Source organism: Camelus dromedarius, chromosome 23 (assembly GCF_036321535.1).
Source record: "Camelus dromedarius isolate mCamDro1 chromosome 23, mCamDro1.pat, whole genome shotgun sequence".
Lineage (NCBI taxonomy): Eukaryota > Metazoa > Chordata > Mammalia > Artiodactyla > Camelidae > Camelus > Camelus dromedarius.
In genome coordinates this window covers 9475639-9546342 of record NC_087458.1, presented here as the reverse complement: position 1 = coordinate 9546342, position 70704 = coordinate 9475639, and the positions used below count along the sequence as shown (strand labels likewise).

The following is a 70704-nucleotide window of genomic DNA, read 5'->3' as shown; positions in this document are numbered from 1 at the left end:
TTTGCATAGACCTCTTATAAAAAACTATCTTTTCTCATTCAAATAAACATTCATTTTCATATATTCAGAACCTGAACGCTCCCCTTTCCTTGTTAGACGTACAGAGAACTAAGGTCAAGTTCTGTCTGTTTTATTTGATGGGAAAGAATCCTGGTTTTCCCATGTCATCTCAGACTCTTTTCTCAGAAATTCATTGTGTGACATATAGGAAACAAAGCATAATGGCATAAATAATTGCCATTCAAAGCAATTTCTTTCTTCAGAGGCTTGTCCCTTCTCTCTGGAGCAGAGGATCTTTTTCATAGAAAAATGCCTTTTTAGGCCGCTTTGTGTCACAATGTTGAGTTGCTACTTTCTCTCTCTTCCTGGATACCCCCAATCATTGTTTGGAGAAAGACAAATAATCAAGAGATTTGAAGCTGCTGTGCACAGAAATGGCCTGTGTTTTGGTGGCCCTCTGGAAACAGAATAGAGGAAAATATGTAGACAGAGATTCAGAAATATGGCAGAGATGACGACTATAAAGAAATGTGGTATGATGAGAGATTGGACTGAATGAAAATTGTTGAAGAATTGTAAGAAGAATGATCAGACATTAACGCCGAAAGAGCATGCAGTGTGGTGCTATAGTGTAAACCTCTCCATCCCCTCCTGCTGTTAGTTCTGCCACACAGACAAGTATCTGGCTGACTCCTCCTTTGCGGCAAATTAGAGAAATGGGCTGGATTCCTCTTCCGTGTTGGTACGGGACCAACAGAAGACAATGGCCCCAGTAAGGGAGGGCACAGGACATCGAATGGAATCAAGAAATCCGGATTTGAAGCAAGCAGAAAAATTAAAATCCTGGTGAATTTGCAAAAATTATATGATGGTTTTGGGATTTCCCAGCTGATAGAATGGTAGGTTTGAATCCATTTTAAGCAGTTCTATGTGTACATCCAAGGACAAGGTAACCCTAACTGACATCTGGGATGACCATGTGACTCAGCAAACATTTGACAACCAGAATGTGGTTGGTGAATATTGAGATGACCTTCCCTGGGGGACTAGGGGGGAAAACCAATGACCATTGCAGGGAGGGAAAGCTTCTAATCCTTAATCCATGTGTGCCTCCAATTGGTCTTCTTGTTGGGAAAGACAGAATTTGGCCTACGCATCAGGACACAGAGTGGGCCGTGGAAGAGCTAAGGCGTACCAAGAGCTGAGGTGACTCTGGGCCAAGTGCCAGCTCTTCAGCTAATTCTGTACGACTCTGAGCAAACCGTTCATTTTTAATTTCTTTACACACCAACCGCTCAAATCACCATCTCTCACCTGCCGGGCAGCCTCTTAGAACTGAGCCCTTCTATTTTTCTTTCTTACAGGACACCCATTTTTATTCTGTTTTATTTTGCTTCGGGCAGGTGGTCTGGTCTCCCAGCCATGAGCAAGTGCTTTAGATCGTAGCTGTGGCTTACTGACTAAACTTGATGCCCCAGTTTCTGCTGTCATTCACAAAGGATTGTTTTTTCTTTCTTCCCCTAAATAATTCTCCTTGGTTAACCTCAGTATGTCTTTCCCCTCTATCCAGACAGAGCATTCATTCTTCAGGGGCTTCCTGATTCTTCATCTGAATTAAGTCCTAATCAGTGACGCCTGCTGCCACCAACTCCATTTGGCAGAGAGGCATGACAAACGTTAGAGATAAAGATATTCTCTCAAATATCCAGAAACTCCTACCCAATTTTTTGTTTCGAATGAATTTCTTAGCTTTTTTCTTTTTTTGGTTGGGAGCAGATAAGGATCAGGAACTATTCAAAATGAGACTGGTGTAGGCCAACAAACACACCATTGTTGGCTTCCCATCTGTCTACAATGAAGTTTATGGGAATTGCTGACTAAACAAACATTTTCCCATTCAGGTTTGCAGCTAAGATGAAACGGCTCCAATTATGTTCAGGCGGCTGGTTTTATTTTAGTGGGAGTTTCCGTCTGTTTGTTTATACTGATAAGAGGCGTTGGTACTAAGTGTTGATAGTATTATAAATAGAGCATGCTTATCGAAGAGTTATCAGAAAAGTCTAACACAGATAGCCTGCTTCTTAGAAGAGTATATTAATTAATGTTGATCAGAGGAGAATAATACAGATAGTATGCATATAAAAGAGTGAGGTGCTAAGTACCAGGGGTATAACACAGATAACACGCTCATCGGATTAGGATCTTATGTGTATCACGTTTAGAAAGGGCCCTTTTTATTTCTTCTTCTTGGAATTGCATTTTCAAAGGCTTTGGTTTTTGCCAAAGGAACTGTGATTCTTAAGTAACTCACATTCTCGTATGTTTAAAAAAAGAAATCAAAAGCTTCCAAACAAGTTGCTACCAAATTTAGTTGAACTGATTCTAAGCAAAATCAATGAAAGTTGACTTGTGGTTTACCTATGCAACCTGATAGAAGGTAAAACAATATATATATTTCAGAATATTTGGGATGAAGAAAATACTGTATTGGTTTTCACCAGGCAAAAATCTTTGGACACTAGGTTAGAGCCAGAACTTCGCCATGATGACTACAGTGGGTTAAATGGTGCTCACCCAAAAAAATACGTGCACCCAGAACTTCTGAATGTGCCTATTTCCAATTCTAGAGTTCAGTGTCCACTTATTTGCCGATGTAAAGAATTAATGCCATGCTTTTTTAATATTATGCTTATTATGTTGGCTACAAACGTCTAAGCTTAAGAGTCATGTGAATCGTTTAACATGCAAAGTGTTTTTTGTCCACCATGTCCAACCTGTGCTGGTCGGTGAGTCCCTGAGGAAGTACACATTGGAATATAAAGAGAAGCAACAAAACGGACAATTGGCACTACCGGGAAATGATAATCTTTTATGCAAGAACTTATTGCATTCATGTCATCAGAGAGGACAGATTTGACAAGTTAATTCATTTGTTTTTTTCTGTCCAAAGAGCTTGTGCCATTCACACCACGTCGCATGCCAGGCAGCAGCCATCTCACAGGGCCACGACCCACCCACTTCCTAGTATTTAGACACAATTATTTTTTATTTTGAGGACAAACGGCAAGAGATGTGGATCAGCATTTCTCTGGGGGAGTAAAATGTGTTGCTTATAAGAGCAGATGTTAAGGTTGTATGTCCTTAGGCTGTCATTGGACACTGGATTCCCAGGTTAGAAGCACCACTGTGTTTTTTAATAAATTCATCTGGGGCTATGAGTCCCTCTAAAATGTGAGGCACAGAGCAGGTACCCTTTGCCAGAGTCAGAGTGTTACTGACACTAACAATTGTCTTACATACTGAGTTTAGCTCATTGGTGATGAGAAGCCAGACTCTCTCTTTGGCTTTACCTCAACTGTCAGCTGTAATATCAACAGCTGTATTATACAGCTTGAATTTTAATCTCCTTTCTAGTTATGCCCTTGGTTTTTTTGCTTTATCTTTTTCGCCTTCTTTGGTAATAAAATTCTGCTTTTCTAGAACTGTAGCTCCCCAACTCTGGGCTGTGTTGAGAGGACAGAATTTTCTGATTGACCAACCTGGATTGTTCACCCAAGGCAGCCCTGGGAAAGATGGGATCCCACAGCTGTGCTGGGCCATCAAAGTTGCCTTTCCCACCCCAGACATGATGATTAGTTCAGAGATGGGCACATGGTCCCTGCAGGGACAGGTTTTTATCAAAGAGCAATGTGATCTCTGAGATTTCTCTGCTTTAGAATTATAAGTGCTAGGGACCATGGAAGCCTAGAGATGGTACCAGCTCTTCTTTTCTACGAAGTAGAGAATTCCTATCTGAGAAAAAGCCAACACAGAAAAATAAGAGCCAAGAGGTTAAGAGAAAGACAACTGATGACTTCATTTGAGCCCCTGGATCCATCCTTGCCTACTGTGGATTTGTGAGTTACATGAACAATTACATTCTTTTATTCTGGTCTTTTTTTTTTTTTTACTTCCCTAATTCAAGTTAAACTTCTGTCATTTATTACCAAAATGTTCCAAATAATATACAAGCTTCCTCCCACCTGGCTTTTGGTTTTGTTCTTTTATCTACTTCACTTTAGCATTTTCAGCATGACTTCCCCATTCAAGTCTCCAAGACAGTGAATATAAGAGTGAATGAAGCTAGCAGTGACTTATTGTTTCTTTTTTTCCCCCCACATTGATCACATCCTCCACTGTTGAATTGATTTCTTTGAGATGTGAATCGTTGTCTTCATGATTACAAGTAAGGAAATGCCCACTCACAAAGTCTGAGTACCTTGCCCGCGATCACACAGATAGTGAGAAACTGAAGCAGGATTTGGAGCCTGGAAGGACTGACTCCAAAGCGTAAACTGTCCATCCCCCTTATACTGCATCACCATTAAAAAATAAAACAAAATAAACAAATAAATAACCCCCTCCAAAACAGTGTTTTCTTGGCCTTCAGTGCCGTAGATCCAGCTGTTTCTTGCCTTTCTCTTTACGATTCCATGATTCTCTTTGCACACCATCTCTCTCCATTTGCTGCTTTTTCTAGTGTCTGAAAACCACTCAGTTTAATTATTCAGTTTTCAGGTTTGCCTTTTATATTTAGTATTTAAAATTTTTTTTCTTTTTTTTTTTTTGTGGGGGGGGAGATTATTAGGTTTATTTGTTATTATTATTTTTTAATGGAGATACTGGGGATTGAGCTTGAACCCAGGACCTCGTGCATGCTAAGCTTGCATTCTACCACTGAGCTATCCCCTCCCCCCATATTTAGTATTTTTAGGATATTTTTAAAAATTATTCCCAGAACTAAGCACAGTCGCTGGCACGTGGTAGGTGCTCTAGGCTACTGGTCTGTGGACACATGCTGGGCAATTATTTGGGCCACTGATTACTTGCTTCCCCCTCAGCACGTAAAAACAATACTGCGTTCTCCTTGAGACCTCTGTGTTCCAGAGTAAACTTCCGTAGTCCTTTGAGCTCTTTCTGAAGCATGTTCCAGTTGAGGAGGGTTTCAGCTTATTGTAGTGCAAGTGTGAAGATCTGGTTCCTTAGGAAGCTTAACCTGGTGTTCATTCACAGGACGGCTCAAAGAAGAAAGAGGCAGGAAGGAAGCAACAGGACCAGTGATGTTCCATGACAGGTATGAGTCATGAGTGTATCATGGCCCTTATCACACATAAATACACTATGGTATTTATTCATTTGTTTTTCTGCAAAATTAAACCATAAACTTCATGAGAGCAGCAATACTATCTGTCTTCTGCTTTAATTTTTTTGAATGCCCAGCACAAAGCGCATGACCACGTATCTGATTTTAAGCACGGACGTAGGCGTTAAAGTCAGATTACTGAGGTTCAACTCCTGGCTCCTCCAAGCCTCCAAGCCTTGGCAAGCTGCCCGATTTCCATAAGTCTTGATTTCCTTATCTTTAAATGGGGATAATAGTCATTACTATCTCATATAGTCATTGTGAAGATCAAATTAGATAATCCATAGAAAGCATTTAGCATAATGACTGGCATGCATTAAGCACTCAGTGCCCGCTGCTGCTCCTGTTGTTAGTAATGTAGAAGTCCCTAGCAAGTATTTTTAAGTGAATTAGTTATGTGGTTCCAGACCTTCATCATTCCTGTCCCTAACCTCTCCATACACACCATTTCATAACATTCCCCACATGTAAATAACTTATCAGACAGGATGCAACTAATGAAATGTCACAAACACTGGGCACCTCCCTTTTGCATGGTTATCTTTCTTATCTAGTCAGGAGACAACTCACATTGTGTTCGCCAGACCCCTCAATCTTTCTCAAATTCGTGCCATTTATCAACTTGTCCGGGGACATCCAGGGGAAGAAATGAGGGACTCTCCAGGTTATGATCTAGCAGTGAGGGTGATAGCTTGGGCTTCGAAATGAGATGTGGACCTGAGGGCAAGAGAGAAAGGACATTGTTTCCTCAGTGACCCAGAGAAGCAGAGAAAACAGCTCTAGGACTGGAGTTGGGTGAAGGCGGGGAGAAGGAAAGTTCAAACTAGGAAGCAGGATGCAGATGACAATAAGGACTCGCTTTCTGTGTCAGTGAATGCCGAGCTGAAGGAATAAAACCCTACTTCTAATTATTCACCCAGGTATAGCTTGCATCCTGAGAGCTTTGCCTGTTACCATCAAGGGTCTCTGTACCCTGAGTCAGCTCCGGAGGGGAGGTGGAGCAGGAGCAGCGAGGGCGAAAGGACACGGGTTCCGGGTGTGATCTTTGGAGGAGCGACTCCCTCTTGCCTTACGGGGTGGCGGTGGAGATGTACTTGGCGGCGAACATGGCTGCAGAGCCTGCTGTTTGGGGGCTGCTCTGTGTGCCTGCTTTATCACATGTTTACAGAAGATTGATCATGTGCTTTCACCAGCCCAGATGGACGCCACCTGCTTCTCTGCCAACATCCTGAACTTGTGGGCATTGAGCAGTAGCCAAAGGGTCATGTCCTGACTAAATCGTAGCTGTGGGCCTGAGCCTTGCCAGTGAACTAAGAGCACTTCTCCACACCCTGGATTCTGCTCTCTCTGTGTGGAGAGGGGCCCGCAGCCTGGGCCCTCATGTACCTCCCTGCTCAGAGGGCAACCTGGGGCTGAGCCAGGGTATCTTCTAGGCCAGAAAGGGGGCTTGATCTTCTTTTGAATAAATCCTTCTCAGGGTCTGGTAGCTTAAAAATGCACAATAAATATTTATTTATGAGGTTGATCCATTGATTAATTAAAAAGTTGCTTCTAAACTTAATTTTTGGCTTCTGTAAGAAATATTTAGGCGTATGTTTCCTCTGAGCCACCCAAAGATAAAAGCCGCCTTTCTCCCAAACTCAAAACTCCTCAAGAAAATGCCTTGCCTGACCTGGTCATGTCTCCATGTTGCCTATAAAGACACTCCAAAAACAGAAAATAATTAAAGCCAGAAGAAAGTCATCTGATCTTTAGTTGAGTCTCTCAAAGGACATTTAAGCAAACTGCACTCAGAATCCACGTTTCTGGCACAGATCAGGCATCCTGTAAACAGTGGTTTGGGCTTATGTTTTTATTACAATTTTTCATTGATTACTGTTCTGTTTTCCAGCCCCCTCCCCAGAGTACCATGTCTACTGGGGCTCCGTCCTGGAACCCTAAATTCCTTCTGTGAAAGCTCTTGTTGAAACACACGTCTTATCTGAATCTCACAGAAAGTCATTATCAGCCAGGACCATAGCTTCAATTTTATCAGATTGGCTTCAGTCACTTACCAGAGACCAAAGTAGCAGCAGAGCCATGGAACTCAGTGAGTAAAAGGAGGTTTCCTTGCCCCAAAAGTGGTGCATTCAAAGTGGTGCTTTGAGACCCTTAAATTCCCTAGTCTAAGTAGAAAACAAATCCGCTGAATAAGCATGACAGGAAAACTGCAATCCACCCATAGTGGGCGGAGTTAGTTGCTTCTTACACACTTGGAAGAAGTAACCACCTTTAAATGCTGTGAATATAAAAGAAGATAGCTTTGCAGATTTTCTATGTCATAAGGCAAGTAGTGTAATACAAATGGGACAGTCAGCTGCTGTCACCTTCTACAGGAAGCACCACCCACGGGGAGTGTATGTCTCTAGCGCTGACTTAAAGAAGCAGTTCAGTTATTCAGTGATTGAGAAATCTGCCTTGATGAGAGAAGATCAGCGTGCCAACCAACAGAAGCTTTTATAACATTAGCTTTTAGGGACGTTCCACTCTTTTCGTTTTAAATTCTAAAATTGCCAAATAGTTTTGTGTTCTCTGCTTCACCAACTGTGTGACCTCAGTCAGTTCACTTAAATTTCTGGGCATAATCTTTAAACATCCAGTGAAAAGACTGGGCTAGATGATCACTGCGTAACTTTCAAGTGCTAAGAGTTTGCGTAAATTATCATCATCTGTAATTTTATCTCCTGAGCTGGGCAGCCCACCGAGAATCTAGTATAAGACCATTAGTTCTGTTTCTTAAGATTGATGTTCATACCCTTGTTTTATTGTGCTTTGCTTTACTGTGCTTTGCAAATACTGCTTTTTTTTTTTTTCACAAACTGAAGGTTTGTGGCAACCCTGGGTCGAGCAAGTCTCAGCCCCATTTTCCCAACAGCATTTGCTCACTTCTCGTCTCTGTATCACATTTTGGTAATTCTCTCAGTATTTCAAACTTTTCCATTATTCTTTTATTTGTTATGGTGATCTGTGATCAGTGATCACCAACGTTACTATTGCAAAAATGCTATCGTGTGCTAAAGGCTCAGATGATGGTTAGCATTTTTAAGCAATAAATTATTTTTAATTAAGGTAGGTACATTAAAAAGACATAATGCTATTGTACACTTAATAGACTACAATATGGTGTAAAAATAACTTTCATATGCACCGGGAAAAAAACCCAAAAAACTTGTGTGACTCTCTGTCCTGATGCTTGCTTTGTGGTTGTGGTCTGGACCTGCAGTATCTCTGAGGTGTGCTTGTATGTAACGTGCGTCTTTTCCCATTTAACAACGTTGCTACCTCTATTTATCTTCAGTCTGCACCGATGAACGTGCTTCATTAGAACAATATTATTGTCACACTGAATGTCATATTATAGTTTACAAAGTGCTGCTGGGCTAGAAGACAGACTGTAGGCCATAAACTTCAAAGAGCCAGGCTCAGGCACCATGTTGCCTAGGTTAGACACCTTCTCCACTGCCACCTTGTTACGTGACCTTGGGCAGTTGCTGGTGTCTCAGTGGTGTCAGCTCTACCAAAGGAATGCAGAAGTGCCTACTTCATAGGGTTACTGTGAAGATTAAATAAATCAACACATTCAAGTGCTTGAGTCCTTTGAACAGCCCAAAGCCAGCATTCAGTGACCATTAGCTACAATGTTAATTACTATTATCATGTCCATTGATCTTCACAAGGCCGAAGCGGCATTTCCGGTGATGCTCCAGAAGACACAACTAGAGGTTAAGACAAGTTGGGCTGAGTGCCAAAGGTCACCCAGTTCAGAAGTGTCTGGGGATGAGAGTGGACCCCAAGCATCCTAATTTCCAGTAGTGATTTCTTAATACACTGTGCTTCCCTGTGAAACCAAACGTTGGAGTTTGACCATTGGCTGGTCTGATGAGCTTCGCTCCAGCAGAATCTGCCCTGTAGGTCAGACGGCACACCCCAGTGCTCCACCAGCCATCTCAAAGTTCTCAGACAGAGCTAATAGCAATAGAGGTTTCCGTCGGGAGCACAAACCAGTACATATAGAGCGTCCCAACGACTGCTGCCTTTCCTCTCTTTTCACTAGATGTAATTAGCCTCTTCTTTTAATAAGCACCTCACTGTATCTGCACCCCTTCCACGTAGCATCCTTCACTTCCCAGCACACAGTATGGAATCCTGCACTCACGTCTCATCTGCCCTGCCACCCTGCTCACTCGTTGGGTAAACTGTTGGGTAAGCTGTCTTATTCTTTTTGCACCTGATTATGTACTCTCTCAGTATCTGTTGATGGGATGGATGGATGAATGAATAAATGAATAAATGAATGCGAACTTGAAGTAGTGAACTGTTCGGGATCTGAATCAAACCCCTATTGAGAGACACAATTTAATTCAGCTCAGGTCAATTTTGAATGGTGAGAACGTACCTGGCACTGTATCAGATATTATAGGGGATCCAAAACATATGTCATAGTCTCTTAAAATGTTTTGGACAGGCAAGACTTATCTTCATGAAGAAATTATACCTGAGGGAGAAACAAGGAAATGATATGAGAGTACCGGCAGTGCTTAAATGAGAAGCTCCTCCAAAAATTCATTTTAAGTTAGTTGTTGGAAATTTGGACCACATTTACCCATGGAAACATTGTCATAAATTATGGTCTGTTTTCAACATTGCTCCATGATATTTTGCCAGCAAAGTCAAAGATGGAAAGGACTTCAGAATGCATCTGGTCAAACCCTTTCGTTTTATGGAAGATACAATATGACTTTCTCAGGATCACACAGCGAGGGAACTGAAACCAGAATCTGAATCTCCTGACTTCCTATTAAGTGTCCATTTCAGTAACACTCAGTACTAATGATAGAAAAGGCAATCATCATGACAGTGAACTGTATTTATATCAATATTTATCAAACACCTATTATGTGGCAGACACTGCCTTTTCACCCAAACTACAGACCCAGACATCATCCTTGACAGCTCCATCTCCTTCCTCTGCCTTCTTTCCTGTCGTGTCCTGCTGATTTTACTGCCTCCATATTCCTCAGAGCCATCCCCTTCTCTCCATCTCTACCATCACTTTCCTGGTTCAGGCCATCTTCTCTCTTCTCTGGCTGATTATAACAGCTTTCTGTACACCCTCCAAAGTGACTTGTCTACAATATCTGAACAACAAACCAGAGCATCTCATTTCTCTGCTCAAACTCTTGTCCTGAGTCCACACTGCCTACAGGATAAAGCACACGCTCCCTAACTTGTTGCACAAAGTTCTCCAAGGTCTAGCTCCTCCCCACCACTCCTGTCACTCCCTGCCCCGCAACGTGGTGCTGCGGTAATACACACCTGCTTGCCATGCTCTGCTCAGACCACGATGGTGCTCCTCCCTGCACCAGCTCACGTCCTCCCTCCTGCTGGGATCCTCCCTCCCCACTCGTCTCACCTGGCTGTAGTCCCTATCTGTCCTTAGGTAACAGAGGTATCCCTTTCACTCCGTCTCCCGGTTGCTTCAGTCCATCCACTGAGTACAGGTTCTTGAGCTCCTTACCCAGTGGAGTGTGGTAGAAGAAAATTCAAAACAATCCTCCCACCAACTTATTACGTGACCAGAGTTTCTAAAGGTTTGAAGTTTCCAAGAGCATTGCTTGGGTGAGTCAAATCTGGGACGCCTGGGTGTTGCTGGATCCATTGCACCGACTGCAGAGCTGTGGGTGGCATCTCTGAGGCAGAGACCAGGTTGCACGCAGTGACCCTGAGTCCCCGGACGAGAGTGGGCAGAGGTCCAGATGTGGCCTGGCCAGCTCCCCTTGTGGGAGGACTGTCCCCTCTGACACCGCTGGAGTGGCCCTCTAGTGCAGACAGTACTTGCAGGCAGCCTGCCGTGGTGCCCACCAGCCCTGCCCGCTCCCGGCCCCGCGCCCTGGCCCTTTCAGCTGCTCTCTCAAGCACCGAGGACCCTGGCGCTGCTCTCTCAGGTCCTTCTCAGGTCTTCTCACTTCTTCCCTCAGCCCTTCCAACAAGGGATGATTCCACCCTCTTTACATGACAGGGCTGATGGCCTATCAGGGCCCGTACATTTTCTTAAAAATAGAAGGCTATGCTCCGGGCCATCCATGGCTACCTGGTGATTTCTCCTGTCTAGTCTTTAAATCCAAAGGTTTATTATTTTCCTCGTGAGGGCAAAAGGGGTTTATTTTGTGTCAAAATATCCCTAGTTAGAAAGAAATGGTGACACTTATTTACCACAGGGCATTTGGCTAAGCTTTTAGACTTAGGTCAACATCACCACTCACCGGAAGCTACTCTAACAAGCAGAATTTTCTCCACTCCCCCCAGCCGGTATGGGTGCCTCTCCTCTGTGTCCCATAATAGGCGGAGCAATCTGTCTCTCACTGCATCTATCACCCTGTGTCGCGATGATCTGTTTATATGCCTGTCTCCACCGTGCCTACGAGTTTCCGAGAACAGGAGCTATGTCTTACTCATCTTTGTATTCTTCAGCCCGTCAGCAGTGTCTGACACATGGTGGATGCTCAGTAACGATTGTTGTTGTTTCACTGACCTCCTTTGCTATCTGGAGTGAATCAGAGAGCTGGCCCCTGCCCTCAAGGAACTTACATCCAACGAACATTCATTATTACTGCTATGAATAATAATATTTACCTGGTGTGCGGGGTGGATGAAGAATTACTGTGCAGATGGAGACACACAGAAATGTATTTAGCTAACCAACAACCATCAGATCAGCCGAACGGCCAGCTGTGATGATTCAGCATCGGTCTGAGGCCTGTGATAAGATGTCCCCCAGGAGCCCTGGTGTTTCACATTCTTCACAGGGTTCTGGGTGAGATACAAGCTTTGTGCAGGGGCGGTAAGTGCCCTGACCCACCAAGCACAGAGTCAGATACCAAAGGGATGTTTAGCAGACACTTCTTCCCAAGCAGCTCCATGTTGAGGAAAAATCCTAAAGCCTAGAGAAGAGCTGATGTGAAAAAAAAAAAAAAAATCTAGCAGAGTCTTAGGAATGCATGAAGGGTGTTTAAAATATGGAGTCTTCCGGGAACTTTCATTCTTACACAGGACATGAGGTAGGCGCTTGTGCAATTGGCATATAGATATCTTTCTAATCTCTTCTCCCCGAATTGCAAAAATTGGCAGAGAAGCAAGATCTAGTGGTGATGAGGGACTTCAACTAGCAGGACATCTGCTGGAGGTCTCATGCAGAACATCTGATGAATTCTTGCCTTGCTTTGCTGACAACTTAATCTCTCAGTAGGTAGAAAAAGCGATGAAGGGGAAGTGCTGCTCAGGACTTACTTATGACCAGGAAGGGAGACCTGGATAACGATGTGTATGTTATAGGAAACTGGGACGAAAGTGACTATGGTATTTCTTTTTTTTTCTTTTTTCTTTTCAATATTTATTTACTTATCTATTTATTTTTTAATGGAGGTACTGGGGATTGAACCCAGGACCTTGTGCATGCTAAGCATGTGCTCTACCACCAAGTGATACCCACCCCCTACTATGGCATTTCTGAAAACTAATAATAAATGGTAGGGTAGCCTCTTACTATAATAAGATACAGCAACTAACTTAATTCCTTTTGGAAAACAGACAATGCATGAATAAATTAGTTAAAATACTCAGATCAGTGTACCCCCAGACACCAGGAGAGCAGATTTCTAAAAGTTCAGAGCAAAGGATTATAATCTTGCAACCCATGATGCAAAATAATAATGGAGCTCCAGTCTCTAATGGGATGGGCACTTCTAAGAAATGAAATTCGAATAAAATAACCATGAGTCATCCTGATAAAAAAGGGAGAAGGCAGCTAACAAAACCCATGGGGCTTCATAAAGAGTTCTTTGATGAGCTCAGATTGAATAAAGCCCTGCACAAAAGATGTAAGGAGGAAAGCATCACGCACCACAAATCCAAAGGTTCACAGGGTCTGATAGGACAGTAATAATATTCATGCTTGGTATTTACCGAGGATTTGCTGTGTGCCAGGTACTATTCTCAGCCCCTTACATACATTAACTCGTTGATTCCTCAGAAGAACGTTATGAAGCAGGTGTGAAATTGATCTTGTTTTAACAGAGGAAGGATCTAGGAAACAAAGTGATGAAGTTACCAACCCAAGGTCAAAAAAAAAAACCAAGAGGCAGCAGAGTTGGGATTTGACTCCAAGCAAGCTGACTCCAGAGTCAGCACTCCTAACCTCTGTGTTCTACTTCCATCTACTTTACAGCCCTTCCCAGGCCACAGTGTGGCAGGTTCAGGAGCAGAATGCGTAGGTCTTTGCCAAAATGGTAAGTCCATGTGGCTTTTAAAGGGGATATTCCAGGTAACAGGAAGAAGAAGAAGAAAATAAAGGGTCTTAATGGAGGAGACAAAAATGGAAACTGATGTCAAAGGAAAGGCAGTCCTATTAAACTCATTTTGTTACCATTCGCTCCAAAGGGAGGATTTTTTTTTTGGAAAAAGTAGATTAAACATTGTTGTAATATCGAAGCCAAAGTAGAAAGGAAAACGTTTCTTATTGCTCCAAAATAGTAGCTGTCCTGGGATTCTGGGATTTTAGCTGGCCAGAAAGGAAACAGGACCCCTCCGTGCTGTGACTGCACACAGGGTGCCCAGGTCAGGAAGAGTAAAGGGGTGAGAGTCATGGAACCCAGGGCCCTAACGACCATCCAGGCCAGCTTTTTGTCTCATTTCACTCCATACAGTTGACTAGATGATGCTCAGTTCTGGGTGTACTATTCTGTGGGACGCATTCATCGACCCTTCCATCCATGTCCAGAGGAGGCAAGGCTGATGGTAGAGTGTGGATGTTTATGTGGAATCTAAAAAAAAAAAAAAAAAAAAAAAAAAAAAAAAAAAGACACAAATGCACTTATTTACAGAACAGAAACAGACTCACAGACATAGAAAACAAACTTATGGCTACCAGGAGGAAAGGGGGGTGGGAAGGGATAAATTGGGAGTTTGAGATTTGCAGATACTAACTACTATATATAAAATAGATAAAACAAGAAGTTTCCACTGTAGAGCACAGGGAACTATATTCAATGTCTTGTAGTAACCTATAATGAAAAAGATTATGAAAACGAATATATGTATGTATGTATATGTATGACTGAAACATGTTGCTGAACACCAGAAATTGATATAACATTGTAAATTGACTCTACTTCAATTTAAAAAAAAAAAAGATTGAATGCTGTGCCGTATGGAGAGCTCCTGGTGGAAATGGGGCCCCCCTGTGACTGCAGATGTAACATTTACACGCCACCGTTCACAAAGTGCTTGCACATGAGTTATCTTCCTTGGTCCCCACAATATTCTTCAGCAGTGGGTGCTCCTCGCCTTTTTAGGATAGAGGAGGAAACCAACATGCTCGCAGACCTGGAACTGAGTTTACACCAAAGGTGCCGCCCAGGATCCCAGGCTCCCCCGTGCTTGCTGTCTTCAACCATCTGAGGGACAGTTGTGTAGAAGAGGGGTTAGATTTGTCCTGTTAGCTCCTCCTGGGGTCTAAAGGGGAAGGAATTTCCCAGCAGGATGGCACCCTGACCCTGGACGTGTTCAAATGGAGCCCCGAGATGGATTTGTAAGATTATGATACTGATTGGAGTTTGGTCTGATACCATCGTGGTCCTCAGACTTCAATTTCATGAACAAAACAACAACAACAACAACAATACTAATAATTAACACTCTTCCTACCTGCCTTTTATCAGCTCGTTAAAAAAGGAAACTGAACACCGAGGGAAGAGGAGTCTGCTACTCCATTGCCTTTTTGTTTTTACATTTTGCTGTAGACTGGTAAAAAAATTTGTCACAAACTGGCAACGGTCCACAGACCATTATTTGTGAAACATTGGATTAGAAGGTTTTTCAGGTTCTTTCTAATTCTAAGAATTGTACCACTTTAAATCATACATTTGGGTACCTAATTATGGCTTTCTTATCTTTCAGCAAACATCTTGAAAGCTTTCTCAGTGCCAAGTAATGTGTGAAGTTCTTTCCATGTCAGCCAGTTTAATCCTCCAAATGACCCTATGTGATAGGCAAATGCTAGTCCACTTTCAGTGGGGACCAACGCGGAGAAGTTGTATGACTTATCCCAGGTCACACAGCTGGAATTCAGTTCTGATGTCTGTGCTCAATGACAGCAGTCCACACTTTTTATCATTAAATACTAATCAAATATTTCAAGAATCTTCATGGCCTCTAAGTTCCTAGATGGCAGTCTGTACATTTTTAATTTCTGAATCCCACGACTGAAGTTAAGTGCAGCATCTCTACCGCATTCAACAAAATTAGCAAATATTTATTCAGTGCCTGGTGTGTATCAGCTCAGGGCTCACTGAGGCACACAGAAGATATCTGTTGACTAGTTCATCAGCAAATTCCTATAGGAGAATGTGGACGCTATGAAATTGGTAAAATAGTTCTCTCGTTTAACTTATATGCTATCTGAGTATTCAAATTCACAGGAATCACCAGCAAGGAGAGTCTTTGTTCAGACTTAACAACCCAAAGAAGAGAAGCCTTCATGTCCTGTTGCTTCTCAGACTCTCCCCTCCGTGCCAGGGGGAACTGCAAGGACCCGCTCCTTTATTTCCTGGGTTCCGCAGGCTGCACCTGCTGCCCGCCTTACAGCCTGAAAGACCAAATAGGCTCCCCTCTGGGTCATTTTGAGCCTCTGTGCCATCAAAAGGCTGTTGGGTAGAACCCACCGTGAGCCAAAGAGGGGAAAGGCTGGTTCTAGGAGGAAAGGTGAGAGGATGTGGAATCATACGGTCAAGGGGGAAAAGTTCTAAAGGGACTGAGAGCCTGGTGGTTGACCTCACAGTTTATACTCATAGGATGTTCGTCACGTGCCCACCGTCCTGTGTGCGGGCAGGGTTTTGCTGTAGCGCACTGCCGCCGCAACAGTGAGACGCGCGTAACCTGCCAGGAGCATCCGAGCAGCACCGTCGTTTGCTCAGCGTGAGCGCAGCAGGGGTGACTGAGCAGCCTCCACCGGCGTGTCTTGAGCACAGGGGCTCAGGTGAGGCCACCGGAGCTGCCAGAGCTGCCCCTCTCTCCGCCACTACGCCGGTGCTGGGTGCCCCTGTCCCCCTGTAAGCACTGCCCTTCCCACAACCCCTGTACACACTCCTCCAGTGTCAGGGCTCAGGGACTGTAGGCGGGTGAGAAGGAAAGTGAGAAGAGCAGAATCTATCCATGACAACCTGAAGGTGGCAATAATCACATTTACTTGAAAATTGCCTGGGAATGAACTACATGTTCTTGTGTGGATATGCAAATATATGCAAATGTATGCAAATACAAGGCCCTCATAACTATTTTCTCCATCTGGATGTGGCCCCTTGTGGTGAGGCCAGAAGGAAGTGGGCTCTAAGTGATGGATTCTGTCCAATTCTCCCTTTGGGTTGGTGGGCAGGAGGGGCTGGTGAAACATATCCTTTGTCCTCCAGACCACCTTTTTCTCATAGCTGGGATTTGGGAAGGGGGCTAGGGCACTTAGCTTATGATCAATCAATATAGATTCTTTGATTCAACGTGATCTGATCTGGAGAAGGTGGGCTTTGTGTTCTGTGTCCCCTTCCTTGTCCCCAGCCCCTCCCATCGCACCCTGGCCCAGACCATGAGGTGACGACATGATGACATTATCATATTGCTCTTGGAACCACAATAAACCGGGAAACTTCCACACCCCTGAGCCTCAATCATCAGCTAGAAAAAGAAAAGGCTGAACTTAACTCACTGTGAGGTCCCCCCCAGAAGGTCAGATCTGAATGTCTGGAGTCTCTGATGGAAAATATAGCAACAGGACTGTGCTGTGATGACTCACCACCAGCTGGATGCAAGAGAGGAACGAGCAGCTTTTTACAGTCGAAGTCGTTCTGAAACACAGACCTGGGTTCAAATCCTAGATTTTTCTGGTTCCTAACAATTTATACTTGGACAAATTGCATAATTTCTGATTAGAGGGCCACATTTTCCCCTTTTGGTACTTAATTTCTGCCCTCCATACATGCATTAAGACCCATAACAGACATTTAAAATGCATACTTTATATCCAGTACAGGGCTAGGTTATAGAAATTGAAACATAAGGAAGACATAGACTCTGTCCTTAAGACACCTAGTCCAGTGGCAGCAACACACAGCGACAGAGGCTGAATAACAGAGAGTGGTAACTTTCGTGCCCAAGATGCTTTGGGAGCACAGAGCAGGTGCACCTAACTCACCAACACAGCCTACGAGGAGATGGAGGATGGTCATAGGCAAGGGGCACCTGAGCCAAGTTTTGAAGAACAAGTTTAGGCATTGACCAAGGGAGACGAGCGGAGAGCTTTTCACTCCAATAGGGCCACCCCGTGCAAAGGCGCAGAGGCCTGAGAGGAGGAGGTTTGCTTTTGGGGGGACACGCATCATGCCTGGAACTCAGCATGATTGGCAAGGCTAAAGAGGCAGGCTGGAGGAACTTCGCTAAGGGGGCCTGCAGGTGCCCCGCTGAGGCTTGGCTTTGCTCCAGGGTGATGGGCCCGTCAGGAGGCTGGCGAAGCTAGTTCCTCCGCTTGCCCCAGGAAGCTAGATCTGCATGACCCCAGCCAGCATCCTACACCGTGGAACAGAGCTGCTCCTCAGCACAACTGTGAGGCTGGGAGAGCCTATCTCTGGGCTCCCCCACCTCCACTCCTCCTCCCACCTGACGCTTTGTTCCTTCTCAGCTGCCCGCTTTTCTCGTTTCCCTTGACCCTGCTTGCAGCACCATTTCTGATAAATTAACATGCTTAGTGTCTGTTACTTAATTCATTGCCCCTCTTAGAGGAATTTCTACCTTAAAAGAGGAACCAGGGTGACAGCAATGTTTACCAATGAGAGAAAGATTTCCAAGATCCATCATTTTGGGAATGGGCGGAGTGTGCTTGGGTACCAAGGACTGGACTATGAGGCCTTCCCACCACCATCCCTTCCCAATCTTGCCTCCCCACCCCCTCCCACCCCACTCACTCAGATCACATAGGAGATCTGGGACTGCCTGCTGGGGGAAGGTCTGTGCCACCGGATGCAGACCAGGCCTGGCCAGTGAGGGTAGGGCAGCATGGTCTCTGCCTCAAGGACAAGGTGCCCAGACACAGCATCTAGGACGGGGAGATGGTGTGTGGACGTGTGTGAGTGGATCTGCCTGCCCCTGTGTATGATGTGACTCTGCCCGGCTTCCCCCCGACCCACTACCTAGAGGGAGTGATAATTTTCCGTCCTGTGGCTGTTGGCCAGCTCCTCGGCAACCCTTAGATACTCAGTCACTTCCTACCCTGCTCTTAACCACTAGCCTGACTTAGTGACTGTCTCCTACAGTCCCCCTTCCTAGAGATCCCTCTCACCCAGAGCTAGAGGAGAAAAGAAAAGAAGAAAAATGTGTTCTCCTTTGCCCCACAGCCCTCAGACCTGTGCCATTCGGGACAAGATTTGCAGAAGGTCTACACTTTTGAGGCAGAGGGCGCATGAGAAGGAACCGGGATGTGGTGTTTCTCTCTCTTTGCCTAAAGCATGGGAACTAAGTGTGTGCAGGGCCTGCCCCTGACCCATGGTAATCTCTGAACTTTGAGGTGGACTCTGGAAGGCAGGGGGACTGGAGAAGGGAAGGGGAGCCAGGGCCTCCATCTGCCGGGAGTGTGGTGGTGGATGGGGGACACTGGATGAAAATGGAACCCAGGGTGAATAGCCAACGAAGTGCGCGGTGCTTCCCAGACTTCCCTGAGCAAACAGATCACCTGGGATCTTGTCAAGGTGCAGTTTCTTATCCAGCAGCAGCTCCGGGTGGAGTCTGAGCGTCTGTATTCACTACAGGCTCCTGGATCACGCCCATATTGTGGTCCATGCCCACACTCTGAGTGGCAAGGGTGGAGAATATGTAGACTTAATCGATCCTGAAGAGCTGGGGGAAGCTCAGGGGCTGCTCCCCCACTACGCCACCCTCCCACTGTCAGGCACCTCCAAAGGAAGCCCTGTTCCAGGGGACCGAACACGTGAGGAGAGCCGGAATGTGGTCATTTAGGGTCCCCGGGCCAAGGTCAGGTGCCATACACGGCATTGCAGGGATATCGCTGCTTTTTGGCTGTCCAAGAACATTTTGTGCTCGACCCTGAATAAGACTGTAATGCAGCAAAAGCCAGCCCAAATGTCAGCAAGATGCCAGCAGCATCCCCTATTATCACCACCGCCATCACCTCCAGCATCTCTTTTAAAGGAACGCTTCCTGGGACCTTTCTGTTAAACTGTCTCAGATTCTGTCAGCCCTTTGGTCACAGGGCTGAGTGGAGACAGAAGGTCAGAGGCAGAGGGGTAGGTCCCAGCAGTCCAGCACCTTCTGGTGGACTATCATGTTTGTAAAAGCTTCCATTTTTGGTGGAATGGCCCAGACAGCAATGGACGTCTTCCCAATTGCCTGCAGGGCAGGCTCTTCAATGCTAATTGTCGTGTGTTTTCCTCCTCACTGTAACTCATCTTACAGCTTCCACATCTGTCAGTTTGTTTAATCTCTATGTCAGATCTGTAAGCCGGGCAGTGCAGGTATCATTCCCTGCTTCCTCTCAAGGGAGGAAACTAAAGTTTACAAAGCTAGTAAGTGACATATTTCAGAATGCCATGATCCATGTCTCCCAACTCAACCCAATGCTCTATCCAAACACCCATTTCTCATACATTTTGTGTTTTCCTGGGGCATGGAAATGACCCTCGGAGTTCCTAGTTGATGGCCAGGTGTCCTGGGGAATTGTCAACTCTGATTTTAAAAAGTTGTCTTGACAAAACATTGTAAACTGACTATATGTCAATAAAGTAAATAAATAAATACACACACAACACAACACACACACAATGTGTATATATATATATATATACACACCAAAAAAAGTTATCTAAATTGAGATCATCCAAGACATGGCAAGGGGCAAGGGGAATTTGATAAGCAATTCCTTTTAATTTTATCACTTCTTTTTCTTTCAGTTTGTTTGTTTTGTGGGGGGCTGGGGTGGGTAATTGGGTTTATTTATTTATTTATTTTAATGGAGGTACTGGGGCTTGAACCCAGGACGTTGTGCATGCTAAGCACACGCTGTACCACTGAGCTATACCCTCCCCCTACCGCTTCTATTTCTTAACGTTAATTCTAGCGAATAACTTTCTAAAATATGTATTTAGGCTTCTCTGCTTCCTTCTCATAGGGCCCCTTTGTCTTCCTAGAGCCTGTATCAGCAAATAAATCTCTGGCCCCTCGTGGGACTGGAGAGACGTGGAGCTGAAGTGATAGCTTCTGACCACTAGAGGGACCCCAGGCACCAGCTACAATTTTTCTGCAGCAGTTGGTGCCTGTAATGGTACCCATCTCCTGGAAAAATTCAGGTCAGGCGCATATCTGGCTAAGAATGTTCATTGTTCTACAAACCAGGCCTGGGAGAGACCAGAGCATCCCCAGCTCTGAACCAGAGGACTTTAATTCGAGGGTCCAAGCAAGGAGATTAAAATCATCACAAGTGGAACCCAGACACCAGAATCAAAGAATATGCATTTTCAGTCCAGCTGTTTCATTTAACCTGTTATCCTAGGGTTTTCTGAGCCTTCGAGCCCCAAATATTCTGATTCAGAATATCTTGAATTGAGTCAAGGGAAACCTCCCCCCAGGTGATTCTGATGCACTGCCAATTTGAGGAAAAGCTGCCGGACTGGTCCTGGCTCTGTCCCAAAGCGTGGGATATCCATGTACTACGTTTTGATGATTTGTAACTGTCCAGCCCCAGCTTGAGTCCTTTCTGTAACTGTGAACTCAAATCGGTTCTATCCTCTTATATACTCTTCCACGGCGCCAGCTCTCTTCTCTTGTAACAGCATTTGTAACTTATCTGTGTGTTGAGTGTCTAACCTCTGCCTCTCTTACTTGTCTCTAAACTCCGCAAGGGCAAGGCCTTCCCATGATATGCTCGCCACTGTAAAACAAGAACACAGAGCAGCTTAGACCACACCGTATGTGTGCGCGTGAGAGATCTTTTTACACTATCAAGAATGCCACATCCCATCCCTGTAATCTGCAATCCTGTTGTGCAAAGCCCTTCCTAACATTCAGTCAAAATCCATGTCTCTTATTTCTTCCCATCCTGTGTTTCTAGTTCCAAAGCGACAGCCACACACATCTAATGCTCCTTTCACAACTATCCAGTTATACAAAGACAGCTTCTATTTTCAACATTTTTCCAGTGCCAGTGTTCCACCCGCACCCACCCCGTCTCCGTCAGCCCCTCCTCGTAGATGAGGCATGGTCTTTAGAATGGTCATCATTTTTGGCCACCCTGCTGTTAAGAGCTTGGATCTGTTAGTGGCCCTTCCAACATGTGGAACCCAGAGCTGAGCCCTCTATTCCAAAAATGGCCTGTCCAGGGCAGGAGAGGGTTGGGCAGTGCCCTCCCCCGTCCTTTGCACTGCGTCTCTTAATGCAGCGCAAGTCTGCATTAGCTTTTTGGCTGCTACACACACTATTGAATCATCTTTAGCCTGTGGCCAAGTGAAACCTCTAAGTCTTTTTTTTTTTTTTCCTGTAAGAATGTCTGTTGAGCCAGGCCTCTTCCATCCTGTTTTTGTGCAATTGATTTAAAAAAAAAACAACAAAAAAACAGATTTTGCATTCACTCTTAAACTTTGTTTAACTTCTGCAATTTTTTTCTGTCCCAGAGACCTTCCCTCCAACTCACTCCTGTCACATTCCTAGAGGTTTCCATGGGTCTCCCTCTGCCGATCAGTCAAGAATGTGAAGTGAGCCCGGGGCCTGCAGGGGTGGCTGCAGAGGAGGAGAGACATGGTCATGTTTTTGGAAGTTTCCAGGCTGATGGTAGAGACTGTCCACTTCTTCCTCACTACTTTCTCAGGTCACAGACAGAAAAGGGCCAGCTGACTTGTAAATAGCCTTCTTCTCCAATGCTCCACACCCTTTCCCTTTCTTTTGGGTAATTGGCCTTCGTTGCACTGGCTTCCAGAATCTACCACACCCACCTTGTGAGAGGATGCAGGGAAAATGCCCTCTATTCTTGTACCTTCCCTGTATCTGTACATAAAGAACATTCCTGGACGTGACAGTGAGATAGAACCCCCCACTGACAGGGGGCTAAGGGTCTGTAGCTGTGAAACAGAGGCCTGCACTGAGGACCTTGCGGATTTTCTGTGTGTCCTGGGATCCATGTATGTTTAGGGTTATCAGGGAGAGGGCTGGGAATTACTGAGAACCAAGGAAGGAAGGGGACAGGAGGGGAGTGGATGAGTCCAGAGACATGCTGAATCCAGAATTGTGTCTGATTCATTTCTGTGTCTTCTGGAGCCTCTCACAGTGTCTTGAACTTACTAAAAAGCACTCAATACGTTCTTAAAAAAATGTTTTTTTGTTTCTGGGGTTTCTTTGGTGTTCTGCTTTGTTTTTGTTTTTATTTTTGGGTTGGGGGAGGTAATTAGCTTTATTTACTTAGTTATTTTAATGGAAGCACTGGGGATTGAACCCAGGACCTCGGGCATGCTAAGCACATGCCCTACCACTGAGATATACCCTCTCCCCATTACATGTACTTTAAATAAAATAAGTTACATACCTCTAAGTGCCTTCAAGGGTTAACCTGACCAAGTACGCAGAACTGCAGAGTCAAATGCTGAATTCTGGCTACAGAGGCCAGACCCATGAAAGAAGGAACCAGAGTTCAGAGTTCAGGAAGGGCTGGAGGCAGGGGCACTAAACTGGAACTGCAGAGGAGGAAGGGGGATGGAGAAGAAAAATAAAGGCAACAGGGAAACGGAAATGACTTTTAGGCCCAAAAAGGGTGTGGGCTCTCTGGCCGAGTGTCATGAAATCCAAGAAGGTGGCTGGACTCCAGATTTAGTTCTGAGCCAATGGAAGACTGTCTCCTAGAGCTCTCGGGGAGTCCCCTGGGACTCACTTGTCCTCAAGTAAAGATGAAGAATGACAGCCCTTCCCAGCTCTCCCTGGCTGTCCGAAGCCTGCAGTTTTGTTCCAAACAAAAGAACGTGCTGCTCCTCCGACGTGTGACTCTGTGACTCGGGACCTGTGATGAAGTCCCCCAGCCCCAGCCACCCGAAAGTTGACTCAGAAGACAGGCTCTCAGGCCAGAAACCGTGCACTGATGGTCCTTTAGGCTTTTCAACCCCCGAACACTTGCACGGCCTGGGAGAGGTGACCTGGAGGACATTAGCTGCGGAGATCTGGTTTCTGGCAGTTCTCCTGTGCTAATTCTTTGTTTCCTTGTTCCTCTTCCCCATGGGCCTGGAAACCCTCCAGGGTGGACACCACACTTTCCTCATATGAAACTGATTCACATACTTAACACATGTTGACTGAGCTCTGACTACAGTCCACTCACAAAAGAGGAGACATTCCTGCATTCCTGGTGCTTGCCTGCTAATGGTGGGAAGGAGGGTAGGTTAGCAATGAGCTGGTAAGCAAACAAATGAAGAAACATGACAATTTCAATGTGTGCTACGTGGGACGCTGGAAGCATCCCAGGTGAATTGATGGGGGATCATTGGGTGCCTGGGGTGACCAGGGGCTACATCCCAGTGGATGTCAGGGAAGGTCATTCTTGGAGGAGATGATGTGTGCACGGAGATCTCAGGGATGAGACAGTGTCAATCACGTAAAGAGCGTTCCAGGCAGAAGAGATTTCAACTGCAAAGACTCTTGGAGTGGAAACGGGATTTGCCCACTCAAAGAACAGAAAGTCCCCTAGGCCATTGGGCTCCCAGCTTAGAGAGCAAGGAGGAGACTGATGGAAGAGCTGTCAGGCAGCGGGACAGCATGTGAACTTGGCTCTAGGTGCAGCAGGGGAAAACTGAGTGCCGCATTTGGGGTGTAATACTATATTTTCCTGAAGACGGACTTCATAACTTTCAACAGATTTTCCAAGAGACCTGCGATCCACCTTCCACCCCAAACATTAATAATATCTGATGTGAAGGAAGAAGGGGAAGCCCAGGCCCTTCAGAAAAATGCAACTGGGAGTCACACACAGAGTACTCTTCCAGGACTCAGGGAACCACTTAGAAAAACAGTACAAACAGTAAGCCTGGAGGAGGTAAAAGTGGAATTTGGGACATTATCTGTGAAATCGTAGGGAGTGAGCAACTTGAAGTGCCCCCCGAATGTGGTAGGAATGGACCAAAAATGTAGAGAGAGAGGGCAGTGTTGGGACTATAGGAAATTCTCATGCAAGACACCAAGGTTGCAGATGACGGGACAGCAAATTAGAGGGATTTGAAAATTACAAAGACGCCTTCCTCCCATTTATACAAATGTGTCAAAGGTTTCTGAAAGTCTGAGTGTGACATAAACATGTCTGAAATCTCTAAAACTATGCCCCCAAACCCCCTGTCAATTTTTTTCAAGAATCTCTTTCTCCTGAAGATTGTCTCCTCCAGTCACCAAATAGTTCTAAGAAAGATGAAAACCGACATGCTTTTTGGCTGAGTTGATTTCTAAACTCCCCCACCCCCTGCATGCCCCACCGGCTCCGGCCCAAATCACCTGGAAGATGTGCAGAGATGACTTGGAAGGACTTGGACTTGTTAATTAATCTAAACAGTCACATTCGTCTGCAAGGTGCATTATTGTTAATTAAAACCGCGATTCTCCTTGTGCCCAGACGGCGGGCTGCTGTTGTCAGAATAATTAGATAGCATACGATGGTTTTCATGCAAATCCCTGGCAATTAGAGTTGGCGATGAATTAAGTTTGAAATCCCAGGGAAGTTTTCAATCAGAATTCCTCCGAGGGTGGTTTCTGGAAGAAGGTGATGATGGGGCTGGGGATTTAGGGAAATAGGGGTGGAGAGAAGGGCGTAAGCACCTGGTATTTGCTTCCTAAATCCTCTGGGCGGGGCCCCAGCTTGAAATAAACTCTGGGAGTCAACGTGGTCTTCAATCTTCCCTTAAGAAATAAATCTCTTTCCATAAAGAAGCCATGCAGACTGACCCTCCCCAGGGCGTGGTGTGTTCCCAAGAGCCTGTTCCCTGGCCATCATATTTCAGAGAGGATTTTTTTTCTTTAGCCAGGAGGCCCAATAACTCATACACAGCTAAAGTCCCTGCCATCCCCCAAGATTAAATTCTTAAGGGTTCTAAGGAAATGGGATTTGTATTCCTGGAGGGCTGCAGGAAAGACGGCAGGTTCAGACCAGTTTTGGAGTGGTCAGTGGCATGCAATGGGTTAAACGGACTGGGGTAACAGGACCCCCAGGAAAGCCTTAAAGAAATGACTGAGGTCAGGGTTAGACTTACAGAAGAACTATCCGAATGCAGTGCAGATAACACAGGAAAAGGCCAGCCCCTGAGAGGCCTGGGCAAGGCAGCAGGGATGGAAGGGGGAGGAGATAACCGTGGGGAGGCGTCGCCAGCCCATCCAGACCTCTTATCAGCTGCAGGCTTCTGCCTCTGCCTTTCCTTTGTGAGAGATGTGACAGCCACAGAGCTGCATGGGGGTCTCTCCAACGGGACTGAGCGAGGAGGGATTTCTATTTGGAGGTGTGGGGTTGTGGGGCAGATAAGACCACCCTGGGGGTCTTAAATGAAGCCTCCATTGCATCAGGCTGACACTGGAAGATTCAGCAAGTTGAAAATGCCCCCTTCTCCCCCTTAACTAGGTCAGCCTCTGAATCCAGTAGCTTGAAGGGAGTTGGGCAATGCGTGAAGGACTGAGAAAGTGGTCAGGGGCTGGAGGGGAAATTCTGAGAATAGGCTGGGAAGGGGATGAGAAAAAAAGAAAACACTGGGACACGTTCATGAACTGTGGTTGGAGACCTTAGCATAATTTAGGCTTGTAAATTATCTATTTTTTTTTCTTCATTTTCTTTCCCTTCCTGTCTGTTTCAGAATGTCTCCCGTGTCTCAATTGGTCCCTAAATCCCGCCTTTCAATTTAGGGTGCACCAATCAGCAGCTAATGTGGTGGTTGCTAAGGGACAGGAGGTGGAGGGGATTTAGCGGATTTGTCACTGCACCCACCCAGGAAAACTCCCCGAGCCTTTCACATCACCTGCCTAGGATGCTCTACCTCATCTCTGCTCCTCTCCTGCACTCTCCTGTTTATCTCCAAGCCCAAAGAGTCAAGCAGAAATTGTTTAGGGGGAATCCAAGTGTAGCACATCTTTGAAAAATGGAAAGACCAAGTCTGGATTCAGACAGATGTAAGGTACCCTCTCAAGCTTCCCCAGGTTTCACCTGGGTTGGAGGAAGAAACTCATTTTTGTGGGTATCTTGGGTGGTGGGTGATTTGTTGGTGCCAGTGGAAGTTGTTCCCCTTATGAAGAGGGAATTATTCATCACCCTTCCAGTCAACACCTGAACTTGGCTGTGTGGGGGGGCTGAGAAAAAGCCCCCACGGTCATGACTAAGCAGAGTGGTATTTGGGAAGGAGATTCCTGGGGCAAAGGGGTACAGTGTGGAAAGTGGAAGGGTAATTTGTGTGGGGAAGAAACGGTTTCTTCTGAGAGCTGCAGGTGCTTCAAAGGGAAATTGGGGGGGATTCCAAGCAGAAAGTGACCCTGATCAGGCCCTTCCCCATTAAGTGTCTTACGCTTCACAACTTCTTGGCTTTTTGTTCCCTCTACTCATCCTACGCAGAAAAGACGAGATACAGAAACCGGGGTAAAGAAAGTTTATTTGGGTAAAGAGTGAGTTATCAATCCTGACTCCATATCCTGGGAACAAGGATGAAGAGCTGAAGGAGGTGGAGGGAGAGGCCAGGACACACGCAGGCATCGGTTATCACACGCCTGCCTCTAACGTGGATACGGGTTCTAACAGATTGAGACAGATACACACACGGGTGTGCACGCGCACACACGCGGATTAGGACTATGCTGAGGAACAAACCTCGGAGAGATGACTCCCGAGAAGTGGCTTTCGAGTGATCCTGATATGTTTCCCTGGACTAAGTAAGCCCCCCTCGGATGCTTGCTCCCTGCCTGCTCTATCTCTAAGCAAAGCCAACAGGCGTCAGGGAGATGGAAGGCAGAGAGGGAGGCTAGGCAGGCCGGGCAGGGAGCAGGAGTCCTGCTCTGGGCTCAAGTTCACTCATTTCTGTTCTCGCTCTGATTTCTTTTCCGATTTCGTTTGCTCTCTGTGGCAGCTTCTCTCCTCTCTTTAATTGCTAAGCCATCTCTCCTAGTCCTTTCAGGTTTAGCTGCCCTCCCCATGGTCTGGTCCCCCTGCTCACTCTTCCTCCTAGAGATGGCAGGAACCTCACACCTCAAGAGAACATCTGTGCGCCCCGAGGGCGTTTGCACGGCATCACTTTCTCCCCACGCCAGCTAGAGAGCAGACTGGCAGGAGAGACTGGCGTGCAAGGTCTCTCCCGCCACTCTCCTCCATCTCCTCTGCATCCCCAGACAAAGTAAGAAACCACCAGCTTCATAAAAAGAGCATCGACTTTAATTCAGCTTGACAGGTGGGAAGAGAGCTTGGATTTGCCTCCAAGGGCATCCAGATGAGAAGGCTGTCTGGCCGAGAGAGGCAGGGTGGGTGAGGCAGAGTGAGTGGCCTGGTAGCAGAGCCGGGCTAGGAGCAGGGGCGTAGCCACGCAATGCAACATTGTCAGGGCTTTCGCCAGGTCCAGCAGCACATCCAGGGCCTGCTGGGCTAGACATGCTGACAGCACCAAGGCCTTGGACCGCACTAGGGAGTCCAATCCCAGAATCAGCCCCTGCAGCCACCAGAAAATGAACCAGGCCCACAGGATGTCAACCCAGGGACACGGCCCCCTGCCTAGCACCTTCTTCAGTCCCTTGGCTCCCAACAAACCCAGTGGCAACAAGCTGAAGAGGGCGAAACAGGCCGCAGCATTTATGTGCCTCAAAACCCCCCATTCCCCGCTGAACGTCAGGGTGCAGAGTCCCTGGGAAGTGTCGCTGGCCAGAGTGACTGGCAGTGACAGTAGGGCGGCCGCTCCCCAAAGTCCCACAGGGAGCCCCAGCCTGAGGCCTGGGACCTGGCTGGCATCCAGTTTGGGGCCCAGGCAGGCGTGGCATCCGATCAGCAGAGCCTGGGCAAAGGCTGAGCTGTATGAGACCAAGTGGGCCACGTGGCACAGGGAGGTGATGAAGGCCCCACTCAGCCCCGGGGCCTGGATGGGCACCATGATGCTGAAGAGAACACTGCCCACAGCCACCTGTACCAGGACAGCTCGGTCCCAGTAGAGCTGCCAGTGGAACAGAGGTCTGAGAAGCGCGTAGAGGACAGCCCCACCTGCCAGGATGCCCAGGACACTGGCAAGGATGAAGAAAGGCAGCGAGGAGTGGTCCAGCAGGGTACACGAGTGGCAGGGGGCAGCGGCTTCCAAATCGGAGAGGTTATAGTCCCAACTGTAGGACACATTCATCTCCAGCATCTCCTCATCAAAGACCAGTGTGGTAGGGTTCTCATTTGGCGCCTGGAGGACAAAGGGCAATCAGAGCATCTGGTTACGTACCCCACTGACGAGTGTTCTGGGAACTGGGGGCAAGAGGTGGGGAGAGGAGAACAGAGGGGAAGTGGGGGCTGGAAGCACTGGCTGCAGTGGGGATCGGGGGCGGACAAGGCAGGGCGACTCAGGAGAAGCAAGGTGTCGTGGAAGATGGGGGAGGGCAGCAGACAGGACTAGGGGAGTGGGGCAAGGTCGGAGGTCCAGGTGGAACTGACAAATGAGGAGGCAAAAAATGGGGGACCTAGGAGGCTGGAGTCAGAAGGGGAGAAGGGGTAACGAGGGAGGGGGTAAGTGATGAGGAGATACAGAGAGGAGTGGACAGACCCGAGGGCAGACACAAGGGGTGGTAGGGGGCAGAGAGGTAGCAGCTGTGGGCTCAGCCGACACTCACCGGGTGCAGACAGTTCCCCATGACACTGCTGGGCTCAGGGCAGGCGGAGAGAAGGGCTGGGATCGGTCTGTCAGTGGCTGTGGTTGCAAGATAAGTGCCAGGGACTAATGAAGGCCACCGGCTCTGGGCAGGGTCACAGGGCAGGCGGTGGAGGGGGGCGGCATTCAGGAAGTCTTTACCTCACACCCACTGCCTGTCTGAGCCTCGGGACCCCGGGGGGCACTGTCCCGGGGCTTCCTGTTTTGAGGTTGGATTCTGCTGCTAGGGACCTGCACTTCGGGAAAGGAAAAAGGTGGGGACCAGAAAGCGGGTATTTTCCCGAAGGTGGAAAAGGAGGCTGGAAAGCCAGGGGGTTTTTTCCAGCAAGAAGGGATTCTTCAAGCACAAGGAAGGAAGAGGGGGCCAGAGGTGAAGTCTGAGACAGAGATAAGAGACGTGCTGGGAAGTTGGAGGGAAAGGGCAGCCGATGACTCTCACTGCTTCTCCACCACCTTGAACTTGCTCCAAGGAAAGGTAGTTCAAAAGCGATGTGTTGGTGGGAGGGGGTGTCAGTGCTGCCTGTGGCTGGAGCCTGGGCTGCTGACAACCTGAGAGGTATGTGTGCAGGCGAGCGCTCTCTGTGTATCAGTCTGGGTGCAAGGCTGTACTTACTCGTCTGTGCTCTGTCGTGTTGTGCATCACGTGGAGCCTATCTGGGTGCTGGCTTTCAGGCAGGTGTCTGAGTGTGTGTCCTGATATCTCTGGGTCTGGGTGTGAGAGAAGGGAGGGCTGGGGGCAACTGTCAAGGCCGCACAATGAAGCTACTTCAGGGAGCAACTGGGCATTGGCCCAGCCCCCCCCCCCCCATGGGCACAGTGGATGCACCTTGTTACCCAGCAGAACACGTAATGTGACAAGTTAAAGCAGGCTCTGGGGGACAACAGGACGGCCTATTTTAACATGGAACGGTTGCCTATGAGGTCATCTCTGTTCTTATTTCTGTTGGGGGACATAAAGGCTCTGGAAAGGCAACATTGGCCTGGTGTCGTGGCAAGATGTGAAGATCCTTGTGCCGGGGGAGCACTTCTCTGTCTCTCCAGCGGGCAGGGAGTAAGGGCGCAGACTCTGCGCGAGGATCCCCCAAAGCCATCGCCTCTGCTCTTTGGTAGTCCCTTCCCCTCCCCCCGCTGCCTTCACCCACCCTGACTCTGCATTTGACTTCCCCACTTGGGGAGACCTAGCCTGGACGTTGAGAGGGGTGGGTCGTGGAGTGTCCGAGTCAGAACAATGAGATAGAGAGGGCTGGTTAGGTGACGCTGTTTCATTTGTCCAAGAAAGCATGGGACGTGGTAGCCGGTTCTGCCAAGGGCTCTTTCCCACTCACAGAAGGATGCCTGGAGGTGGAGCAGGGAAGCCAAAGGGCAAAGGGGTGACTGCCTTGCAGAGCTGGTCCCCTTTTCTCCCAGGACACTAGCTCCAGTTTCAGGTTCACCATGAGGGGGGCTAGAAAGTGAGTTTGGGGGTCTGCTGAAGGGGTCCCGGAGTGGTGTTCGGAGGTCTCCACCTTCGTCTCCGTCATCTCCAGCACAGCCTGGCAGAGGGCAGTGGGGAGCCATTAGATGCCCCAACCCAAACACTCTGGAAAGCAAGGACCTGTCCAAAGGGGATGAATGCATTTCTCTCCCTTGGAGAGTTATAATTTTTCCATCCAGGAGTGCCCTGGGGCGCGCGGCATGGCAGCGCACACACCACCCCGGAGGCGCCAGGTGCGGTGGCACCAGCAGAACAGCCCCTACGTACATGCACCCCAACAGGAGCCAGAGCAGCAAGAAGGAGGCAGCTGAAAGACACGGATAATCCAGATATATTGAGGGTGGCCCCTCTGAGATTAGCACAGGAGAGTTAGAAAGATTATAAAGATACACGGTGCCCTCCCTGCTCCCTTCCCCACCCCACCCCCACAGACAGACACACACAGCACAACGGCCCCTCTCCCCCCGCCCCCCCCGTACAAATATGGCTTCTGTGTAATATGGACAGAGTGGTTCAGCTCAAAGAGGAAAAGTCATTTTCCCAAAAGCAAGTGCTGGGAGACAGGGAGCCGATAAGGCCCGAGGCCCTAGGCTGCCTTGCTGCGGGAAGAGGAGGGGGCCCTGGCTTAGGTGAGGGGCTGCCTGCGGTGCCTGGGGCCCTCACCTGAGGCTGGAAGATTCACAACGGCATTACCTGAACGGAAGGGGGTGGGCAGACCTACTGGAGACAGCAGCCCCCATTCTGCGTGCCCCTGGGTTGTCCGAGCAGGGAGGACATGCTGGAGGAGGGTGAGGGGGGGCCAAGGGGCACCCCGGGTCTGAGGCGGGGCAGCTGGATGGGGAGGGTGAGCGGCCTCGTCTCCACGGCAACCAGCTCCGGCAGGAAGGAAGACAGAAAATCCAAAGGAGGGGCGGAGAAGGGAAGGAGACAGGTTGCATTCCCAGCCCTCAACGCACTGGGTACAGACTATGGGCAAAAGAAGTGACAGTGGTCATTCCAGGGTCAGCGCCAGGGAGAGGCCTGAGGGATGCATAGCAGAGGCTGTGGCACTGACTCATGGCTCTGAGAAGGGATGTGGAGGCAGGGGTTGCTTGAGGGAGAGACGAGATGGACAACGGAGCAGAAACACACCCTGGGACTGCTTTCTGCATGACAGATGGGCACTGGGGCTGACATGGAAAAGAGCAGGGTGGAGCCACATCCCAGGTGAGGTGCAAAGCCTGCCTAGGAAGCCTCGGCTCCCAAAGCCCTTCTTCACATGCCCCACAGCCCGCCCACCTGCCCAGGACCCCCTCTGCCTCTCACACACTCACACACATGCGCAGACACACGCGCGCGCGCACACACGCATCCACACACGTTATTCCCTTCGTCTGGGCAGGAAACAGCTCAGTGCAGCGAAGCTCCTTTTAGTATTTTTGTTGTTGTGTCTGCCTGGCTGCTGAGGGAGGTAGGGAGGACTGAGGGATGGCTTCGGGAACAGGAAGGGGCACAGGGCAGCACAAAACAGGGAGGAGAAGTTGCTGAGCAATGCCAGGAGAGGAGTGGTTGCCGTGCAACAGTCCGGGGCTGGGTGAGAGCGAGGGGCCCCTCGGCGCGGGGAGCAGAATCAGTTCAGGCCCCAGAGCAGAGCTTCTCCCACAGAGAGAGCCTGGAGGGGCAGCCTTGCTCTGCTGTTCCCCCCAGGATGGTTCCACTCACTGTGGGGGGTGAGGGGGGGGGACAGGGCCATCTCTACCATCCTTCCTGTCCAAGTCCACCCCTCCTGCAGGCACCCGGGTCCTCCGCACGTGGAAGCCCTGAGCCCCTGCGTGGCAACAGGCTATCTGCAGGTCTCGTGGCCGGGGACCTCCATTCACTCCTTTCCCGTCGTGGTGGGGGAGGGGTGTCACGGTGATACCTGCTCCTCTGTCCACCACTCAGGGCGTGCGACTGACAGAGGAAAGCCACCTGCCGCTCCTGCTCACCACCTCCCCATTCCTGGGAAGCCCGGGAAGAGGCTCTGCTGCGGAGGGTGGAGGGCTGGGGAGAGCCCCCCACCCCCCAAACCAGCCCTGCTCCTTTCCTGCCCTTACCCTCTCCTCGTTCTCCTCCTAACACCCTGGGTTGTTTGTTTTGTTTTTTGTTTTTTGTTTTTTTGCTTTCCTCACCCCAGGGCCCCCTGCCCCTCCAGCCTGGAGACGGATTTGATTTGGGATTGTTACAAAAATAATAATAACCCAAACGCAGAGAAGCCACGGAAAGGGCTGAGGGCAACCCTCCCTCCCCCCCGCCCTCCTCCCTCCCCATTCCAAACCGAGTACAAAACCGCACCCAAAGCAGACATTCTGTACAGGGGGGTGGGGGGGCTGGGGAGCAAGCGGGAGGGGCGGCCCTGCGGTCGCTCTGTACAAGTCCGGTTGGTGATGGCCCCAGCAGTCCCCATGGGGTCCCTGGGGGGGTGCCCCTAGATGAAATATTCCTTCTTGTCGTCGCCGCCCGACTGCCCGCCTTCTGCGTTGATGATGGCTGTGTCCGCATCTGGAGCGTCGTCGGAGCCTTTCGCCTCGTGTGTAAGGTAGGTTCCTGGGGAGAGAGAGGCCCCTTCTTTCAGGAGCAGTTTCCAAACCTCTGAAGCCACCCCCTCCGCCCACTTTCCCAGACACCCACACCTTGCTTCTGTAATTTTTCTAGAGCTTTCTTCCCCCCCACCTGTGTTAATTTGCCTCTTGCTGCCAACATCCCTCACCTGACCACACCCCCAGGAATGAATGAATCCTGCCTTTAACTGGAATCTCATCTATAATACAGGCAGAAAAAAAATGGTGCATATGTGTGTATCTGGGTGTGTGTACGTGTGGATGCACGTGTGTGCCCTGAGGGGGTGATGAGGAAACTGCTACGTCAGCTCCATGACAACGCAGTTAAGATCTGGCTCACCTGTGGCCAGTCCATGGAGTCCTGCTGGCTAGAGGCAGCACCCGAGGGAGGGAGAGATGGCAGGGATGTTGGAGAGGAGAAACAGGAAAGAGATGGTATGGGGACCAGGAGCAAGGAGATCGAGGGACAAAAGCCATGAGGCTGCACAGGGAGGAAGGAAGTGCAGGAAGGGCTGGGAGGAGATGAGGAGTTTCGGCAGTGGCAGTTGGGTCTTACAGCAGGAGACCCCGAGGCCGAGCTGCATGGGAGCAGCAGCCGACTGAGTGGGAAGGTTTGATGTGACCTGGATGATCAGCAAGTGATCAGGCTCTACTGTGGGGTTGGTGGTGCTCCGTTATCCCGGGGTTGGCTGCATTCCTTCTGCCTCAAACACTCCGAGGGGCCAACTGCGTCTCCGAAGTTGCTTCCTGCATGCAGCCAGCTCCTACCTGGCTGCCCCTGACTCATCTCCCTGCCCACTCCTCCTGAGTTCTCCTGCCGCTTCCCTCGTGCCTCTGACCTTTGTGCCGGATCAAGTAGTGGCCGAGGAAGATGAGCAGGATGAGCAGGAGGAAGACGATGAAAGCCACGATCCCACCGATGATGGCGTGGTAGGTGCTGGAGGATGAGGGCACCGGACTGGGGTCTGGAGGGAGGCAGGGAGGCACACAGTCAGATCTGGGAAGAACCTTTATCTTACAGCATTTCTCACCTGGTCACAGATACTCTTACTTAGCAGAGAACATGGACTAACATCCGGAGAAGGGAGTGGCATCACTCAGCAAAGGGGATGTGTCTTACTTTGTACCTAGTTTCCTACATGGTGTCTAGAACATAGTAATTGTTATTTTTCTTTGAGTATTCATGAATGACAAGATAAATCTGCTCACATATAACCTTTTAAGTTGAATCTGTGGACGTGAAGCTTGACCTTGGTCAAAGATCATCACTTTAACATCTAAATCATCTCTTGTTTTTATTCTCTCTCTGTGTGTCTCCTTTATCTCTTTCTTTTAATTTCAAGGTTATCAAAGTATTCCTTCCTGATTCCCCATGCCCTCTTACCTCCTGTCTGCTTGATATCCTGAGCTGTCCTTTCTAGGGGACTTTGCAGCCTATTGACTCACAGCCCCAATATCATATATCAGATACCAGATTGGGAAGCAGTGAAAAACTGATGGAGCCAGGAATTAGGCACTTTGAGAGCACCTTACAAAAGACGATGGACTGTGACTTGCTGTATAAAGAACAATGTTCCTTCTTGGCAGGGGAGTTTAGAGTTCCAGCAGGACCCCATCCTCTAGCACGTCTCATCAGAGAGGCCTGGGACTCTGTCTTCACTTCCCCACCATCCAGAGATTTGTGGGAAGAGCAAAATTGAACTGCTTCCTCCCATGAAGCAAGGTCTCTGCCACTGGATACAGAGAATCCATCTTCCACAGGAGCATCTAGAGAGGACAGATCCCTGAGCAGACTTGGCCAGACATGCCAAGGAGAGCCAGCTGGAGTCAGAGTCCCACAGATCTCAGGAGACAGTGCACAGGCCCAAGACACAGTTCCAATGTGTCCAAAATTATACAAGCTGTCGTTAAAACTCCCCCACCCATGGGCAAGCTACTGTTTTTCTTTTATTTTATAGACTCAGCTTGAGTCTTGATGCCTCATTGACTCCTTATACATTTTGTCTTTCTTACCTTATGTCTCCTCAGGCTTGACTGGGCCAGTTTTGTAGTTCCTTGCCTGTCTCTGACTTATTTGAAAACCATATTTATGCTCTGGTTTTTATGCCCTGCTTGGGAGGGAGGGGCTGGTCCCAGGGGTGTCTATGTCATGAAGGGTGGGTGTGAGGGTGTAAGCTGGAGGAAGCTGAGGGATGTTACTCACTGCTTCCCCTGCCCCCCACCCCAGGGAGTATGCGGGATAATATCTACATTAAAAATCAATCCTGGATAATTATCCCAGAGACTATGGAAATGGGAATTCCCTAGAAAAGCATAGGTTTCCATGGACAAAATGACCTCTGGGATCATCAGTTCCAGATTGCTGTCTCTAGGTAGAGCTCCATTTAATTTCATTCCAGGCAGTTGGGAGTCAACAGTGTTCAGGATTAGTTTTGGAAGGAGATGCAGTAACTCATTCCACCGCCAGGCGTCAGCACTGGGAGCAGATGTAGCCAAACAGGACTCGGATTTCTTGCCAGGGCAGGGGGACCAGCAAGAGACCAACCACAAGGGCACAGGAACTTCCTGTCACTGCCAATCGCCGTCAGAGTTGGTCTGGAGAGATCTCGGGGCAGACGCTGGGCTTCAGCGCATTGTCTCTGCTCCTGGCATCCGACAACACTTTGTTTGTTGTGCTGAGGCAGTTCCCACGTGCTGAGTTCTGCCCCTGGAGCTGGAATCACCCCATCTACATACTCGGGTCCCAAGATCTCTGAACCCTTATCCCTGGGAGGCCTGGCTGCTATCCCCACACTGCTTTAACGGGCATTCCAAGTAAGGGAGCCTCTGATGTTCCCCCGACAATGCATTTCCCCTGTTCTGAGAAAAGGCTTATGAAGGCTTTCTGGCAGGACCCTACTGCTGTTGGGGGGTGGAGGGGTCTTCAAAAAAATCTCCCAAATCTCCATCAAGGGGCCTCTGTCCTAGCCTGTCACATTTCCTGAAGCTGGCTTTTGTGGTCACACTTTTGGGAAGAACTTCAGAGAAGGAGCACCACCTAGTCCCTCTAGAAGATATGACATCTGAGGAAAAGTCTGACTGTCTCTCAGCGTAGCACCGACTTATCTGTTTCCCCCTGGACTCGGTACAGTGTGCCCGAGGTCGGCAGGGGAGGGAAGGACAGCCGCACGCAGCTCATGCTCCTCACAGCAGAGGCCTCTCTGAGAGCAGCGTGGTGTAGGGGAGATGCACCTACACTCACACTTGAGCGGCTCTGGGCACCCCCCCCCCAACCAAGAAGCATGATCTTTGTTGCCAGGGGAGCGCAGGGATGGGAGGACGGTGTCATCAGGTCCCTGCTGCTGCATAAAGGCAGATGGAGAGCCCACCTTCCCACTGGTTTTCCTGACTCCGCATTCTGTAGCCAATGGCCGTGGGGCCCTAGTCCTCGGGCCCCCTGGTGGTGGCTGCGGTGCCTTTAGTCCACTCGCAAGTGTGGTCTGGGGATGCTGTGTAAGCTGGCAGAGAGGAGGAGGGGGGTCTCTGGAGGAGAGCTGGGCGGGCTCACCGTTAACATTGAGGGTGTAGTAAGCCTTGTAGCTGCCCATGTTGCTGGTGGCCGTGCAGCGGTAGGTGCCGCTGTCACTCTTGTTGAGGAAGGGGAAGATTAGGGCGCTGTCCTGCGTCATCTTTAGGGGCGGCACGCTGCCCTCCTTCTCCCACAGGTACTGCTGGGGGCTGTTGAGGCAGAGAAATCCCAAGTGTCAGGAGAGAGTCAGCCAGGGAGCTAACAGAGGACAAAACAAACAAACAAAAAAACCCAACAAAAACCCACAGAGGCCAAAACTGGGAGCAGGGAGGTCAAGGACAGTTGGGTGAAGGCTCCAGAAGTTACAGGGGCCAGAGACACTGAGCTGCTCTGAGGCAGGGGGAGGGTGACCCCTTGGGGTTCAATCTTGTGACAAGGGAGATTTCCGAGCTTGTATCTTACTGTGACTCAGTTCCTTATGGGAACCCCAGGGGCTGAGCCGGGGGCGGCCCCTCCCCACTTCTGCTGCTTTGCAGGAGAAACGAGCAGGGGAGGGGCGATGTTAGTGTCGGGGAGAGCGAGGGGCTGAGACAACACAGGTGGGGAGACTTCAGGTGAAGTCTTGGTCTGTAGACATGGGTCAGAGGCCAAGAAATGGATCTTCTTACAGGGGGTTGCCTCGGCCCTCACAGTGTAGCAACAGCTTCTGGCCCTCGCGAGGATGGGGAGGGTCCGGCCTGATCTTCGCCGTCGGTGTGTCTGTGGAGAAGGAGATGGTGTCCGTGTGAAACTCCTCCACCACGCAGGACAGCGCCTCCATCTCTAAATCACCCCGCTACACATCACGGCGTCCACGCCCAAAGGCCTAGAAGCCCAAGGGGCTGTGGACAGCAGCTGGAACTAACACTGCACATCGACTACACTTCAATAAAAAATAAGAATTAAAAAAAAAAAAAAAGGCTGTGAACAAAGGACCCCCCCCACCTCTGTGAGCAAAGACCACTGTTGCTATTGGACGTGTGAGGGAGCTGTCCCACAGCCTTGCAGAGCTAGGATCACGGAAGGTCTGACCTTGCCCAGGACCCAAGGGATGTCTTAACAGAGACCTGAGAAGGGGGATCACTGGATCATCTGTGCATAGCACACAAATGGGACTTAATACATATTTCCGACTGAACAAATCAACCTGGATCATTGATTGAGCTCACAACCTCTCCATCCTCTCTGCAAGGGAGCCTAAATGGGATGAAATGCTTGAACGCAAAACATCATTTTTAGTGGTCAGTCCAAAAATAAAGTGAGAGCTTTGGAACAGTGAGAGACGGGGGTGGTGGTGGTCATATTTTGGCTGCAAAAAGGCACTGACACAATATAGATGGGCTCTGTGAAGGTATAATGACATCTGCCTCCGACGCCAAAGGGCCGCTTAGGAGGCTGGGTCCAGATGGCCGCACAGAACAATACAGCCAGATGCCGGTTCAGAACAACAGATAAAGAGGCCGCCCTTCCCCTAAGGATAGAGCTAACCTTAACAACCAGTTAGTGAACGTGTTTCAGCCAAATCAGACAGGACAAAGAGAATCAGGCCAGGTGAGAGAATGGCGGTTCCCGGGTCCTGCAGCCATAGAAATGTCTGGCATGGCGCCTGGAGTTTGTCGACTGACTGCTGATCATAGCTGGGCCAAGAGGGTCCCTGGAGAGTGGCTCCCAGATGGCCTGGAACCTAACAGAGAAGTCTTCGGGGGCTCAGACAGGGAAGACAGGCTCAGGACAAGGAGCCGGCGGCCAGGGGTCTCATGCTCAGAACTAGTAATCAGAGAAAAACTACAGCAATGGAGAACTTTGACGTTGACAAAGCTCTTCCATATACATGGTTTCATGTATCCTCCTGAAAATTCTCTGAAACAATAAGCAGGGGCCACTGAGAGATTCAAGGCTTTGGTGAAAGTAACCCAACCACTAAGTAGGGACCCTGCAGCTAGGACCCAGGTTGCCTGTTTCCAGATCGAGAGTCTGCTAAACGGACAGTGACGCCCCTCCCAAGCCGACTTCATGTTCAAGTTTCGGCAATGGGTCCAGCAACTGATTTAAATAGCACTGAAGTCAGGCCTGGATCTTCCATATGAAAGAGGTTAAGGGTTTTCATTATTTTAGAAAAACACCCAGCCTTTAGATGAGTTAGGACAGGCAATGTGTTTATAACTCATCACCTTCCGCCTTCTGTCCTGTATTTTCTTTTCCCCCTGACGTCTCCACTCAGAAAAGTTCTTTTTAAAAATGTCTGAGTTTCCTCAGGTGAGGAGGGCTGTTTGCTGTCCCCACTCAAGGCAGATTTCAGCGAGGGGATGAGGATTCTTGGGGAGGATGAGAGTAGTGATTGTGATGGTGGCCATTTCACGTCAGAATCCCAAGAAAAACCATAGAGCTGGGGCAGATCGGGGGGTACTAGAGGGAAAAATCTGGGAATGATGATGCCAGAGAGATTGTATTTTCCTAGCAGAATATATATATTTTTAAATTTTTTTGTAGGGGTAGGTAATTCATTTTATTTAGTTATTTAGTTATTTATTTTAATGGAGGTACTGGGGATTGAACCCAGGACCTCGTGCATGCTAAGCATGCGCTCTACCACTGAGCTGTACCCTCCCCCTGTAAATAGTTTTATTGGAACACGAGGTGGGGTGGGGGTGGGGAAGGCTCATTTGTTTACATGTGAACTGTGGCTGCTTTCCCGCAGCAGCAGCAGAGTGAAGTAGCTGAGATAGGGACTTTAGGGCAGTCAAAGCCTACAGTGTTTACTAGTGAGCCCTTCACAGAAGAAGTTTACTGACCTTTGGCCTAGTCCTGGCACCTCTTGTCTTTAAAAAATATATATTTTTAAAATTTTTTTTCCTATTCACTTATCTGTGCCTGTGTTCCCCCCCCCCCCATCTCACAGCAGACCCTCTCCCCCCACAAGCCCAGGACATACACAAGACTTCGATGCGCTGAGAGGTGGACCTGTCAGCCCCCTTTAGAGACTCATGGTTCACAGAGCACACAATGTCCGCCCCGTCATCCTCCCGGGTGACCTGGAAGGTCACCGAGCTGCTCACGGTGAAGGTTTTGCCGTTGGGATCCTCCTGTATCCGGGTTGGCTCTCCTGGGAGCAGAAACAGACACGCGCGTAGACGCAGAGTGGGCCCTCACACGCAGAGAGTGTGGGCCCCACGGCAGACGTACAGATGGCGAGTCTCAACTCAGACTTAGAAAGTTGTGAAATGGATATGAATACACACAGGGAGAATGGAGGCCCTGACGCGCAAGCACACACACACACACACACACACACACACACACACACACTCACGAGTGTACACAGACTATCTGTCACGGTCTTTCTCCCTCTAACCATGCCTTATGTGTGTGTACACAGACATAGACACATGTGCCCCTCTCTCCCCCCTGCTGCCCCAGCACCCCCTCCCCGGCATCCCCAAAGCAGGAGGAACTTACCGTGGAGCTCTTGGTCACCTTTCCTCCAGGTGAGCTGGGCTGCAGGTTTGCTCCCAGAAGACTGACAGTTTAGGGTGGTCGTGTCCTTTTCCCGTAACGATGACTTGTAGCCAGAGATGATGGGCTTCTGTGGGATTCCTGCCACGGGTGGGGGGTGGCGAGCATGGGAGGGAGAGGCACCGTGAGGGCATCCCTCAGCTCTCCCTGCTGAGACGGACTCTCTTGGGGGTCAGGATATCTGGGTTCTAGTTTGGTTTATGATGGGCAGAAGGCTAGAGGAATGATCATCCTCTTTGACCTCCTCCCTGAGGACCAGGAGGGAAGATGCAGTGGGGGAGCTATGAGAATGGGAGATTTACCATACCTGAGACATGATACAAGACCCAACACCCTGAAGCACAACAGAGTGGCCACAGACATAGGGTGAGGCTCAGGGAAGGAAGGAAGGAAATTGAAATGTAGGATCAAGGTGAGAGCATGCAGGTGGCCGGGGTACTGGCCTTGGAAATGGTAACCATACACTGCACACCCTTCTCACGCTTCCCTCTCACAATCTTGGGAGGCAGATGGAATAGACACTATCATCCTTTTGTTACAGGCTAGAAAATTCAGGCTCAAAGAGAGTCAGAGATTTGATTTGACCCAGAACAAACAGTAAGCAGAGGAGAAAACATTTCACCCCAGTGCTCTCTGCAGTTTGTTCTACTGCAAAGGAAACAAAAGCTGAACTTTCCAGAAATGCTGGGAGACCGGCCCTGCTCTAGGCTGCTTCAGGGCCCCCTCGGAGAGATCTGTCTGTAAGGAAGCATGCGGCGGAGACCTGGGGCTTGGGAGCCTCACCGAGCACGGTGACGAGGGACTTGGCAGTTCTGACGGGCATGGTGAAGATGGAGCAGGTGTATTCGCCCTCATCCGCCAGGGCCACGTTGCTGATGCTGATGCTGAGCTCGTGGGGCGTGGATCGAACCAGCTGGATCCGATTATCTCGAAGGGCTGAGGGAAATCGGGAGAATTGGAAGCAGGGCTTTTACTGGCGCCTTTCATCTTTATCTTCCAATCCCAGGCCAGCTTCTTGGGAAGAAGGGCCTGGTGTGGTTTGGGGCAGGGGAAAAAAAACTGCTCCTGAGTTTGAATGGTTTAGGTGATTCAGTCACCTTCCTGGGCCACAGGGGGCTCAGCAGTCTCCAAGATGCTCAAAAAGTAGTCTGGGCTTCCTTGGGAGACACATGGGGCAACACTGACATGAGCTGTCTCTTAGGGCTCCTGTGGGGTGAATCACTCCAGGACCCCACAAGACCGCGCATGGCCTAGGTTAGAGCCACGATAATGAAGTTTCTCTGGAACCTGCTGAGGATCCCGTGGCCTGCTGCTTCCCCAAACAGCACCCACCCACGTTTCTCAGCCCCTGGACGATACAGACATCTCCCCTCGGCTCTGCAGCCCCCTTCCCCAGCCCCCATGCAGAGAAACAGCTCATGGGACCCTACCTCTCTTCTCCCCAAAGTAGAGAGTCTGCTGGGCAGGGTTAGACCACTGCAGGGAGGAATCCTCATGGTCTTTGACTTGGCACTTGAGCACCACGGTGCCACCAGCCACCACTGTCTCATCAGATGTCCAGGGCTGACTGTCTGCAGGCGTAGAAGAGTGTTAGTTTCTGCCCCTCCACCCACTTCTGGGCCAAAGTCCACTTCATCTAATTCAGACCATCCAAGGCCCATGTCTCTGTATTCTCTCAATGCATCATGGGGGAAGGAATAGAGGTGGGGGTGGGGGAAAGCAGAGGGAGACAGAACTTTCTCTTGCTTCCAATACAAAAAAAAAAAAAAAGCCAGTCACTCGTTGAATGTTTGCTGAATGAACTGACAGGTCCACAAACATTTAGAAGGCACCCCGGATCTACAGGTACCACTCCACATGTTTCTTTTCTGATAGAGTTCTACCGTTCACCTTTGAAAACACACATCTGTCATTCTATGTTTTGTCTTCCTGCCACCACCTGCATATGACAGCAAGGACAGGAGAAGGGTTGTGACTAATAGTCCCCCAACTGAAAGAGAGGAAAAGGCTAGGCCAGCCCTTGGGTTGGACATTCATTTACACAAGAGGTAGTGGAGGAAACTGCAAAACAGACAAACAAACAAAAAAAGATTAAAAAAAAAAAAAGACCCCGAAACGTTTGGACCCAGACTTTTCAATTTCTCCAACAATAACTTCCTTTTGATCCTCAGCTCAATGAACGTACTTCTTCCAGGAGCAGTACGACCTGCCTCCCAAATCAACACCAACCCAAATCACCATCCTGATGTTATTTGAAAGAATAGCAGGTTAACGTTTTCTCCGTGATGTGGTGGAAATCTGGTTTCTAATCCCGCTCTGCTTAGTCAAGTTACATAAAATAAGGACCAAGAAGGTATCGTACAGATGCACCATTTGAATCCCAAAGCTGCCTTCTAGGGACACCCAGGTATGAGCCCCTCAGACTGTGGGACACTTGCCTTCTCCACCCAGTTTTGTCCCATGTTCCCCACAGCACGGCTTCTGATTCCCAAGACTGATTCCCTCATCTTCAGGACTGACTCTCTGGGGCCCAACAGCACTGACCTCCGCAGAACTAACATAAACAACACCTTCCAGCTCTGCTGCCTTCACCACCCACCAAATTCCTTCTGTGGTGCTCAGTTACTTAACCAGCATTGTCCTCTCCGAATGGGAAACCAAGAAATGTACTTCCTACATCCCCTGAGCCATTTAAAACAATCCCCACGCTCCCCATGGCACCAACCCTACGCCTGCCCTATCTGTTTATTCCTTCTTTCTTGGTCATCAGAACTCCATTTCCAAGAAATATTCAATGAGCGCTCCCAGCATAGAAGGGGCCCTGAGGGGTGAAGGTGGCGTGGGCTGGGGTTGACACGCTTGAGCGCGGCTGTCTCCAAATTGTAGCAGATAGCCTGACCGCTAGTTTAAGTGTATAGAATCATAAACATTAGAGCTGATGGGGATCTCAGGGATCATGGAATCCAATGCCCTCATTTCACAGATGAAGACAGTGAGGCAATGGAGGTGAAGTGATTGCCTAAGATCATTCTACTGGTCGGTGATTCTAGTGGGGACCAGAATCCTCCTGACGCTCAATGCAGTGCTCTTCTCACTGGAATGCACTTCGGGTGAATCATCTAACTTCAGAATTAAAACTCTGACTTTGAAGTTAGTGAGCCAGAGACTGAGCTGGCTTAACAAATTTGGAAGTGATATATTCCTTAAATATCTCAATGAAAGGTTTAGGATAAACAAGTTTCTATTGTATAGTACACAAGATTCAATATCTTGTAGTAACCTATAATGAAAAAGAATATGAAAAGGAATATATATATGTATATATGTATGTCTGAAACATGATGCTATACACCAGAAATGGACACATGGTAAACTGACTATACTTCAACAGATAAATAAATTAATTAAAAAAGAAAGGTTTAGGGAATCTTTTTAGCCATATACCAGTCTTTGACTAGTAATCCCACTGCCCCTGGTTCCTTCTGAAGAATTCTACCCTGATTGTGTCTTTCCAAAGAACCTCTTTATTCTGAGTAATACACTCTTCCTGGAACCATTTTATTTTCAGAAAAAGGTGTACGGGACACAGAGATCGCTGTACTGGAGTAAGGGAAGGAGGAGTAGGTGCTGGAGAAGTTGGTGGTGTAGCACTAAGTACTAAGATGTCAAATGGTAAGGAGGACGAGTTGTGTGGTAATGAGGGGAGTGAGAACACAGGGTGTAGGCAACATGAGTGGGAGGTGGCGTGAAGATGGCTGAGGGTGCTGAGGGACATTGTGATGAGGGGGCCTGGATTCTCACCTTGACTGGCCAGCATGTCAGGGCTGCTCCAGACTGTGGAGCTGATGGCCTCGTCCAGTGGAGCCAGAGTTCCCAGCTCCAAATTCTGCTCCTGCCAGTAGCCTGGGGAGAGAGTCTCCATCAAGGATGAGCCCTACATATATGCTGTTACAGTTTGGGGATGGGGAAAAGGATTGGCCCCTATGAAAAGGAGGCTCACCAGGACACCTAAGAGAAGGTGGCTTTCTCATAAAAGGGAGAAATCAACTAGAGCCCTGAAAAAGGAAGTGAACTCCTCCTTCTAAGGGGTGAATTAAAGGAGGATGCTAAGCTTCATCAGACAATCATATGATGTTAGAGCCAACAGAAATCTTAAGGATCATCTGGTCCAGTTCTCCCAGTTCACAGATGAGAACAATGAAGCCCACAAGGGTTAAAAGTGACTTGGTGAAGGTCATACAGAAACAAGAAGGATCATCAAAGACTTTTCATTCCTGATCCAGGTTCTTTCTGCTACACCGTATTACCTACTAAAATAACGACAGGTTTAATACTGAAAAAATACTTTCCCATTTAATCCTTTTAATAAGTCTGTTAAATAAGTACCGGTCATATTATCACCTATGCATTGCAGAGCGGAAACGGGGAAATGCCTTGTCCAAGGTCATGCAAATAGAAGAACAAAGGCGGGAAAATAAATGCCGGATTCCAAATCCAAAGCTCTATTTATTTCAAGGTGACAACCCTACCACCGAAGACACAGACCACAGTTAGGGTTGAAAGTTGCCCCGCGCCTTCCCAGATTGTTACCTTCTACTGGTACTCAAATTCTCAAGTTTTCCTCCTCCATCCTCAGCCCCACTCACTACTTTATATCACTGACTCTACTCCCTGCTCTGTCACCAAAAAAACAAACAAAACCCGCCCAAGGCCTGCATTACTGCCTCTCTTCCTACTAGGTGGCCCCTAAACCCTTTTGTGAAGTACTGTGTAGTGTCAGATGGCCTCTTTTCCCAACTCCACCTGAGAGGCGGAGGGACAAAGAAACCCGCCACGAGAATCTTTTCAGGGTCTCCCGTCGTAGCTCAGAAGTAGCCAATCACGTGTGCAAAATTCAGTGACGTCATCGGCTGCTGAGCAGAGTCCGGAGCTGCTCCTCGTCCCGGGCCGGGAGTCCCGGCAGAACTTCGCCTCAGGTCCCTGCGCGCCGGCTCCGAGCCAGCGAGGGAGGGCGGCTGCGAGAGGAAAGGACGAGAAGGGGACCGAGGGGGCTGGGTAGAGGAGGTGGGGAGGGTAGCGGGTGGCAGGGGTGCGAGACTGAAAAGTGAAGTGGGGCAGGGGTTTAGGGTCCAAGAGAAGAAAGGGGACGAGGGAGAGAATTGCCGAGTCACAGAGAAGGAGGGGTGAGGGAGGGGAGAGAGTGGGGGAGGGGGCAGGGAGGCCGGGGAAGGAGAGGGAGGTGGCGGGAGGGACGGGGAGTTTGAGAGTCCCGGTCTCGGCGCAGGGCTCTAAGAGAGCTGCAAAGGCTCACTGGCATCCCAGGAGATGCCTCCCCTCTCCACTGTTGCTCCTCTTCCAGGAGGTTTGAGAAGTGACTGTTCGCGAACAGGAGACGCTCTAATGCCCAAATGGGGAGACGCAGTAAAGCAGAGGAAGCCAGACTATCTGTAACAGGTAGAAGTAAGCAGGAAAGGGAACAAGGGAAGTATTGAAGAAGAGAGGGAAGAAAGATGGGATGGGAGCAGGAAGGGCGGCCAGGATGAGGACAGGGGCGCTCAGATCCAACAGAGACTCTCCCTGGGGGCAGGCGCGCGCCCTGCTGCTTTCCGTGGACTGCAAGGATGGAGGCAACCGGAAGTTGGTGAGTGTCTCGTAGTATTTTCAGGTCGTGTGTTTGTGGGTGCTTCAAGGCACAATGGAAAGCCAGATTGGTTGTGCGAAAGCTTGGGATGGTGGAAGGACAGGGAGAAGCCAGAGCAGTGCTTAGCCCCACGGTGTTGGTACCCATGCACAAAGTAAGCACTAAATAGACCTTTGCTCAAAGGAGAAAATAGCTATCTTGTACGTCGGAATAGGGCTTTCGGTTTGCAGAGTGGATTTTCAACTATGAATTCATTTAATGTCAAAACAACCTTGAGAGAGAAGCACCGGATAGAATCACTTTTAGAGCTGAGATTTAGAGAGGTTCAGTGACTTACCTAAAGGCACACAAATACACCTCTCCACGATCCTTTCTCTCGCTGGTGGTACTCTCAAAGCTTTTTCAGCAGCGCGTGTTTCTTACAGCATTTCAGCCCTTTGTACTGCAATTTCCTTGTTTAGTTATCAGCCTCCCCATCTAAACTTTGAGTTGCTGAAGAGCAGGAGTCTCTCCTTATTAATCTTAGCCCTTAGCCCACAGTGGACTCTCAGTGCATTTAATTGGCTCTAGTAATTCATTCAGTCTCAACTGGCACTGTGCTCTGTCCATTCTTACTCGGGCAGAGCAGGTATCCTGTCCAAACAGCACGGATCTAGCCTTTACTCTCCTGCTCGCTCTTTCCTCTGTGCTGTTTTCTGCATTCCCCTTAGTTGCTTTTCTCCTTGCTTACAATTCCTTTCATCCCTGCCCTCCTCCTGCATTTGGCTGGCATTTTTTTTTTCCTGCATAAGATGAATGAGTGAAATGATAATGTAGGTCATTCAAACTGTACTGAATTGTTTACATGAGGGGACTGATAACTAAACACATGATCTCCGATAAATGGCATATTGGGGATATGCTTGATATATTGTTTCCGTCGGTTTACAGGAAACTCATGCTGGTTTGCTGTGTCTGAAGAAACTGGTTAAGAAATAGCCCGATTTTCTTTTCCTGCTGGGGGTGGTATTTTTCCCTCTAATTCTGCAAAGTACTTTTAAGCTCATGTCTGCTCTTGAGAGCTGCCTGCTAACATGCTTGAAACTTTTCTTGCTGTTTTTATAAAATTGTACAACTGGAATGATAAACCCTGAATGGCCACTCCTCTGGGAAAAGATGAGTGGTTATTATATTATTAACAGAAACATGGACAAGTGGCAGAAATTATAACCTGGATCGCTAAATCCTTGTTCTTTAGATTTAGGTCACGCTAATTGTTTATGACATCAGCATAAATTCCCTGAGTGGATTCCAACTGGAAAGGAAAACTTATGTGGGGCTCTGAAAAGGTGGCATGCATTTTGCAGTGTCAACAGTGACAGATCTGCTTGGGCAGGGTCATTGGAAGGAAATGCAGACTTTGAGACCACAAGACCATCAGTAAGGGGAGGCCCTGGTAACTCAGCCAAATGGGTCATTATTGCTTCCCTGCTTGGGAACCTTCACTGACTTCCCATTGTCTGCAGATAATGTCCAGATTTGTTACCCTGGCTTACAAGATCCTGTACAGTCTGACGCCAGTATGCCTTTCAGCTTTGTCTTTTCTTTACATTGCTCACCCCATATCCCAGACACATGATGTTGTTTGGAATTCTTTCTGTAAACCCTTTGCTTTCCTGCTCATAGCTCCCTGCGCCATCATGCCCTTGACCCATCTTCACATAGCTGAGCCCTATCCATCCATAAAGCCTACTTTTTGTGGCAGTTCCTTCAAGGAGTCGTCTTCCCTGGTTGTCTCAGATAGAAATAGTTTCTGATTTTTTTTTTTTTTGGAGTTATAACACTTTATCTGCTTTTCTTAACTTATGCATCACTCTCTACTTTGGACTGCAAGTTTGGCTTCCCTCCTAAATTATAAGATTCTGCACGTAGGGTTGATATCTGATTCACCTCTGTCTCTGGTACTGGCCTTAATACAGCATACTGCACATAGGAGGTAATAAATATTTATTTAATAAATGAATCAAAGATGTGAAGCATCTTCAATTGTGAGAACCATGTCCAGCTTCTGCCAGGGAAGAGGAACTAGCAAACCAAACAGAATAGGAAGAAACAAGCCAAGGAAGAGGGTAGACCATCCAGAGGCTGAAGCTCTGGAAGTCTACAAGCTGGTGGGAATCTGTATTTATTGATTACCTTTCATGTGTCAAGATCCAAGCTAGATGCTCTGTATTCATTATTCCAGAATAACCCTTGTAATAGGTATTGTTATACATGTATGAAGGATGAGTTAACTAAGACACAGAGACTCAGACTCAGAAGTTAAGTAACTTATCCGTATGATGGGTCCAATAAGTGTTGAATTGAGACAGCCTTTAAACTTAGGTTTCTCTGACCACACAGCCCTGACTTTCTGCACATCTTCACTACACTGCCTCCCACAGGCAGAAACATGTGTTTTGGGTGTGTGGTTGGGGCTGGGGCAGAGGTTCTAGAGGGAAAGGTTCCTTCCTGCGTTGCTGGCCAGGGGTTGCTCACCTAAACAATATTCACAACACTCTCTTGCAATACGTAACAAGTTGGAAATGGGTGCTTGTGGTGGTGGTGTGATTTGTACCCACTGAGTTACATTTTTAGTTGGATTTCTTAATGCATCTTCATCTATACCTTTGGGGGCTATTTTGTGCACCCCAAAGAACCTTACAACTTGGGATTCTTCAGTTAACCAAGCAAAAGCAGCATCCGGGTAAAACTCACAGAGTCCCCTCAACATTTCCATAGCGTGCTAGCCCCTTAGGCTAAAAACTTAGGATCGACTTTTTGTCTGCTCTCTTAGTTTACGCCCGTGGGCTCCAGGACCTTCAGGATTCCCAGTATTTTAAAGGACAAAGTGGTCCTTTCACCTGCCGATTTCCCTCTGATTGGTTGTTCACGTTAAGAGTAGCAGAGGTGGAACTGGAGACTTACCAATGTGCCACTTTAAAGCCCACACTGGCACCTGCGGCTCAGCTCTTCACCCTAGTACAGGACCTCACACGTAGTAAATCAGTGCTCAATAAATATTTATTGAATACATGAACGAGTAACTCAAATGAATAAAAATGTATTATGTCTCCAATGTAAGTAATGCTAGCAGGGAAGTCTACATGCCAGTGTAACCCCCAGTTGCTTGGTGTATGTACCTTCCCTGCTCTGTTTTGGGGATCTATATTGCCTTTGCCTTAGGGTCACAGGTGCACATTTGGGATGGTGGGACAAGGGGACAGAGCTCCCTCCTGCGTAACCGCTGCTGGCCTTGCCATGCTGGGGTCCAGAGCTCCACTTCCCAGACTGTAGAGAACACCAGCTCCCTGAGTAGGAGTTGATGGTGATGGTGGTGGTGATTATGATGACTCAGCACTTCTCTGACTCCAGAGTTAAAAATACTCTTTGTCCCAGCCTACTTGTTATTCCTCACGACTACCATGACAGGTGGGTGGAGGAGTGTTATCTCCAGGGGAAAAACACACTGGGGGCTGTGGCCCAGAATGCTGAAGGGACCCACTTTTAGAATGGTTCGCCCACCCCCACTGCCGGGCTCCCTGGCCAGGTGATCTCACTCGGATTCTTCCCTGACCCTAGCTGCGTAGTGAGCTCCTGTGTGTGTTTGGATCACGCTTCGAAGACAAGGGCCGTGGCCAAATTGGAATTAGAACTCAGCCCTGGGAGCTTTCCTTCATGACCACAGTCACTTTTTTTTTCTTCAACAGTGAATGTTTTTAAAAAACAAAAACAATACAAAACAAAACAAAAACTAACAACAAAAAATCAGTGAGTGTCTGATTCTCCATTTGGAGGCAAGTGGACCAGTGCCACCTGAGGCCTGATTCCAGCGGTTACTCCAAGACTGGGTGGGGGTCACTTCGACCCAAGAGACTTCAGAGCACAGCACCCTGATCAAAAAGGACTCTCTTTAACCTTTGCCTGCAGAGCTCTTGGGCTGCCAGGACTTAACGCTACTTCTCCTGAGGTCACTGTGGCGTTCCCTGGTCTGAGACACTGAGAGCATGAGTGTCAGGGATACTCTCTCACTGCCTGCTCTACATTCCTTTCCAACTTTGTCCTCCCCTGAGTTCCCAGTCTCCTTCTGTCCCCAGTGTCACAGCGCAGCCAGGCGGAAGAAAGCTGGGGCCATAAGGGGTAAGAGTTACCCCATCACCTGGGCTTGCCTGTCTTTTCAGGTGCACTTCTTGCCTTTCCGTTGCTCCTCGGGGAGGCCTCTGTCCCCTCACAGGCAGCAAGATCTCCTAAAGGATCTCCTTGCTGAGCTCAGATATGCTCCAGCTCACATCCACTTCAGAACCTCAGAGCTCAGTCACGCTTCGGCTGCCTGCCTCCCTGAACCGGGCCTTCTCTCCAGCTCACTGCCCCCTCCACCCTCTTTCTGGCTGGGCTGCTGAGCCCTCGCTCCTCCTTGTTCCCCACATCCATTATTTCTGCTGCTGTCTGGTTCTTCCTCCTGCAGTCTTGTTTATCCACTTTCCCTCTGGTTCCCAACAGTCTCTTGGGCCTGAAGACACTACTCTCTGGGTGTGGCTTTACCCTCCCGGGAGATACACAGGCTGTGAGGGAAAGTGCCTGGTGACTAGGGTGGGGAAGGGAATCTTCACTGTAACAAGTCCCTGCTACGCTGCTGAGCACTGTAGCTTGGTAGAGCGAGGCCAGGAGATCCGATTTATAGAACCAGGGATCCTATTCTGTTAGATGATCCAAGACATTTAGGTTTGGAAGGGATGGATCTGGGCTCAGACAGGTTTATTGTCGCGTGTTGGCGCACACCTTTTGGTTCCATCCTAAGCAGCTGTTGGAAATGAAAGGCTTTTGTTTCCTAGGCTTGGAATGGTGTGGGGTTTAGCTTTTCCAGGCTGAGTGAGAAGGAGGGACTCTTCAAGGTAGCTGGCTAGCTTGCCTGTGGTGGGTGTGAGGGTGGGGTTAAAACAAAAAGCATATCCTGGTGTTAACTCCTTTTTCACTGAAAAAAAAAAGTTATTCCAAATGTTTTCCCATATCCAAATTTTTAAAAAAGTATCAAATTTTAAGGTGTCGTAAGTAAACTATACCTGATATATTTGCTAAAACCCTGCAATCAATTTGCATGTCTGGTCACTCTATCTGGTCACTCTACTGACCTCCAATGGGCAGAGATGGTTTCCTAAGATCTTTTTGAGTCTCCCAGAGGATGGAACTGATGTCCTTTCTAACCCCCTGTTACCAAAGTTCAGTTATTCCTCTCCTTCTCTCTCTGCACCTCATCCTTCCCAAAATCTTTTCCCTCTATAATTCTTGGAACTGTAGAATTTTAGAGTTGACAAGAATCCTAAGTAGCACCTAGTGGAAACTTCCCATTTTAAAGATGACGAGCCAAGACCCAGAGAGGGTTAGAAACTTAAGCATGGTCACACAGGCAGCAAGTGGGGGCGGTGGTTATGACCCGAGTCTTCTGTTCTCACTGTCATTTGATAGCAGGGCTGTGAACTAGCTAATCTGAAAGCTAAGTTGCCATTTAGTGTGATTTTACTTCCAGTGACAGCCACTCTTCCTGCTCCCCATCTCCCTGTGGATTGTAGTGAGGAACCCCAGGGCCCTGCACCTCAAAGGAAGTCACTCTTCTAAACACTGGGCAGGTCAGAGAAGTTGGATGAGATGAGGAAGGAGTCTCCAAAGATGCGAAGAATGGCATCTTCACAAACGTCCAGGTCTTCCTGGAAGATTCAAGTTCTCACAAAAGAGGAGGCCAAGTGGCAAAAGCCACTTCCATGCCCTTAGGAGTTAAAAAGGGTGATTATGAGGACAGGCCAGGTGCACGTGTGCGTGCTCGTGTCTGCGTGATGGAGAGCTGGAGGATGCTAACCTGATTGGGAAGTGGGAGACAGAGGCTAGAAGAGACAAAAAAGCAGAGGAGCATGTCCTATTCTTGAGCTACTGAGGGAAAAAATCTGGAGGCAGAAGTGGGCTTGCAGTAGGCTGAGGGGGGGGGGCCCCGGGAGACTTAGTTAAGATTCTGAGGAGCAGAGACTGGGAAGTGGGTGGCAGAGAAGGAGGTGGGGACAGCTGTTGCTTTGATTTGCTGTTGAGTCAGTGTTCTCGGTGCATTAGCTCTGGGAGGGAGCCCTGGGCTGGCCCCCAACGAAAACAAGCCCCTCTGTAGCCAGTAATTTGTTGTAGCAAGACTGCCACTGGGAGACAGGAAGGAAGGGTATCTGATCCTGAAAGACCCCCTTCCTAGCCTTAGCTGCCGCCTTCTAGGACTAGGCTGTGTGCTGTAGATAAGCGTCTGTGTTCTGTACTAAGGGGCTGGGTGGGGGCGATGAGACAGAGCAGACAGGATGGCTGGCTAAGAGGTGCTGGGAGAACAGGTTCCGTGCAGGGCTTTGACCTTCATCAGTCATTTCTCAAGTAAGCCCCTATGGCTGGGCACAAAATCACTCCAGCTGATGACAGCCCTGAGCCATTTTAGCCTCTTACCCCCATCTCCTCATTCCCTTCCCACCACGCTCACACATACTCAGAGATCAGGACAGGGATTGCCTGGGGTCTGCATTCTCATGCAATAGAGAGTCAGGAGGCCAGACTTGGAACTCTTACGTGTTCCTTGAACCAAGTGCAGGCACTGTCTTACCCTTTCCCTAAATTTACCCTGCTGCTTTCACACACAGGTACTAGAACTGGGGGGAAGTACCACCCCATCTTAGGAAAGAAAGTACTTGGAAAAGGAATACAGAGTCAGTATAGAGTAAATGAAAGCATAATTCAGTTTAGCTCTTTGGAAAATTCGTTTAGCTGTGAGAGAACAGGGCCTAGGGATGGGCAGGAGAGCCCAGGGACACCGGAGAGGAGGAAAGAATAGATTCCCGGAGGATGAGCCATGTCCGACCAGGTTCCGAAGCCTTGCTCCTACCCTCCAGGGCTTCAGAAACTGTTTGAGCCCGTGGGTGAATTCCCTTTCTCAACAGGCTCTATTTACTCCCCTTTGCTCTTTTAATGCTGCAGTTTAGATATTTCAGGCTGATGGTCTGGTGTGGTAAGATAACAATGCTGTGAAAAAGTTTAATTTGTTAGAAGTCAGGCAAGGAAGCATTCATCTCTGCTGGTTCTGATTTTACTGACTTGTTTTTATGGTTTCCCTCCACAAGGTGATCAGAGTCAGGGTGTGGAGGACAGGTTCAGGGCCATGATGAGGAGCATCACTTGGAAAGAAGGGTGTTCTGCTCTCCACGCCCACACTCCCCGGGGTTCCCCTCTTCCTCCAATCCCAGCTGAGATTTAGTCTCTTCCCTTCACTTTTCCCACCTAAAATGTATTTTTCAGAAAGTGGCACATTGTTCAATTAGCCTTACTTTGTGCCTTCCTGGGAATTTAACTCTCCTGTGAAACAGACACATTCTTCCAAGTCTAAAGACCTCACAGTCCCCCCGAATGGCAAACAATTCTGTTCCAACCCAAAGATCTCCTCTTCTTAAACCTTCACTGAAAGTCTCTTCTTCAGTGTGGCTATACATTTGACTGGTTTTATTCCGTCAATACATATATTTTATTCTGTCAATACATATTACAACCTGGTTACTCACTTTTTCTCTTTCAGTATGTGACCCTAAACACACATGTGACACACTACAGTTTTCACTATTTGTATCTCTGTTTTCATTTTTTTTTCTGTCATAAACACAGCTTTTTCTTATGACCCAGATACAGAGCCCTTTTCACAAGCCCGTTATTAATCAGAACTCCTTACTTCCAGAAAACCATATGGTTTAAACTCAGATTCTCCCCAGAGCAGAATTCGGGCTCTCTCTCCTGCTCAAACTCCCCAGGAGAGGGCCAGAATCCTCTTCTCCCCAGGGCTGAGGCTCAGTCCATCTGTCACTGACACTGGACTCCAGGGCTTGGAAACCAGAAGAGAGTTGGCATTAAGCTGCAGTGGAGGATAAATGAAAATGTGTGAGGCCCATGGGCTTAGTGATGGTGGCTTTTATATTTGTTTGAGTTTATAGCATGGAGATTAGGGGAGGAAACATGTAATATGTGTTTGGAAATAGCTCATCCTTAAGAACTAGAGTAGGAACTAATAAGAACAAGTGAATGCAGTTGTCCCAGTGTTATGTTTGCACTTGCTGAGGGCCAAGTGATTAGGAGCAGATGGTAGAATGGGCCCATCATTTTAAAATAATGAAAGGACTTGGCCCCAGGCTCTTCTAAGGCTGACCTAGGCTATGCTAAGTCTCAAGTTACCCGCCATCGATGTACGTATTAGAGTCTTGCTGGGTTTCCAAGAAGTATAAGATATTTAAGTCAGCGACTCAATAAACCAGTTCACCTTCTGGAGCTTTTTACCCTGTCTGAGGCTTTGGCTGGAATTCTAGAATCCAAATTGGAAGCAAAGAGCCAGGTCCCAGAAGAGGGGAAATTAAACACAAGAAGCAAGGATCTGCATATTCCCAGTGAAATCTGGCATTGGATGAACTAGTCCTCCACTCTACCTTGCTAATATCTGGGACTATATGAAGGAGGTGGAGAGCTAAGTAATGGTTGGCTTAGAGATGAATGGCTGTAATAATGGCCTTCATTTCTTTTTCTTTTTCTTTTTTTTCCTCCTAGGGTGAGGTGATGTGGCTGACCTTTCTGACCCTGAACTAGAAGTAAATGAGCCCAAGGTGCTTATAATTAGCAATCAATACACAATTAGTGTAGATCTAGCTGGGGTAAGGAAAAATAAATCCTTAAGAGAGAACAACATTTTCGTTCCTTATATTATGTAGCTTTCTTATCATTCTCCTGGAGGCCTCCAGGAGAAAGATGGAGAGAGATGGGAGGGTTAAAGAATCTCAGAGGTAAGAGCTCACATAGAAGAATGAGATGCATACTGCAAAAAGTGTTGGATCTGCATTAGAATCCTTTCAGAAACATTTCTGCTTTCTATGAGAACAGGGGGGCTCAGGGAGATGAGTAGATGGGAGATACTCCAGCTGTTACTATAACCCTAATTCTGTCTCGGTGAAGGCTTGCTCATGGAGATAAATCACTTCCATTACCTGTCCTTGAGGAATGAAGTTTCTCCTTGTTTCAAATAAGGAAATGGAAGAGGGGTCCTGGAAATTAATTCTGGAAGCCTGTCTCCCCAGCCTCACTCTGGTGTAGGTTATTCATAAGTATTAACTATTATATGAACTATTATGTGAAAACTGACATGGGGGGATCAGCACTTAGGGAAGAAAAGCTCTGTGTAGCTCTGACGTGAGGGGAGGAACAGGCTGTCTAGTCTTGGACTGGCAGGGGCTGAGCATTCTCGGCTCCTTGCCTCACTTGACACCATCAGCTTATTGGCAGATACCCCAAAAGAGGAGCAGAGTCCAGTTTAAAGATGCATCTCCTGAGTTTTGGCCAAGGACTTGGATTCTGGGATAGAATGGTTATACTTAAGGCCATTTTTTCTGTACAAGATGGTTATAATGGTGAGGGACATGAGCCAGGGATTTGATATTTATTTTCTATGCCTCTCACATATTGAATTCCTCTGTTGTCTACTGATAACCCATCACTATGTATTGTCTTTACATTTATTGCTATGGCAGAGGGGAAAGGGACAGTAAGCACCATGACAGGACAATCAGACTTGGCCATCAGGCTCATGCTTATAAACTGAGTTGGTCTCGTTTTGCATTCCACATTCATAGGTGTATATGTAGTTATTGTGTGTGAGCAAAGCTGCCTCTGTCTAAACCATGAGTACTTGTATTCTGTTTTAAATTTATGAGTCCATGTACGGCAAAAGATTCCGTTCTTCTAAGGCCATTTGAGGTGACTCTAGGACCTAGTTTACTGAACATTGCAAATAACACTTCTTTTCAACCTCAGAAGTATTTGCTCTTTCTGTCCCCTTCCTACAGGTGATTAGGTGGTTCTGAGGACTCTCCAGATCTGTATCTCCAGATCTTGTTCCCCTCTTTCTGGTGGATCAGGTCAGGGGTCATAGCCAAGATCATATGTGTATTTGTGGTTGCGGGAGGAAGATTCCAACCCTGTTCTGAAGGCTGCAGTGTGGAGAGCAAAGAGATTATGAAGATTGGAGGGAGAGCAGGACCACGGAGAGCAGCAACAAGAGCCTGGAGTGTCCCTGTCAGGGGCTAGCACCATGGAGAGCTCAAAGCACCTGTAGTTTGTTCCACAAAGAACAGGGGAACCAGCATGGTGGGTTAAGGCAACCAGCTCTCAAACACTCATATGGAAACGCAGACATCAAGGCTTCTGTGAGGATCATGCCACAACCATCACTTGCTCTAAAAGGCCTCCTGAAGTGCTCTGTTTGAGCCTGCCACACACACAACCAAGAGATTGTGCTAAAAAGTGAGGACCACCACCAGACTGAGTTTGTCAACACGAGCCTCGGTCATTATGAAAATTACCCAACTATTAGTGGTACTGGAGGGGGTTTAGATTTGCTACAACCAATTATGAATGAAATTAAGAGTATCCTTTAGTGTGGGAAACAGTGCCACAGAGTCTTTGTCCCCTCAGAGACACTAGGCATGAGGAAGCTAAAGCGTGCATTCCAATCAGGTAGGGTATGAGAGGTAACAGTCAGAGTGCTCCAAGGCACCCCAAATTGCTGTAAATAGTCCAACCTTGATCGTACATGGAAAAGCAGAATGGATTATGCCTCTTAAAAAAAAGGTATTGTCCTCAGACTTAGAGGCCTCTGTGTTAGTTGGGAAATTTGGTCACTCTCTTTAGACTCAGGGAAATTTTGGTAAAGGGACAGACATTTCTCTCTTTCAGTACCTGTTGCTTCCATGAAGAATGTGTAGTTCTTCTGGGCTTGTATTTTGTAAAAATCTCAGCAGCTTCATGTGCTCAAGACTCCTGAGAGCTTGGCTTCTCACTGCTGCAGTGGGTGAGTCTCCTTGGTGTAGCAGGGTTGGATTTTCCCTGGGGTTGTACCCCTAAGCTTCAGCTGGTTCTGACCCTGTAAAGAATCATGTCTACAGTGACTCCTAGAGGGAGAGGCAGGTCTTTGGCCCCTGAGACTTGTTCTTCTCTGTTTTACAATTACATGGAGTGCATGTTTGTAATTTGACTGAATTCTTAGAGACCTGAATCCTTTTCTGATGGCTTGCTTTTCCAGGCTCTTTTTATGATGGTTTGTTTCCCTCTGTCACTTAAAAGCATTCCCACAGGGATTGCTATTCTCAGAGTTTATGGATGGACCTCTAGGACATGACCTCATCCAGGAAACAAAATGTTCCAGTGCATGGACCTATAGCCAGTGATTAAACAGGAAACAGTAAATTTTAGCATGAAAAATGAAAGGAGAGGATATAATTACCAAAACTTTCTAATACCCTGGCATTCTGTAGTCAGTAAGGAACTGATTCTGTCCATAGCTTGCTTTTGTGGAGAATCTGGGACCTAGATTACCATCCTCAAGTGAAATTCCATTATCGAGAAATAGGTGACAAAAAGGGGATTGTTGCACCAGTTCTGCTGGAATAGAAAATGACAGAGAATGTGACTAGCCATAGCCCCAGGGGTTTTATTTCTCTGATGATAACTGTGAGCATTTTTTTCCCTAGGTCATTTTTTTTGTGTGTGTGAGACCTAAGGACATACAGCTTTTGATTCTATTGTACATATTATTTGGACGGCGAGAAAGTAGTAAGAGCAAAGGGTGCCAGAATCAGATCTGAGGATTTACAGAGCAGTGGCATAACTCCCCGGTCTGCTGTTTCAAAGTGACCAGAACACCAAAAAGATGCCATCTGTGGAATTTTATGGCTGCAGAACTATGAGTCATTCTCCAAGTGAATAGTGAATGTCTCCAACGAGGCACTCTTGAAATTAGATTTGGACCTCCTTTCTTCCTCAGTTGGAAGAGGAAAGAGAGAGAGAGAGAGAGAGCCGAAGGGTAGTGAGCTGTCTCATTTACTGTCAGTCTGGGGCAGAAGATTTCCAGCTGTATGTAGCAGAAACTCAGTTTGTGCCTTAAGGATTAGGGGGCACATAGGGGAAGCCAGGAAGGGGGAGGAGAGGGCTCCAAGTCTTACTTCACTGTTTCAGTAAGAGTAATTTTCCTTTGATCTGTTTTATTTATTTGACCAAGGAATTTCACATCTTTAAAAACAGAAGGGAGTAAACCACTGTCCTAGAAGACGCTGGTAAAACCAATAGTGCTGCCCAGCTCTGGGAGAGCTCAGGACAGAACCTTTGGCGTAACCACTAGGTGGGCAGCTGACACGCCACAGCGTGGGTGCCACATCAGACAGACTGGTTTTACATGGAATTAACGAGACTCTGCCTCACCAGTGTCTCTGACGGTCTCACCTTCTCTGTGCCAGAAAATGCACATGTCTGAAGGGAGAGCCTCTCCCTCTCAGGGGTTCCAGCTGCAGTGAGGAAGAGATTAGGAACAGAAACAGAACAGCTACAGCTGCAACTAAGAACAGAAACTGGATGGAGCAGGTCTGCCAAGCAGGTCCGTGGGCAGCTCTGGCGTGAATGCCTGCTGGACTTCTCTGGCACATTGGGCCTGAGCTCTACACTGGGCACCTGGCCAGGGGGCTGCAGAATGGACGGCAGTGGACAGAAGGTCATCGGGAAGGGAAAGATATTCATGTGTAAGGCAGCGCAGTACAAGGTTAAATTGCTATATCCTGGTCTAACGCAAAGTGAGGCTGCCCACCTGTCTGTCTCTGCACTCGATCAAAACTGAGAGTGCTGGAAATAACTTGAGAAGGGAGACTCCAAGGAAAGCTGGTCACAGTGTTGAATGTCGAGCTGCTCACCAGAGAGACAACCACAGGCTAGCATTAAGTTCACAGGCCTTGTATCCTCCGAACCTGGAATACCAACTCCTGCCAGTGCTAGTGAACTGTGAGAAGGAAGGGGCACGTGCCAAACTCTGAATGTCTACACGTTCCTGAGCCTCTAGCCACAGCACTAATGGCCAGGTTTGAATAACAGTTGTTTGCCTCTCTGCAACATCTCAGTCCCTGTTCAGCTTTATGACACCTAAAACATACATGCTGTACACCAGGGAGCTATGCACCCCAGCAGCACATGAAGTTGGTGTTCCTCATTTTAATGGAAATAGCCACTCTACCATACACCCTCGACCACCCCAGCATCAGTGTATTAGGATGTCCTGTCCTTAAACTTTCACACCACATCTCTCCTTGTTTTGGTCAAACACTACCAGGTAAGCTATGTACTGGCTAGCTCCCTGTCCTGGGGCCTCGGTCCCCAGTCAGAAGTACTAGACACACCTTCTGCATGATCCTGGACAGAATGGCCTTCAGTCACCATCTATGAGCATTAAATCTATGCACCTACTTCCCACATCAGAGCTGGCCCTTTTAGATCCAGAAACTAAGAAGTAGGATTAATTTAGATAGAAGATGGTATATGGTTGTGTTCTCTTGTACATCAGTGTATCCTGCGACATTGCACAGCAGACCAGGGTCCACTGGACGGATGTCTGGACAGTGTCTTGGACAGATGATGCTCTACAAGGAAAATGATGCTTGATTTCTTTCTTTCTCTGGAACAGATCCCCTCCCCATCCCCAAATTCTCAACCCCTCCTCTGGAAATTCTCCACTCCAAAGTTAGTGCCTTCCACTCTTCCCTCCAGCCACTGCTCTGAGACACAGATAGAAATATGAGGCTAGAGCCTTTCTCTTCCTCCCAACCTTAAGCCTGAGTAGGGGCTGGCCCCCAGATTAAGGACCAAGAAAGAACAGTGCTGTTGGTGAAGAAAGACTTGTCTAGTATACAGATTTACTCTGTTCTCCAGGGTTTATATCCTAGAGTTAAAGAGCTCACAGCTTTCTGGGAAGATTTCTTTCTGTTTAGGTCTCAGCCTGGTCCCATCAGTTCCCGTTGCAGAACAGGTGCAGTTTGGGTCCTGCTTGGCTCTCTTAAACACAGCTAGCAGGATGGGAAGGCCAGGGGCTGCAGCTGAACGTCAGCCTAGTAGAGGGTTGTTATTGTGCTACAGACACCCAGTAGCCTCTCCTTGCCTTGCACTTAGCCTGCCCTCCCTCAGGACTCTCCTGACCTCCTCAGTGAGTGGGGTCATCAGTACAGTCCTCTGGGGAAGGGGGACTCCACCTAGGAAAGAGGAGGGGCTGCTGTCTCCGTGGCGACTTGGGCAGGAACTCCCTTTGGGGAGTGATGATGGGTACAGGGTGGAAGGAGTCAGCCAGCCAGCTGTAGGGAGGGGATCCCCAATGTCCCCATATCAGCAGAAGGTCCTTTATCATGATGAAGACAGGGATGGGGGAGGAGGTCACGCGAGATGGAGCAGTTATTCCTCCAGTACCCTGGCTCTTCTCCTGTTTCCTTCCGATGAAATTCTCTACATCATCCTCCCCAGTTTCAACCCCTCCCCTCTCCACCCCCGCCCCGCCCTGTGCCCATCCCTGCTGGCCACTGGGTCCATCGCCCAGGAGCCGCCTCCCCTTTCTCCTCCCCTGCGGTTCTTTCTGTTTTTCGTTGGCATCTGGCCGGGCATAGCCACCACCCTCCCCCTCACTCTCCCCATATCCCATGGCTCCGCAGAGGTCCCGGTCCCTCTTCCCCTCCCCCAGGCCAGCCCGCCTCTGATGGGGCGGAGGAGACAGGAGGATGCATTCCTTTAGTCCCTTCACAGCCTGCCCTGCCTCCTCCGGGGACCTGAGGCTCTGAGCTGTGGCTCGTTTCCTGGTCTCCTACAAACTGCCCCCTGTCACCCCATTAACCGTCAAGCAGCCTTTAAGAAAGCTGAGGTGCCCCCACGGCGCTGACCTACATAGCCCAGTCCAGGGCGGGAGGGGCTCTTCACCAAGTCCCCTCACCTCTAGCCCCGCCTCCTCTCTCCCCCGACTCTCCTCCGTCTCTTTACCAGTACAAACCCAAGAAGGTTTGAGTTCCAGACCGAAGCAAAGGGGGCTAGGCAAGCCACCCCACCTCAAATCTGGGAAAATCAATGCTTAGCCCAAGAAAGCTTTGGGCTTTCTATGCCGCCTCCTCCCCAAATATCTTCCTCCTTCTTTTTGCCCAGCCTCCCCCCACCGCCCCCACCATGTCCTCCGCTCCTGTCTGGGTTTCTTTTCCCAGCTTCTGCTACCGCTAGGGATATTGCCATCCCGGGGCCCTCTCCTCCCTGTGTTGTTGTTTTGCTACAAGGAGAAGCCCCCCTCCTCCTTGCCCACGCCCCCCTCAGCAGCCTCACCCAGGCCCCCTTCCCTGCCCACTCGGAGCTCCGCCGCGGGTGGGGGGGGGGACGGGCGGGGGAGCAGAAATGTTTGCATACAGCAGTTTGGGGGATTACACTGGCTACCCAGCCCCTCCAGACGCACATACACAAACACCCGACACACGCCCTGACTGAAACAGCGACAGATCTCACTCCGCCCCCAACACACACTGACACAGACATACACACAGATACTGACACAGAAACGCAGAACCAGACACCAACACAGACGCGCACACCCAGACACACACACACACGCGGACATCAACACATCCAGAGCCCGAGCTGCCGATAACAGACCCAAAGCCCAGGTGCACACGCAGACACACTCGACAGCGTACACGGAGGGGGCAAACCCGGCACACCCCACGATCCACAGAGACACGGATGCTCAGAGACAGACACAGGGGTGTTAGCAGCGACTGGCGACTTTAACCCCCGGTTCCAAACAAAGCCAACAGGCTCCCTCCGCCCCCGCCAACGGTCGGAGCCCCCGCCCCGGTCACTCCCCACCTCCCCTGGCGCCGCCCCCTCCCTCACTCACCGTCCTGGGAGAGGTTGGCCCCGCCGGGCGCCCAGCAGCAGGCGAAAAGCAGGAGCAGGGGCAGGGCGGAAGGGGCCCCCATCGCGCTTCCCGGCCGGCTCCCTGGCTGGGCGCTGGCGAGCCTGGGTCCCCAGGGGCTGGGGCTGGGGAGGGGGTCGACGACGACACTGGCCGAAAGGGCGCCCCCGAGCCGCTTCGGAGCCCGGGGCCGAGGCGGGGACCGGGAGGCAGCCGGCGCTGCTGCAGTCGCGGGGATTAAATAGGGCGCTCGGAGCAAACCATTCGCTTGGAGGTGGAGGGGGGGGTGACGGGGGGCTGGGCTGGTCGCGGGGGGGACAGGCTGCCGCATTCCCCACTACCCCCGCCTCCCGCACCCCCTCCGCGCCGTCGTGGTGCCTTCCGCCCTCTCCCCCGGGAGCTCCACCGGCCCGGCTCGTGTGTGGAGCGGAGGGAGCGAGCTGGCTCAGCAGTGGGACCCGGCGCCCACCCCTCTTAGGCCTGGGGTGGAGGGAGGGGAGTCGGGCAGGGCCCTGGGCCAGCTGGCGGGAGCAGCCACTGCAGGCCTGGGCAAGGGCGTGCCCACTTGCCCGAGGTCTTCCAGCCCCGCCCTTCCTCCTTTGGCAGGTGGGGATCCCCAGGAGTCCTGGGGTCCCCCTATCAACAGTGTGCCCAGGGACATCGCTGCAGTGGGTAACCAGTTATCCTAACTATTCTCCGGAACACTAACATCCTTAGTTCCTCTGACCCAAGAGCCCCTAGTTAACTGTCCAGCAACAATTTGTGGCCCCAGGCAATTTCCCCTGAAGAGCCTCTTCCAGCAAACCCCCAGGCCATGGAATCAACCTTTCCCTCAATCCCTTGTCAAATAAATTACTCCTCCCCGCCACCCCCGCCAAAGACAGTGATTTCACTTCAAACTCTGCCCAACAAAGCAGCCCACAAAGCAACTCACTGATCTTCCCTCTTAATCTCTACTCCCAGCTCTTATCCCCCAGTATTTTTTCTTCCTTCTTAATATTTCAGAGGATGTTGTCCCAACTTCTCACATTTTAGTAAGATTCCTGGGCAAACAGTCTGATCTGTAGACCCTCAGGAAGCTGCCCTATTAAGGACCAGTGCATCTGAGGCTAAGGTAGCTCTTGCCCCTGAGGCCAGAGAGATGAACGAAAGAGGCAGGATGTCTGTACTTGCTCTTGGCTCAAGAGTCCCAGGTCCCTGGGACTTACTGTTGTTGGCTTGCTTTTGTTTTTGTGATTGAGGCTCTCTGAGCGAGTGCTGGGACGTCTCAGAAAGAGATCCTTCTGAGTCCGTTTTGCTCAAACTTAGCTTTTGGGGATACATTTCTAAATTTTAGAATCTCTGAATCAAAAAATTTTACATGTGTAAGGATTCTTAGAAAATATTTGGTCCAACTCCTTCTTGCACAGGTGCAACTGAGATCCAACGGGTATGAACTGGTCTACTCAAGGTTATACTGACAGTTAACAGTGGAAAACACAAGTGTTGGCTAGGACATGAAACAATATAATTTTTAAAGTGCTGTCCAATCCCGTAAGGCTGATTTTTCCCTTGATGAGGGCTCTGGATGAATGTCTTCTAACTCGTGGACCAGCCCCCTCTCTGCACTGATGCCTCTGCCTCCCCATGCTAGTCTTTAATGTTTGGGTAATATTTCCTCTTCTCAGACAGGCTTTCCCAGATGTCTGTGATGGACTTAATGTCTCTGTCACCTAGTAACTCAAGGACAAGGACATGGAAAGTACTTTGTAATCAGGAAAGCTCTATGTAAGTGTTAGTCACTGAGAGAGCAGCCAAGACAGGGTATTTTCCAGGAAGATCCTGCAGGATAGTCAGAAAACTGCCCTACTGTTTTCCTCTCGCTGTTTGCAGAGTTTATCCATGGTTTCTGGGAGAGGAGCTCTGCCTCCCTCTTGAACATTTCCTGAGTGTCTGGGTCGTTATTAAGACTTATTTGCAAGACAGCTTTTGTCCACATTGGGCTGCCTGACTTCCCGCCTTGACGTATCTCAGTGACTCCAAACTGTTCTGCTGCCCTGGGCTTCTCTGCCTCCCTGGGGCTCCCTGACATCTTGAAATCTCTGAGAGGCAGAGATGGATGGAGTAGTGTGGTTGAGGGTTATGGAGACTTGGATGTAAGAGAGAGGAGAGCTGGGGCTGTGGGGCGGGGCAGAAGGGGAAGATTGGATTTTCTGACAGAGCTGGGATTTCGTTGGCATGAGTTTAGTTATGCTGAGAAAAGCGGGGGGGTGGGCGTGTTTTTGAAAAGAGAATAAGGCTTCAGGGAAGAATGATCAGGCTATCTCAGTTAAAGAGTCTTGATAGATAAAGAGTATTATCTTTGGAGCTAGAGGAAACTTTAGAGATCTTCTAAGTGGGCTTAAGAGAGGACAGGTTAGGGTTGGGGAGCGAGAGTGGGGATGAGTGGGACTGAGATGGCAGGATGTGGGATTAGGTCCCAAGCTCCTGCAACTAATCATCTTTCCCATCTGCTGCTCTGCGGTGATCCCCTTCTGCCTGTCCTCCTGTAATTCTCTAATGACTCTGCCGCTCCGGCCCCACCCTGTACCGTAACTGCACGGGATGAGAACCAGGGGTGGGAGGAGAGGGGGAGAGCTTTTGTGGAGAGAGCGTCTTAAGAGCTAGTGAAGGGACTGTGGAACGCTCTTTTCTCTTTTCTGCATCATCAGCATCAGTTTGGCAGCACTTTAGGCCCTGGGAATAGGAAGCAATCACTGGCTTTCAGAATTTTAAGATAAAAGAATATTCGAGTTGTAAGGGGCCATCAAGATTACCTAATTAATACCCCTTGTTGAACAGATGAGGAAAATGAAACTCAGACGTTAAGTGACTTTCCGGGTTCACATAGCTATATCGTAAAGGGGTTCCCAGTATTGGATAAACGAGGCAGAGGGTACCCTTGGGGGCAGGAGGAATGAGGATGGTCATTCCCGTGCTCTCCAGCAGTGTCCACTTTGAGGAGTTCCCACTCCCGTGTATCTCAGAGTAGAAGGGGAAGGTCTCCTGCAGGTGTGGTTGTCTCCTGGGTAACGCCTTACCTGTAAGCATTCTCTTGCCCTTTGCACCTGTGCACCCAGCATCTTCCAGGGACCCCATTCTCTAGAAATAGGGTTTTACAAAGAAAGACTGACCTACAAGGATTATGCTCATCCTGAAAACAGGTAAAATAAAAGTATCCACGTTGGATGCTGATCACTATGGTTACTTTTCACTCCAAAATGCGATGGTATACAATCTGGGTTTCCCAGAGACTTGCACAGAGTCTGGAGTAGCTTGTCTGTGGGATTAAAGAACTGGGAGCAACAGTGGAGACCGGGGGGAGCGGGGAAGGGCAGTGGAGAGAAGGCGGGTGTTGGCTCCTGGGTGCCCCTGTCCACTCAGCAGCAGCCTGGGTGGCCGGGGCTGAGGAATGTGGCGCTGGCACCGGTGCTGGGCCGGCCGCAGCTGTGTGGGCCCTGGGCATTCCTTTCCCCACGCTGCTCGGCTGGGTGGGGGAGGGAAGGAACTTGGACTGAGTCGGGTGAATGCTGCATATTCATCCAGGAGGGGGATGATAACACCTGCAGGAAAAACCTGCTCCGCCTTCTAACCCTTCGCCTCTGTATGACTTTTTTTCAGTAAATTCTACGCAGGTTTCTGCATTGCTTTCCTCTTTAATTTTCCACCCAACTAAACCAGGACTCCTCATCCTCCATCTTACTTCTATTATCCAGTTTTAATTAACCCTACCCTTAATAATAACCTTTGTATGTGTTTTAATTCTAACCTTAATTGAATTCTAATTTCAACCTTAACCCTAATCTATTACAGACTCTAACGGCTAATCCCAAGACCAACCCCAACTTAATTGTTAATTTTAAGCAGCATCTTAATTCTAACCTGTTATAAGCCGCCAACTCAGACAGCATCTTGGACATAATGAAAATGATCACAGGTACCATTTTTTGAGAATCTATTGTATGCTAGACTTTGCCCGGGTACTTTACACGCACAGTGTATCATTTATGTACCCGAAAGTGCACAGATGTGGCTGGAGTTATTAGCTGCCTTACAAATACAAGGAAATAAAGATTTCATGGAATTAAATACTTTGTAAATAGTGGATCCAAATCCATTGTTTGTGCTCATTTCTCTTTCTGCTAACAAAAACTTTCTGATCGACCTTTCCCTAAAATCCTAACTAATTCTGACCAGAATAACTTCTAAAATACTGAGTTTCTTGAGAGTATATTATTAGTTAAATTTTTTTTCCAGTAAATAGTGGTACAAAATAGAAACCAAACAAATCTACAACAACAACAACAAAAAGCTCCAATCTTCCTGCCCAGAAACCCCATTTCCACTTTAAAACATGAAGGTAATGTATTTATAAGGTTAAAATAAACTAGGGGAAGAAACAAAGTGAGAGGAAAAGCTTCCTCCTCCTTCCCAGACACGCCATATTGCACCACTCCTGGTGGCATCGCTCCCACCGGAGCTTTGCGACATGGTGGCCCTTCCTCCCACAGCATATGTGTCAGGAAAGCAGCCAAAGTCAAAGTAAAACCAATGAAGTCACCCTGTGCACGTGCGTGACTTAGGCATGAAGATTGTTAGACCATTTGTATTTATGATTTAACCAGAACTGTTAAAGGCTAACAGGGTGCCAGGTTCTACGCTAAGCTCTTTGCATTTGTTGTCCCTTTTCCTGTCCACCAGCTCTTTGTGCAGGATGCATTGCCCCTATTTTACAGATGAGGACAGCGAGGCCTGCAGAAGCCAAAGGATGGCACAAAATCACCGAGATGATGAATGAGAGACACGGGTTTCAAAGACAGATTTGTCTTACTGCACAGCCTACATTTTTAACCGCTAGAGGATAAGCCGGGGAGGCTTGTTAGCGAAGAGGTCATTGGCGCTTTATTCTAGAGGAGAGAAGGGGAGTTGCTTGATATTAGAAAGGAGGATGACCTATGAGACGGTAGATGGACTCAGATCGATATGGGAGGAGACAATACAAGGGGAAAAGGAGCAAGATGACTAGCAGACAGAGGGAAATGAGTTAAAAAGAAAAAAAAACATACAATAAAAGTCCCCTCTTAGAGCATAAGAAGGGAACAGAACAAATACGAGCAGAGACCCGGGAAATTATTTTTGTGAAAAGTTCAGGCAAAAATAAAATCATATAATAAACATGTGTGCCACTAATGCTTCAGCTACAGGCTGATTGAGATATTTTGGTCAGACAGTAGACACACAGCATCATCTGCAAATGGAAATACACATTTCACTTACCTGGGTATCTGTAGCCTCTCCAGTGAAGTATGCCTGCATCCCTCCCCTTGCATTCCGTGCTCCAGCGGTATCGAATGGCTTGTAATTTCCCGGACACACTATGCTGTTTCATGCCTCAGTGTCTTTGCACATACTATTTTCTGTACCTGGATTGCCCATCTTATTAAGCCTGATGAAACTTGTGCTTGTGTTTATTCATCCAAACTTTGATTAGGTGTCCTTGCTGCTGGGAAGCCTTCTACACAGAGATGATCACTCCTTGTTAGGTGCTACCACTGAATTGAACATATACCTCCACTCTTGTGCTCCTTTCACTGTGTTGCAATGGTTTGTCTACGTGTTTTTCTTTTTTTTCTTTTTTTTTTAAGTATGTTTTTTTCTTTTCTGAGAGCCCTTTGAGGGCAGAAATGATAATTGTGAATTTTGTTATTCCCAGTATTTAACATAGAAACAGAAAAATAGTAGATACTCAGTTAATTCTGCTGAATTAGGCTGAGATGATATGTTTATAAACACATAGACTTGATGAACCATTTTTTTCTTAAGCGCGTCCATGTACATAACCTCAGTTCATTGGTACACTCCTGGTAGGAATATATGTTCATGTAGATACAGTGTGCCCCAAATAAGGTGAATGAGTCTAATGCACACGTACATATTTTCATCCACTTATTCAAGATACATTTTGTAATTCTTGGAATTGACTTTAGAGCCTGCCACATCCATTTGCGTATCTTCAGTTGTGGAAAATTTTCATCCTTTGAGGTTGGTTTTTAATTTTGAAAATAGCCAAAGGTCTTTGAGATCCAAGCCTTACAGACAAGTGGCAGTTCATGTCAGGTAACACAAAAACAAGATTTGGCTGGAGAGTAATAGTAATGGAAAATAATGGCTTATAGGTTGACTAATACATTGGTTCTTAAGGCAGTTCCTGAAAAGGAGTTGTAGAAAATTTTTTGAGCTGTGGCATTCTGATCTATTTGTTAGTACAAACAAAATCAAACAAGTGATGTCATTTTACAGTCACACTTGGTGAACATACATGCTTGAGCATAAGTACACAAAAAAATCGTATGTCCAGAGTACAACTCCCTGATCATTCTTTCATTCATTCATTTATAGTGTATTGGGTTTTTATGTGCAGTGCGCAATGCCAGTTGAAACTGGATATTTTGACCCGGCTGTTTCATTGCAGTCTATAAAAAAAATCTATAAACCCAGGTTTTATTTTTATAATTACAGAGCAAAATGGTCAGTGGATGCTCTTACCCCATCCCCAATTCCTGCCCCATTTTCGAGCCTCATTTTATCTGCAAGGAATAGTACAAGGGTCAGGGATAGAGTAATATTCAGGGATGCAAAGTTCTTGATGATGAAGACCAAGCTGACACTAATGGCTTAATTCTTAGAACCATAAAATAGGAGTGAATGTTAAAAAATACTGTAACAGAACGTCAGTGTTTAGTGCTGGGCTCTGGAGAATACAAAGTTGAGTAAGTCATGAAACGTACCTTCAAGGAACTCATAGTCCAGTGGGGAAGACAGGTGGACACATAGTTACTACACCACAGTTCACACCATGGAAATGCTACAGTACAATTCTATATAATGCACCACAGAATCAGAGAAGAGGCAGGGATTAAATTTATGGAAAACCTAAAGAAATGACCAGGAGTTGGCCAGGTGTCAAAAAGATGAAAGGCATTCCAGAAAGGAACGGCGTATGCAAAAGCAGGAAAGGAGGAAACAGTATAGTCAGTTGTGGCTGGCCTGGGAAGGGGGTCAGTGCTCGAGATTGCTCTTCATTCTGCACACGAGGAGTCATCGAAGGATTGAAGGGTTTTAAGCAGGGAAATGTCAGTGTCAGATCTGCATTTTAGAGCGATAACTCTGGCAGTGGTGGGTGGATGGACTGGAGGATACACATCATTTGATTCAGAATCCTGGCCCTTCTGGGGACCACAAATCCAGTCCCACGACATTGAATAGAACCCATCGAGTGTGGTCTTGTCCGATCCTATGAGTAGGTTGCAGATGAGCCCCAGGGTACATCAATACCTAGTGTGGACAGTTCTGTGGAGCGCGCAGACCCAAGCAGTGGTGCCCAGCAACGCAGCGTTGTGTAGAGTAAGGAATTAGGTACCATGACCAACTGTGCAGCTTGCCAGGGACTGGGGCACCTTCCAGGACTTTCAGTGCTGAAATTGGAAAAGCCCCAGACAAGCAGGGATGGTTGCTCTCCTTAGGCAGTTCCTGGCAGGAACAGCCTGCCTTCGGTAGCACTTGTTACTCAGACCATCTCCCTGGCTAGCCGCTGGGGGTCATCTCCAGGGCAGAGTGGAGGGTGAGGAGAGCTGAGCGTGGTCTTTTCTGTTTGGGGGAGGGTCGAGATGGGAAGGATAGGGATGGCAATGGGTCAGAATAGCTGGGAGGAGGAACAGGGGGAAAGGAGCAAGGCTAAGTAAGAGGCAGAGGGTGGAGGCTGGTTTTTGGTCCAGGATCTCACCCCCATTCTCTGAGCTCTAGGGCTCTCTGCTGGTGGTAAGGAACACTGCAGACTCAAAACAAAGAAAGCATTGCAAAGAGTGAATTGAATGTATATATTTAGCTTTCCATTCATGCAAGGGGTTCATACACAGTTGACTCTTGAACAACACGGGTTTGAACTGCACAGGTCTACGTATATGTGGATTTTTTTCAATAAATGTGTGGTCATCTTCTCTGTGTTTGAGGAGGTAGAACCCTCTGATATGGAGGGCCAACTGTAAGGGACTTGAGCATCTGCGGATTTTGGTTTCCTGGGGGTGGAGGCCTGGAACCGATCCCCCATGGATACTGAGGGACAGTTATGTATATTTGTTCCTCCCTCATTTGCGGAGGGCCTGCTGTGTTCCTGGCACTTTGCATATGCTGTTATCGTTCACTCCTCACCCATGGCCCTGTGTCTTGTAGGTATTATTATTCCCATTTTACAGATGAGCTAAATGAGGCGCAGGAAATGTGGTCATTTCCTACAAGTCACACATGAACTGGTGGACCTGAATGTTAATTTAGGTGTGTCTCCAAAGTCCCTGCTCTTCCAGAAAACCAGTATATCTGTCTGTGCCCATCGGGGTTACTTGGGGGCACTGGTTACATATAATTCAGATACCCAGGAGATTCTGGTTCTGTAGGGTAGCAGGTGCTCCCAGGTGATGCCTAGGTCCTGACAGTCCTGAGAAACAACACACCTCACCTTGTGTCTCCTCACAAAGAACTCACTGACTCCTGAGAGAACCATGTGTGTGAACAGTCTATTAGAACACAGTTATGTTAGGTTTTAAAACAAAAACCAAAAAAATCACTGAGTCTTTCTGCAAATAATATCCTTGGCTCTCCCTCTCTGGTGATTGTTAGCCTTGTTTATAAAACCCTATGCAGCGTGGCCCTTGCGTATCTCTCCGACCTCATGTTACCTCTTGGCCACACCGCCCCTCCTTTTGTATCTCGGACACACCAAGCTCAGGCCCACCCGAATCCTTTGCACTGGCTGGTCCTCCTGATCCGGAACCTTCCCTCTATTCTGTGTGAAGCTGCTCTTGCCAGCACTTCCCAGCTTAAATGCTGCCTCCTTAGAGAGGCCTTCCCATTCTGTGTAATCACTTAGCACTTTCTGCTCTTTTCTCAATAATTTCTCTTTTTCTTTCTTTTCTTTTTTTT

At 48.3% G+C, this 70704-nt stretch overlaps 2 protein-coding genes across 5 annotated transcripts; both read right to left on the bottom strand.

The window, feature by feature from the left end:
• Positions 1-27667: 27667 nt before the first annotated feature.
• Positions 27668-29931, bottom strand: ACKR1 (atypical chemokine receptor 1 (Duffy blood group)). The gene is made up of 2 exons (XM_010977044.3): positions 29111-29931; positions 27668-28686 (listed from the first exon to the last, which is right to left on the bottom strand). The coding sequence occupies exons 1-2, from the start codon at positions 29129-29131 to the stop codon at positions 27694-27696; spliced, it is 1014 nt and encodes a 337-aa protein (XP_010975346.1). The 5' UTR covers positions 29132-29931; the 3' UTR covers positions 27668-27693.
• A 390-nt stretch (positions 29932-30321) lies between these two features.
• On the bottom strand, positions 30322-61920 carry CADM3 (cell adhesion molecule 3). 4 transcript variants are annotated; one of them, XM_031436002.2, is made up of 10 exons: positions 61693-61920; positions 44063-44164; positions 41692-41832; positions 41045-41197; positions 40205-40342; positions 39681-39851; positions 37378-37468; positions 36749-36918; positions 34041-34166; positions 32945-33187 (listed from the first exon to the last, which is right to left on the bottom strand). In XM_031436002.2, the coding sequence occupies exons 1-10, from the start codon at positions 61772-61774 to the stop codon at positions 33069-33071; spliced, it is 1293 nt and encodes a 430-aa protein (XP_031291862.1). In that variant the 5' UTR covers positions 61775-61920; the 3' UTR covers positions 32945-33068. The 4 variants fall into 4 exon arrangements, with proteins under 4 accessions (XP_031291863.1, XP_031291862.1, XP_064333957.1 ...); XM_064477887.1 differs by lacking the exon at positions 61693-61920 and adding an exon at positions 56697-56915; XM_031436003.2 differs by lacking the exon at positions 44063-44164 and having other exon boundaries at positions 30322-33187; positions 61693-61919.
• Positions 61921-70704: the final 8784 nt, after the last annotated feature.

What these genes read in the sequence shown, in the direction of transcription:
- ACKR1 (XM_010977044.3), bottom strand. Translation starts at nt 29,131, where the DNA reads ATGGGGAACTGTCTGCACCCG. An exon ending in TGGGGAACTGTCTGCACCCG is followed by an intron (nt 28,687 to 29,110) that starts GTGAGTGTCGGC and finishes TTTGTCCTCCAG; the next exon opens with GCGCCAAATGAGAACCCTAC.
- CADM3 (XM_031436002.2), bottom strand. Translation starts at nt 61,774, where the DNA reads ATGGGGGCCCCTTCCGCCCTGCCCCTGCTCCTGCTTTTCGCCTGCTGC. An exon ending in CTACTTTGGGGAGAAGAGAG is followed by an intron (nt 41,198 to 41,691) that starts GTAGGGTCCCAT and finishes GATTTCCCTCAG; the next exon opens with CCCTTCGAGATAATCGGATC. An exon ending in TCAGCGCATCGAAGTCTTGT is followed by an intron (nt 37,469 to 39,680) that starts GTATGTCCTGGG and finishes CCTTCTCCACAG; the next exon opens with ACACACCGACGGCGAAGATC.